Source organism: Nuphar pumila, chromosome 7 (genome assembly GCF_984573655.1).
Source record: "Nuphar pumila chromosome 7, dmNupPumi1.hap1.1, whole genome shotgun sequence".
NCBI lineage: Eukaryota > Viridiplantae > Streptophyta > Magnoliopsida > Nymphaeales > Nymphaeaceae > Nuphar > Nuphar pumila.
Window position 1 is genome coordinate 120,266,709 of NC_143255.1, and position 72,089 is coordinate 120,338,797.

At 38.5% G+C, this 72,089-nt stretch overlaps 3 protein-coding genes across 7 annotated transcripts; 1 reads left to right on the forward strand and 2 right to left on the reverse strand.

Moving 5' to 3' along the window:
- Positions 1-882: 882 nt before the first annotated feature.
- On the reverse strand, positions 883-4,033 carry LOC149833212 (elongation factor 1-alpha-like). Of its 2 annotated transcripts, none has more exons than XM_090014988.1 (3): positions 3,968-4,033; positions 2,190-2,663; positions 883-2,112 (listed from the first exon to the last, which is right to left on the reverse strand). In XM_090014988.1, exons 2-3 carry the CDS (start codon positions 2,649-2,651, stop codon positions 1,231-1,233), a joined length of 1,344 nt encoding a protein of 447 aa, XP_089871114.1. In that variant the 5' UTR covers positions 2,652-2,663; positions 3,968-4,033; the 3' UTR covers positions 883-1,230. The 2 variants fall into 2 exon arrangements, with proteins under 2 accessions (XP_089871114.1, XP_089871113.1); XM_090014987.1 differs by having other exon boundaries at positions 2,190-2,679.
- An 8,837-nt stretch (positions 4,034-12,870) lies between these two features.
- On the forward strand, positions 12,871-28,499 carry LOC149833213 (uncharacterized). The gene is made up of 5 exons (XM_090014994.1): positions 12,871-13,167; positions 16,892-16,989; positions 17,290-17,562; positions 28,018-28,066; positions 28,157-28,499. The coding sequence occupies exons 1-5, from the start codon at positions 12,938-12,940 to the stop codon at positions 28,245-28,247; spliced, it is 741 nt and encodes a 246-aa protein (XP_089871120.1). The 5' UTR covers positions 12,871-12,937; the 3' UTR covers positions 28,248-28,499.
- An 861-nt stretch (positions 28,500-29,360) lies between these two features.
- Positions 29,361-47,794, reverse strand: LOC149833214 (quinolinate synthase, chloroplastic-like). 4 transcript variants are annotated; one of them, XM_090014991.1, is made up of 8 exons: positions 47,699-47,794; positions 42,710-43,507; positions 34,338-34,622; positions 33,561-33,779; positions 33,158-33,337; positions 30,713-31,219; positions 29,759-29,920; positions 29,361-29,673 (listed from the first exon to the last, which is right to left on the reverse strand). In XM_090014991.1, exons 2-8 carry the CDS (start codon positions 43,469-43,471, stop codon positions 29,620-29,622), a joined length of 2,169 nt encoding a protein of 722 aa, XP_089871117.1. In that variant the 5' UTR covers positions 43,472-43,507; positions 47,699-47,794; the 3' UTR covers positions 29,361-29,619. The 4 variants fall into 4 exon arrangements, with proteins under 4 accessions (XP_089871117.1, XP_089871116.1, XP_089871119.1 ...); XM_090014990.1 differs by lacking the exon at positions 47,699-47,794 and adding an exon at positions 43,626-43,752; XM_090014993.1 differs by lacking the exon at positions 33,561-33,779 and having other exon boundaries at positions 47,699-47,790.
- Between the last annotated feature and the right edge of the window lie 24,295 nt (positions 47,795-72,089).

Here is a 72,089-nt window from a genome sequence, read left to right on the forward strand (position 1 = left end):
AAGTTTTCAACCGTCGAAATGATAAAATCTAACTGCTATAACAAAACAATGCCTTAATGACACTCACGATAACATACGTTCTTCAACAATAGCATGATAATATGAAAAGGTACTCACCACACTTTAATGACACTTGTTGAAATGTTTGTGCATCGTTGCTTTTTTTCATACTACCTAAGAAAAATGAAAAAGAAGAAAAGACAGTAAAAAAATTGTCAATAAATCCTCCTAACGCCCACCATTGATCAAACCAATCGTTTGATTTACCACGAAATAAGAATGAACCCAAAAAAGTTTTCTAACATAAGACAAGAACGAGAAGGCAGCCATGTATTGTAACACACGCTAAAAACAAAGACGAAACATGCAAATCTATATACAGGGAGCGGGAGGACATTTTCATCTAAAGTATATCTTACAGAAGGATATTTTGGCCAAAAGCATATATTTTTTTATATGTTATTTTATTATAAAGTCATGATAGGCAACATTGGCATATGAATTATTATGGGTCCCAAGATATTCCTCCCACACACCAAAACACACGAATTTGTGTTTTAGGAAGAACACACAACACCCTTCCCTTTCCAAGGGAAAGTTACCTGGGTGGGGTGTGTGTGTGTTGGATTTTGTTTCCGCAAGAGGAAAAAAGATAAAAAGGTGTCGCGGCTTTCCTCATCCGTGACATGCAAACGAGCCCTAAACCAACAGCGGAATCCCACAAAGTGTTATTTCAAACCATAGGGTTCATCGTGTCATAAATCAACCACAAAACAAGCAGAGATTGGCCGCTAATCCCCCGGACACAATACCCGCTGTGCACAAAATCATCAAATGCCCCAAACGACGACTAATGCATAAAAATCAACATAAGCATCTTAACAATAAATATAGCATATTTCTGAATCGAGTTAAAAAAGTATCGGCTTTATTCTTCTGACTCTTAAACCTAAAACCCTAGAACTTCCGGCAACTCATCCCAAAAAACTCTCCAACACTAATTAAAACAATATGCAATGGAATGCACAACAAGAAAAACTAAAACTCCAACCAATCGACACAACAAGAGGGGTGAAGACCTCGACGGCGATGCCACCGTCGATCGAGCACCCAGTTCTGTTGCATCCGACTCGCTACCACGATGACACTGACCAACACCACCCTACTGAAACCCAGACGACAGAGACTCGACACCAGAAAGCCGTAACTTGCCGGAAGCAGCCGCACGATTCACTTCTTCTTGGCTGCAGACTTGGTGACCTTGGCCCCAGATGGATCCTTCTTCTCAACGCTCTTGATCACACCAACAGCAACAGTCTGTCGCATGTCACGGACAGCAAAACGACCGAGTGGTGGGTACTCGGAGAAGGTCTCGACCACCATGGGCTTGGTGGGAACCATCTTAACCATTCCCGAATCACCATTCTTGAGGAACTTGGGCTCCTTCTCAAGCTCCTTGCCAGAGCGACGGTCAATCTTGGTGAGGATCTCAGCAAACTTGACAGCAATGTGGGAGGTGTGGCAGTCCAGCACCGGCGCATAGCCATTTCCAATCTGGCCGGGATGGTTCATGATAATAACCTGAGAGGTGAAGTTGGCAGCCTCCCTGGCAGGATCATCCTTAGAGTTGGATGCAACGAAACCACGCTTGAGATCCTTGACTGCAACGTTCTTGACGTTGAAGCCAACGTTGTCACCGGGGTGGGCCTCCTGGAGTGCTTCATGGTGCATCTCAACTGACTTAACTTCAGTGGTCAATCCAGTGGGACCAAAGGTGACAACCATGCCCGGCTTCAGGACACCAGTCTCCACACGACCAACAGGGACGGTTCCAATACCACCAATCTTGTAAACGTCCTGGAGGGGCAGACGAAGGGGCTTGTCCGATGGACGCTTGGGCTCACTGATCATATCAAGAGCATCAAGAAGGGTTGGACCCTTGTACCAGTCCAGGTTGGTGGACCTCTCAATCATGTTGTCACCCTCAAAACCAGAGATGGGGACGAAGGGGATCTTGTCAGGGTTGTACCCAACCTTCTTCAGGTAGGATGACACTTCCTTGACGATTTCATCGTACCTTGCCTTGGAGTACTTGGGGGTTGTAGCGTCCATCTGCACATTATTCATCAGAATGTAAGCATATTTATCTTAAGATCTTGATTTCATGTCAACAATAACGATGAGGATACCTTGTTACAGCAGCAGATCATCTGCCTCACTCCCAGGGTGAAGGCAAGCAATGCGTGCTCGCGAGTCTGACCATCCTTGGAGATACCAGCTTCGAAACCACCAGTGGTCGAGTCGATGATGAGCACTGCACAGTCAGCCTGAGACGTACCCGTGATCATGTTCTTGATGAAATCACGGTGTCCAGGAGCATCAATGACCGTGCAGTAGTACTTGGTGGTCTCGAACTTCCAGAGAGCAATGTCAATGGTGATACCACGCTCACGCTCAGCCTTGAGCTTGTCCAGCACCCAAGCGTACTTGAATGACCTCTTGTTCATCTCAGCTGCTTCCTTCTCAAACCTTTCAATCACACGCTTGTCGATCCCTCCAAGCTTGTAGATAAGGTGTCCGGTGGTCGTCGACTTGCCAGAGTCGACATGACCAATGACGACAATGTTGATGTGAACCTTCTCCTTACCCATTGTGGACAGTCACTGGAAAAGCTAAAAGCTGCATCAAATAGAATATTTTTTATAATAAATAGCAATAAACTCAAATATAAAACTGAGACCCCTTATCACAGTCTGAGGAAGAACACGTACTACAAAAGACGAATCAACATGACAAAAATAACAATCACCTAGTGAACCAACAATAACGCATACTACAATATGGCAAGCAAACAAATTAAAGAATGAACCCATGACAAGAGCCAACATAAAATTAGTTCCAAAGATATGTAGAAAATCCAATCATCAAAATTAAAAAAAAAATACTGCAATAAAAACAATCATAGGGAAAGAGGAACCAGCGTGGTAACATCACTAATGAAAACAAGGGTTAATTAGGTAAACCGAAGTGGCAGCCAAGACGTCTAAAAATGACAACATTTGAAAAACGAGCGAAAAAAAATTTGGATCCAAAGGCTTAATCATAATATGGTCTAACAACTACAAATGGTTAACCACTGTGAAGACAGCGGAATCTGGGAGACTGACCAAATGCATCATTTTCAAACCAAATTCTCTTTTTTCATATAGAAGATGAAAATCCAATCCAGGGCATCATCGCATTCAAAAGCATGTTAGGAGAATATTTCAAAAATCACGGAGACAAGGAGATGAGACCGATCCCAATGGATTGCCTTAGCCATTTTATCACCAGGAAGTACCACGAAATCTCCCAGAAGAGAAGATCCGATCAAAAATAAATGTAAATCCAAAAAAATGATCTTTACTGGCTCACTACCCATGTACAGAACCGACTCAAAACAAGTGCATGGTTTTCCATAGCCAGATTAACTCCAGAAAGTAAAAATGAAACTCTCGGAAGAGCACATCCGGTCAAAAAAACATGAACGAAAGGAAAATAAATCATTACTCTGCTAAATCACCCATCTGGAAGACAAGTAAAGGATACAAAACCATACGAAAACTAAGCCAAGGACAAAAGAAATCAAATGACAAGAAAAAAACCCGTGATTCATAATCCACAAAAAAAAAAATCAAACACAAACAGACTTCTATTAATCAGTTCTACCTTCAACGAGTAAAAAATGAGAAAAGGAAAAACGACTGATGCTTTTTAAATCGCAGAAACTACAAGAAATCAAACGATCAACGACCCATCACCACAATCCACATGCTTGAATATCAGAACGACAGATAGAGAAAAAACACAATCAATAGATCAGAACAAACAGAAAACCACGAAATTTTACAGCCTACACAGATACACTAACTAATCAACAAAAGAGAGAAACGAAGATAGGGGAAGAAGGGAGAGACTAGAAATCGACCTTACGAGAAGCAAAGCTCAAGCGATCGACCCGCCTGCGGAAAGAATGACAAAGCGACGGAAAAAAGTATCAAGGCCTCCCGAAAGGGCCCTTTTATAGGGGAGTGAGTGATCAGGGTTTTTCCCTTCGCCGTTGGATGCCGATGCCCTTGGACGAGATCGACGGTTTCTGATCCGAGAACCGATCCAGATCGGACGGTTGAGAATTACCTCCACGATTAAAGAAGGGAAAAGCAAAGAGAAGGTTAGGGTTTAGGATTTTTCTTTTTCCTTTTTTCGTTTTTATGGTCTTTTTTATATATTTTTTATTTTTTAAAAGGTCATCTTATTTAAGCAAATAAAATATTTGCATCAACCTTGACTTTCATATTTAATTATCTTATCGTTAGTCATTTTTCACGTTATTTATGTGACCACATTAGGTCACGTCACGACGTCCTTTTATCGGATCGTGAAGGCCCATTTTCAACTACTGGATCTTTTAATCGGACCTTCGGCCAGTTCTTATCTAATTCAAATCTGGCTAGATCCGAATCTCTTTTTTTTTTTACGGCAAGGAACCCTAGCCAAAGCAAGGAAAACCCCGAGTGGGCCCCATGACCACAATGCCTTACGTGGCCTCTATATCCAAATCTTGTTTTTCTAAATTTGACCATCCAATGGATCAAGCTCGTTCTAAAATGGATATAGGCTCTATTGAGGGGCATCTAAATAAAGATCAGGAGATTAGGGATGCAAATGGGTCAAATCCAAGATGTAGGTTTTGCAAGTTTTTGGCTGTTTAAGATCCTATTCTGATCTGAATCTTCACATGTTTAACGGTTCCAGATCCAAACCATTTGCATCTCTACCGGTGACCAGTTGGATCTGGGTCCAGCTTAGGTCATGTCCCAGCCTTTTGGCAGCTTTACAGTGTGCACTAAATATTTAATATTTTTACACTCAGCTGCATGTTGATGTTTGTGAGTCAATGGACTCATAGTTGATCACTTCAAAAAAAAAAAAAATGGCAACAATTGATTCGATGCACACAAAAAGGTTAATTTGCTTTTTTAATTATTTTTTTATTTATTTAACAAAGAAAAGAAAATGAAGCAGAGATGCCATCTTGTGTTGTGGTGTATCTTTCTTTATTCGTTCTTACTTGATAATAAAATAATAACCACAACCGGCTATGCATTAAACCTACCTAATTGAAAGATGACAAACCACTAGCTGTCAACGGTTCGGGTATCTGGCCCATCATGGTTCACCTAAACCTAACCAAAAGACAGCAGCCTAATCCAAATTAGGGGTGTCAACAGGTCAGACTTGGTTCGAACTGGGATGGGTCCGAATCCATATCTGACTTTGATGTACTGATACTGGATCTGAACCCAGGTCCAATCAAACCCATCATAAAAAAAACCAACCTGAGTCGTATAAAGATTATGTGAACCAGACCCAGTCCGTAATCAATAAAATAATATGTGTATTGTTTTTACATTGAAAAATTAGGGTTCTTACTTGGAACCAGAACCCGTCTCGGGTTTGGTATAAATTTTACTAAAATATACCCAACTTCATAAACTAATCGGATCCTTTTGGTCCGACCCCGAATTTAGTTGAACCTCCTTCTTAAGCATCAAATGTTGACCCTATAGGGTTAGTACGGGTCAGGTCCAGGACAAACCCAATCCGTTGGCACCCCTAGGCCAAATGACAAGCAGCCTGTTTCGAGTTTGGGTTCGAATTATATTGAATTAAAAAAAAACAAGGGGAAACCCAACCCATATAATCTAAAGTATTTAAAATATATGTTGTTACTTAAAAATAGATACAAACTACTTGAGTGAGACTGGGCCGGATTAGATATTCTACAAAATTCGTAACTCAAATCTGATCCACAATTTACTAGAGATGGTTCAAGTTGATCCACATGCTATTTGGGATAACATTCTGCCTATACCTGGATATGCGGGTTCAGGTCGGGCAGGTACTCGCTCATATCCAACCCATTAACAGTCTATATTGCATGATCTCATGCTCTTTATAAAGTTTGTCTTAAGGTTGCATGTCTGGTCCAAATCAGACACTAAATCACATATATTTTAGGTCGGAACTGGTTTGAATTTAAGTAAAAACCCGACCCAAATTCATTTTCACATGCAAATAGCTTGTTTTTTAAGTTTTTTTTGCTGATCCAGCATTAGCATGTATATTTCATATTTAGATTTAACCCTACCATATCTGATATTATATGGATTTGGATCTATATTATATATTTTGGATTCAGATTCAGATCTAATGCATATCCAATCCATTTGTAGCCCTAGTGTATCTTTAGATTCTTCTACTAAGAGTTTTGAAGGTTTGTTGCCAGTTGTTTACAGCTCGCCAAATGCCAAGGTTATTCTTCCACAAGTTTATCTTTCATGGGATTCTCTTCCATAAGGTTTTTTTTTTTTAAATTTATTTGCACGAAGAAACAACTTTCAGGATTAGAGACCTAGACGCGTTGGCTCTACCTGCCGTGCTTACGATCACTATCTTGCATAAAACTCCATGGGCTTATCCCCAAGCAGGTTGTATGTTACCCCCTGAACACGGGACCGCGTGTTCAGGGGTCCGAATGAGTGCCACGTGAAACTCATTCGGCTGGTTGTGTACGGAGGAAGGAATATTGCAAAACCCAAGATCTTCCTCCGTACATAACCAGCCGAATAAGTGACACGTGGCACTCATTCAGACCCCTGAACACGCGGCCCCGTGTTCAGGGGGAACATACACCACCCTCTCGGTTTATCCTTGCCCCCAAGAAGTCGCACTTTGCTTATTCGATTCAAGCAACTCATGAATGTAGCCTTGTTTACACGATGACACGAGTTCAAAACCCATGGATGTGCATATATTTTTGTTATTATTATTTTTAATTGACGAGGTAGGATCCCTGATACCCAAGCCCTTATGGAGCTCACTAGTGAAAGGCACACGCATACCCGGTGGGAGTCGAACCTGCAAAACCAAAACTGGCTTTACTCCATGATGGACAAAGGCAATCTAAGGATGGTATTTGTTTGTCTAAAGCATAGTAACAAATATCGCGAGATTTATGAAACTCTTGCGATATTATTGCGAGAAATTCTCTTAAAGTTTAAAGCGGCAATTTCTTGCGAGATTTTCAAAATATCGCAAGATTTATGAAAAAATATAAATACCACAATTTAAATGTGATATTTATGTTTTAAACGGCTATTTATTATGAAAAAAGCATGTATTTTTATTTTTAAATAATTTTTATTAATATTTTTTACAAAAAAAATAATTTTAATATATTTTTTATTGTGGAGATTTTGCCAAAAAAATGCAAGATTTATGAAAAAAATTCAATTTCTCGTGACTTTTTGGAAAATGAGATTTTGCCATTTTTAACATTTGTCACTATATATGGTCTAAAAAGATGGACCTAGGTGCATCTTGTAGCCGAGACCAAATCTATGTGAACAGGCTTCGGATATAGGGACATGAATGGGTCGGATTTGGTTCAGATGTAAGTGATAACAAATCTGGAAAACCGAATTGGATAACAGGATTTTGGTCTATGTCATGGACTGGATAGGTTGCCCTACTTCAAGACTTATAAGCTAAAATTCCTTTATTTCCTAATACGGCAAGGGAACAGCATTTGTACTGGATCTACATATTGGATTCAGCATATAAAGAAGTTGATGTGGGCCCAACTTGGACCCAAGGCCTACAAATCCAACCCAATAATCCTATTGGACTGGCTTGTATGGATCTAGGCTGTCAACGGGTTGGATACCCAACCCATGAGGGTATACCTGAACCTGCCCAAATAACAAATTACAGGGTTGGGGTTCTTTTTTTTTTCAGGTAACGAAAATGGAATCCCATGACTGGGTCTGCGTAATTTTAGAAACTTATTTTTATTAAAAGTACACATAAAATACTTGGGTCGAGTACCTGGCACCAAAAAAATGGGTCGGGTACCCGGCAAAAATCATGACGCAAACCCGACCAGAATATTGCTTGGGTTGGGGTCAGGTCAACCCAAATGATATTTGGTTCAGCGATTTCCATACCCATACCCGGACATTTGGTTTTGGGTTGGATCGGGTACCCGGTACACCTGAGTCATTGACAGCCCTATATGGGTCCAAGGCTGGGTCTTATTGGAATTGGGTCGTGATTGGGTTATCCCGACCCATTTTCTCGGATCCAAATATGATATGACTTAGTGGGACCCACTAAAACCTGATCAGACGACATTAAATCCGTCTTGGATATAGGTCCACTACAAATTGGCCGGAATTAAATTCTCGATCTATCACAATACATAGTCCCTACTTGACGAATTCATGAAATACCCAACATGGATTTTCTTTTCATTTTTTGGTCTTTTTGCTTTAAACGGTGTGGAGTATTTTTTTATTGAATAATATTTAGAAATTATAATTTAAAAGGAAATTTTTTTTATAAATATTCATGGGAGCTCTGTAACAAATATCGTGAGATTTATAAAAATCTCGCGATAATATCGCAAGAAATTGCCTGAAAGTTTAAAACGGCAGTTTCTTCCAAGATTTTCAATCCATGACAAATATTGCGATATTTACCATTTTAGCAGATATTTATCGCAAGTTGTTCATTTTTAAATGTGTTTTATTCATAGTTTTCTATAAAATTTATTTTTTTTATTTTTAATTTATTTTTTATTGACAAAAAAATTGCTGAAAAAAGCACAAGATTTATGAAGATTTTCAAAATCTCCCAAGTTTTTGACTCCCAAGATTTTGCCGTTTTTAACTTTTGTCAGTATGCATGGGAGCCAAGTTTTTTTTCCTCCTTATGAGCACTTATATATATATATATATATATATATATATATATATATATATATATATAATATCCAGCTTTTTGTTCATTTATTCAAATTCATGCCCAACTACTACTCTTAAACATAGATAATAGCTTCAAAACTATACCAGTTTTACCCTCATTGCATATGTTTTTCTCAGCTCATTTTATCCTCATCTCCTTTCTCTCTCTCAAGGCAAAATTGATTTTTTATTTCCAATAAAACAATGAATTTAAGTGAAAATAAGAAAGACCAACTTACAAATTGATCACATCCTCAGGTATGCGTTTGATTAACTGTAAATAAATGAGGTATGGATTTGAATTATCAAAAGTTTTGGGTATAAATCTGAATTAACAAAATTTTGTATATTTTTATAAATAACTCTTTCTTTTAATTATAAGTTAGTAAGTCTTTTTTTTTTTTTTATAATCCAAGGGAACAACCCCCCATCACCAACCACACCTTGGCTAGCCTCCCGTTGTTAAACCCTTGAAGTCCCCCCCTTGCCTACCGGGAATTACACCCAGCTTCGACTTTGCAGCAAGGGATGTCACCCGTGGGTTTCGAACTTGTGACGTCCCGTCAACTTGGTGACATTCACAAGTCACCCCTAGCAGATGAGCGGAGCAATTAAGGGCAGTTAGTAAGTCATCTTGAATCCCTGAGGATGTCTTTCATGGGCTAGGGCACTCTCCTTCGGTTTAAGGTCTCCTAGGCTTATTACCTTTATACTTCCTTTCCTTAAACATGATAGATTTTTTCCAAAATATATTGATCAACATTAGAAGCGTATAAATGTTTGAATAATTTATATATACCTACAAAAACTGACCAGGTATTATAGATTCTCTTTTTAAAAATAGAAAATTTATAAAAATAGAAATTCTATTATAATTGATATTTTTACACGTCAACGTCATAAATGGACAAAAGGAAATGTAAAATCCCTGAGAGAGTTGGTTTAGTAGTTCTCATTTAGGTGAAGTATCACCCCCCTTACCAATAGTTGCATGTTTGGTTCGATCACATTGAATGAGAGAGTAATTCTCATAGAGCCTCAAATGAAATATGATTTGGTTTTTCTCCACCCGTGAGATTTCAAATCTCACATGTAAATGTGTGATTTCAAATCATATGATCCAAAATCAAAATTAATGTGAACATCTCAACCCTGACATCGTCTACTCTCTCGCCGAACACCGATTTTGCGAGCCCATAAACCACCATCGACAACCAATCACCATCCCCTTCTCCCCCCGCTGCCAAGGGTCCTCTTCGGCGGACATTACCTTACTATGCCAAGAATGAGATGGGCCATCTCCTTTTCTTATTCTTCTCTTTTTTTCTTTTCTTGGTTGCATGGTGGAGCTCGCCAAAATTGAGATTTCGGCGAGCTCCACTGCCTTCTATACAATCAAACATGGGCTGTTGTTGGCAAGCCCCTGTTTCAGTCATCCCTTTCTTGTTTGTATTTTTTTGTGTGCTTTCAATAGAGAGAAAGGGCAGCCAAGGGAGGTGCTCGCTGGAGTACCACCACCGGCATGAGAAAAATCAATCGAAATAGGAGCTCATGCCAATTAGCCCCTCTTTCGTCATGGACCACCACTTTTTTTTTTCTCATGCCAACCAAATATGATAATTGGAATCACATGATTTGAATCTTATGAGATTCCAAATCTCATGTGATTCATTTTCACTTTTAAAAAACACAACCAAACATATAAATTTGGAGGTGTTTTGACTTATATTCTATTAAAATTATAAATGACCAAATATTTGTATTCAGAGTTGATGTTGGTATGTCTATTTGTGGAGTAGGATCTGCAACTCATATTCAGGTATCAGATGTAGGGGTGGTGTCAACCGGCTTGGTTTACCCAGATCCTACCCGACCCGACCCAAACCAAACCCTATAGGGTTCAGGTATGGTGATAAATAATAAGACTCGAGTCCGGACCCTAAGGTCCAATTAATACATGGGCCCAGGTATAACTTGTTAAATTTTATACCAGAATCAGACCTGACCAAAGTTTGGATTAAGACCCACAAATTTTCAATGTAAAAATGATAAAAAATATGATTTTATCAGGTTTGGTTCACATAGTTTTAATGGGTCTGAGTATGATTTTTCTTATAGTGGACCCGATTAGACCCGGGTTTGAACCGAATATTTTAAGACCACACGAGTGTTTTAACATGTTTATTATAGATTTTAACTTTTATTATAGATTTAAAAATAAAAAAATGTTTAAAAATTGGATAATTTGAGAAAAAATAAGAATTGATGTTTTTTTATATACAAATGCTTTAATCAATGTCATATTGGATCTAATTATGAAAGTTCATCAAAAGTTATGGATTTTAGCCTCAAATACGGATCTCAAACTAGATCCAAGTACGAAGCAATTATGTTTAGATTTCGGATAATTTGAGAAAAAAAATAAGAATTCATAATTTTTATATACAAATGCAAAAGCCATAAATAAATTATAAAAAAACCATGAAACCCTAAAATGCAAGAAAATAAATCATAAATAAACAAAAAAAAAACCCTAAGCTACATGAAAAATAAACTATAAATAAATCATAAAATTAAATAAATCATAAAATTAAATAAATCATAATAAAAAATATAAAAACCCTAATTCAAACCCTAATAAAAGAAAAATCAAAGAAAACAACCTTAATCAAATGCAAGAAAAGCCTTAACCAAATTAACTATAAAAAGCCATAAATAAACCAAAAAACCACAAATTACAAGAAAACATAGCATTAATTCAAACCCTAATTAAATAAATTCAAATAAAAAAACCCTAATCAAATAAATTCAAATAAAAAAATCCTAATCAAATACAAGAAAACCCATAATCAAATCAACCATAAGAATCCTTGATTAAAGAAATTTGATTCAAGCTCTAATAAAAAAAAAAGGTTTGATCAAAGAAAATATTTCATTCAGACCCGTAATCACTGAGAAGAAAAAGAAGAAAAAAGTGAGTAAAGAAAAAGACAGTGAAGAAAAAGAAAAGGAAAGAAAAAGAAGAGTGTGAGAGATGAATAAAGAAGAAGAGGAAGAAAGAGAGAGAACAACCTTTGGCTGCCGAACTCTCATTGTTCAGCTGCTACACAGGAGAGGGAGGGTCAAGGATGGGAGAAGGAGATGCACACAAAGGAAGAGGGAGTATGGGAGGGGGAGAAACGAAAGGGCATCATTCAATTTTTTGGGGGTGATTCACTGTTCTTTGCGTCATGTTCCCAACGTAACAGGTGGGGGGAGGGTGGAATGGTGACAGATGTAATAGATGTGGGTTCCATGTGTCCGTCGCATCCATTGTTTGTTCATGAGTTTTGTGATTTCGCCATCCCAAATTATGTCCCATACATGCTATCAAACAACCCCTAATGGTGTAAGCCTACTTGATTGTGAGAGATCTTCTGGTCAAATAGAGAAAGTTGGTAACAGTGATACGAGAGTCTCATGTTGAAGGGCTCCCAAAAATAAAATTAGGTAGGGATGGCAGTGGACCAGGGTGGGTGTGGGGGACAAGGTCTTCATCCCCGCCCCATTTCAAAATAGTGACCTTCATCTTCTGTCCATTCATGTCCGTTCTGGTATCTAACGAAATTTACTGTCGTCGTCTCTGAAGAAGTTGACAGGGTCGATTTAGGCTTTAGTGTTAGAATTTTAGTATTAAGAATATATATAAGAATTATATATAATTTTATTAAATAACTAAAGGTATTTAAATTATTTTATTAACAAAAATCTGAGACCGGGCGAGGCGGTACAGGAGAAAGTGTAAGTTCATCCTCGCACCTATTCATTCTCGGTTTCATGTCCTCAATCCCAGCCCCCCAATGGGCAGTTTGGGACGGATCCGCGCTTCCCCCACCGTCCGTCCACTGCCATCCTTAAAATCGAGCCACCCCCCTACGAGAATGGTTTCCGCGTGTGAAATTTTATACGCTATTTTCAAAATATCTCCGTTAAGTTTCAGTTAAAACATCTATCTTTACGGGTTCAGTTCAGCCTTTTTTCACGCGCTCTCCAAGGGTTGGAAGGAAACCGAGACGCAGTGGTTGTGCTGTGGGGAAGGGGAAGGCTGAGTGATGGCGAGAGAAGAAGGAGAAGGGAAGGAGGGAAGGCTGTTGTTGGGGGATCCCACCTTCGAGGATATGGAGAACGGGAGGATCAGGTGCGTGGAGACGGGGCACGAGATGCCCGCCAAGGACGCCGACGCCTACAAGCTCAGCAAGCGATGCCGGTTGGCCCTCATCGACCTCTCCCTCTCCCAGAGTAAGCCTCCCCTCAACCTCTTCAAGCAAGACCCTCTCTCCAGGTACCCTCCTTTTTCGGCGTTTTCATAAAAAATCCTCGAGCTCTTTTGATCTTGTATGGTGATTTTTGGGACTTGGGTGTTGCTGCCATTGTGATTACAAGTTGGGTTTTGGTGTTAATTTGATGCTAGTGTCGTTTTTTTATTTGTTTTGATCTTGTTTGGTGATTTTTGGGACTTGGGTGTTGCTGCCATTGTGATTACAAGTTGGGTTTTGGTGTTAATTTGATGCTAGTGTCGTTTTTTTATTTGTTTTGATCTTGTTTGGTGATTTTTGGGACTTGGGTGTTGTTGTCTTTGTGATTACAAGTTGGCCGAATTGATGCTAGTGTCAGTATTTGTTTTTTTTATCTTGTTTGGTGATTTTTGGGACTTGGGTGTTGCTGTGTTTGTGTTTACAAGTTGGGTTTTGGTACGAATTTCATGCCGAATTGATGCTAGTGTTGTTTTTTTAGGGCGTTTAACGTGTTCTTCCAGTACAGAAATTCCTTTTTTTGGTGATCTTGGGGGCTTCATTTTCTATGTGTGTAAATAGGAGGAATAATCTTTAGTGATTAATTGCCATAATTATGAGACTTGCTGTTTACTGATGCTGATTTGCCCGTTGTCATATTGAAGTTAGTGTGTCCTCATAGTGTGGGATGTTTTTCAAATTGGTTGCTTCAACAAGAAGCTGACTGGCAGTGCAGTGTGGGAGGACAAAGTTTCTTGGATTGGTATTAAAATGTGCGCGCGCATGCGTGGACGAATATTGGACAAAGAAACATTTTATGTTGTCTTAATTTACATGCGTTTGGATACTGATCCTTCTTAGGTTTGTGATATATTGTTTTCTGCTTAATTCAGTTAATTAGATGTTTACTCTATGTAATTCTGGTACTGGTATTAGTTATGGAAGTGGTGAAACTGTAACAATTGGTACAAGCAGTAATGTCTTGAATACTAGTATTCACTATATGATTCTAATGCTGCAAGGGTGATCAGCTTGTGTTAGATGTTTAGTGCAAAAAAGGTACAATTAGGAAACAAACTATTTGCGCATCCACATGCCAAAACTGCACTAATTGCTGTATTCACTTACCTAGGAAAATTATCAATCATTTCACTCGTTAAAATAATACCAAAGCTTCCAGCTAGGGATGGCAGTGGACCGGGGTGGGGGCGGGGGACAAGGTCTCCACACCCACCCCGTCTCAAAATCCTGCCCCTCCATCCCCTCACGGGTTTTGATTTTAACCTCCATCCCCGCTTCATGTCCTCTATCCCCGGTCCAAACGGGGCAAGGCAGGGTGGGGCCCCATTTCCCCTAGGTCCATTGCCATTCCTAAAGAAGGATTGGGGGCGGGGCGGGGCGGGGCGGGGCAAGGTGGGGATCGGGATGGGGATGGGGCGGGGGAAAGCATAAGTCCATCCCTGCCTCCATCCCCGTTTCATGTCCTCCATCCCTAGCCCAAACGGGGCGAGGCAGGGCGGGTCACCATTTTCCCCCGGTCCATTGCCATCCCTATTCCAGCATACCCTTTTCCCCTTCTCGATGCTAACAGATAGTAATCTGTAGTTAAGGGCAGCTCTCTGCTATTAATGTTAATGAGTGCACCTTTGCAGTTACTCTTTCCCTGTGTTAAGTACATTGAGGGTAGACCCTTGTTTGGACTTCAAGAACCTTTTTTTCTTTCTCTCTGAGAAGTTCTAAGCGTTAGCATTGGAAACTGTGATTTAAGACCCAAATTCTGAACCTTGCAAGCCGTCATGAAACAGATTCTAGTTGTGGTTACCATAAATTTCTGTAGGATCTTATCTTGTTTACATTAAAGAAGTATGATCTTATCTTTTTTACATTAAAGAAGTCATTTATACAGTCAATAGAAGAGCTAGGTACATCTGTAAGAGATCCCAATCCTTGGACCACTGATTCTAGAAAGATCAGTCCCTGGTCAATTTTCCTATGCACAAAAAGAATTTTCTCCTGGACCTTCCCATGAAGAATAGTAAGCAAGAGAAACCAAAAAGTTGGAAGTAGTCTCAATCTCCATGTGTTCCTTTAAGCCAATGCAATTTCCCAAGAGGGCGATCACTAAATAATATAGAATAATGATGCGGACCTTCAAATCAGGGCAAACAATTCTGAATGAAAATTGAAAAGATGAGAATAACAAAGTAGATGAATAATCGGTTCCACATTGCATTGGCTCATAGCATGCTTTGTGGCTGGCCCACATAGACCTTGTTCCTCTTCAGATTTAATTGGGTTATGAAATACCCAAAGCCATACTCCTCAAAAATCAGTAGCGTGGATGCTGGTATGATTCTCCATATCCTTGATACAATTCAGATGGATAACGACCTATATCCTTAGCTAAAAAATGCTTCATTATTGTGTCAATATTTTATGGGTTCCCAGGAATGAAGAAAATAGGCATGAGTTACAAGTGGATGCTAGCTAAAAAATACTTCATTACTGTAATCATTTGACACCTCCTTTAGTTAATCAATCTGATCCTTTTTTAACAAGAGAATAACAAGTACTTCAATGGAAGATCCCCTATTTTGCACTGAAATATGCACACAACCATCATTCTTTTCAAGATTGGTATAAATGATCTTTCCGTCGTACTCGTCTATAGCTTCCCCTGAATTGAGAGCCGCTTGGCACTGATATTCTTGTCAAAGTTAAATACAAGGGGATGCGGCTTCTCCATTTACTTTTAAGCTAGTGGCAACAACAAAAATCTTCCAAAGTGATATGGTCACCAGATTAATTTCTTATTACATCTAACAAGTCCTCAACATCATCAGGCCTCACATCTGCATCTACATGGGAGTGGGTGAGTGAGTGTGTGCGTGCGTGTACTTGGAAAAAAAATCATGGATGGGCAATTCCCTAGGTGTTGAAAGACTTTGCTTTACTGTTTAAGGTCTGACATAATTGTTACTATGATATGCAAAAATATTTATTTAAAAAAACATGAAATGTCGCTTTTTTCCTGAAAACGTTTTGGAAACCTAATTATTAAAATGTGATTCACTTTTTCCAAGAAAATGTTGAAGGCCAAAGTTCTTCTCTTGCTAGTATTTTCAAGCATATTAATGAAATTATAAATAGTTCCATATCCCATTCTTGGTCAATTGTTGCAAGGAAATTTCTTAGAAAGAGACTCAAAATGTTTGGTTTGGAACATCTTGGCAAAGTCTAGATAAAATCATAAAAGACCTCCTATATAATGGTATATATTTGCTACAGTTGATCACATGTAAAATTGACCTAGCTTTTTTCTTTTTCTTTTTTTAAAGTTTTGGGTAATTCTTACCCTATATATGTGATCTACATGATCCATTTAGTGGGGACCGGCTTTTGGATTACCAATGTAAGCTGATTTTTCCGGTGATTAAAAAATCGGTTGCTGTAAATGCACCAAAAAATCTTGATTAAAATAAACATATTTTCATCAAAAAGTGCCATCCAGGGTCGATCTTGTAATAAATTGGTGATGCTAAACATATCTATGGTGTCAAATTGAGTCAGAACAAGTTGCACCGACGAGATCCCAGATCGGTCTTGTACCTACAATCAGCTTTTGCAATATATGTAATGTTATTTCAATTCTTTCCAGGAACTGAAGGTCGTGGGGAAACTTCTAGTGAATGTATTACTTACACATGTTCTGTAAATTGAGGATGCAACACTGTTCTTGATGCTTATTTGTATGCTTCTTTCATTTTGTTGCAGGTCAAAGTTAATTTGCAAACTAACAGGGGATACAATCAATAAGTCTGAAGAACATATTTGGAAACACATAAATGGAAAACGGTTCCAGAATAAACTAGGTTTGTCATTTGCTTCATGTCTTTTAAGTCTTTCTCATTAAATATCGGGAGTGTCTTTACAAGGCTTTATGTAGTCTTCTCTTCCATATAACTGTGGGACCTAGTTATTATCCTTCGGTGCCAGTTCACTGATAGTAGTTGAAGACTTGAAGTTTTCTCTTTTAGTCTGTGATTTTGAGGCTCAACTGGGAATTTCATTCTTGATATTCAGATGTTTAAACTATTGAAGCATGACTCCTTCACTCCAAAAGAAACATTGAAGAATGACAATAATATTCATTTTACTGTGTGTTATTGCAGCACAAGAAGAAGAAAAGATGTCCACTGCAAAGAATAATAATAAGGCAAACAATCATCTGCAGCCAAAAGAAAATGGTGCCAAGAAGGAAAAAAATAAGATGGTTTGCAGTGTTGACGTGCGAGTAACAGATTCTGCAGATGTGAGTATTGATACTGATGAGCCTGATTTCTGGGAGCCTCCTGCTGGAAGTCGCTGGGACTTTGATGATGGAAGAGATAGGTGGGCCTCTTGTGAGAGCTCAGATCATGGGACTGATGATGAGGATGAACCAGGTATGCTGCCTATGTTCTGTCATGAAATGGCATGGAACCCAAGACATTTCACAGTTCAAATGCCAATTGAAATGTATTTGAATATTAACAATATGCAAAATTTGATACAAGTTGTATGAATAAATGATTTCATTCATAATGAACAAAAATACATAAAAGAAATAAATACATAAGGGCCTCCCTACAATACACTCAAAAACACTTAAAAAGAACTTAAAACTACCCATCACTCTCTCACCCACAATAGTCCCATACACCTTATATATAGAGAGAGAGAAAAGAGAGGAAGAGATAGAGTAGAGAGAGCAGAGAGAGTCCGTGGCCTTGGTTCCCAACACAAATCTAGTTGTTGGGCTGAGTTCCCAACTACTAGGTTGACTTTACAATGAATATATATGTATATAAATATATATAAATATAATATATAATATAAATACTATATATAAATAAATATGTATATACATATATATATATATAATATATTATATACATACAAAAAAGATAGAATAATCTTAACCCCCCCTCAAACTTACAGTGACTCACTATGAGTTTGCAATTACAAAGAAAAAACCCATTACATAAAATGTCTTTATTGACCTCATCAAGTTTTTCCATTTGTTACTTCCTTAAAGGATGCTCTTGATCTTCAATCATATGCTCTATTATACAAAGGGTCTTTAGGATCTTCAATATCATCAATATTTGAGAACCCGTAAATAAAGCTAACAAAACATCCCAACTATATGAAAAAGTGGTATTATGGGTCATTAGGACCCGACCCAAGTCCATTGTATGTACAGTCTGAATAATAGGACCTGAGTCATGTAAAGTTTGTAATGTTTTATTTTATTTGGGTCTGGACACACCAGACCCGGATTCATATTATTGTAATGTAAACTTATTAATACAAGTTTAGGTCACGATTTCAGTTGTTGAAATCGTGACAGCCGCAACCCCTCTTACCTTTCTTCTTTTGTTCTCTCTCTCTCTTCTCAATACAGGTACCAGTGGAGATTCTAACATGGTATCAGAGCGGAGATCCATCTGAGGGCCGAAGAGGTTTTCGACAGGTGCGACGATCAGAGATTTGAGTTTTTTCGTCCCTTCTCTTCTACTCTTCTTCATTTCTTTTCTCCTCCTTTCTATTTCTCATTTCTTACCCTTTTTCTGAATTTTTCTCTCTACCCACGTCTCACGTGGGCGTGACATTCACGTGGATCTAAGATTCACGTGAATCCTGTTCACGTGAATCCAAACTGTGCAAAAAGGGGTGATTCTATTTCACGTGAATCGCTGAAATCGATTCACGTGAAACACAAAAACGACCACGATCCCTATTTCAGATCTTTTTTTTTTCGTTTGGTATTATCTGATTTGTCTCCTTTGCCCAATCTCCTCCACGCATCTATTCTGCATATTCAGATATCCCAGCCTTTCTCGGTGACAGTTTTTTTTTTGCTGTGTGATTTTCCTTCCTGATTCTTATTTTCTACATTTGCCCGAAAACATATCTAACGTGTGAAAGTGCTTTTCATCACGTTAATCTCCAATCTTTCAAGAGTGTAAAGAAAGGTTCAGGTCTGACTATCCTCTGAATCTGACAGCCTGCGATCTCCTGTTCTTTAAAAAAAAAGGTTGAGCACTTCGTGAACACTCTTGTTGAATTTTATTTCTCAATGGATCCTTATTCTTCTCAATCAAATCTTTCTTCAAGCTTTCTCAATAAACTCAGTTATGAAAAGTTGAATACCTCAAACTTCTTGAGTTGGAAGAGACAAATTATTCCTTTTATAAGGAGCCAAGGTCTCTTAGGTCACTTGGATGGAACCACTCCAGTCCCACTAGAATTTGTCCCGAGAGAAGAGAAAGATGATAAAGGGGCGAGTTCAATTGTGTATGTCAAAAATGCAGAATACCTCAACTGGGAAAGGAAAGATCAATCAGTAGTTGCATACATCGCTTCTACCTTGTCTCAAGAGGTCCTTGTTGTCATCCCTGACAATTGTACAACCCTGTAATTCTGGGAGCGATTGGTTCAGACGTATTCATAGGTTTCACAAGCGAGGATGAATTTTCTTAAGAGGGAATTTCAGTTGCTGAGAAAAGATTCCATGACCATCATGGAATGTTTGAACAAAATAAAGATTATCACCGATCAACTTGCAGTTATAGGATCTGTGGTAAGTGACAGTGACATGGTGCAACAAACTCTGAGTGGATTGGGATCTGACTACAATATAATCGTCACTTCACTATTGTGTCTGCTTGTCCTTCCTACCTTTGATGAGCTACGAGCTAAATTGATTCAGTATGAAATGACTTTGAAGTGTTTTTCTGAAGAAACTCATGTTCACATAAATTCCCAAGAAGTTTTTGCCACAGGAGTGACTTATGGACAAGGACGAAGGGGCAAGGGCGAAGTGGACACGGAGGACGTGGTTTGCTTCCCACTCCAAATATGTTGACTCATGCGCAGGGACAAAGACCCATCCCCACTTGCTTCCTTTGTAACAAAAAGGGGCATATCAAGGCGAATTGTTGGCATAATCCAGAAAATAAAGGAAAGACTCCACAGACAGAAACCAAAAGAAAGTTCACAAATATCAGAGACAGTGGAGAGATTAAAGATCTGCTGATATTCGCCTTGTCAGAGTTGAAATTGAAGCAAAGTGATGAAGGCACTTGGTTTGTCGACTCAAGGGCAGCAACTCATGTGCCAGGCGATGCAGGTAAACTTTCTAACCCTATTCCTTATTTTGGCAAGAGTATGATTGTCACTGGTGATGGATCCCACCAACTTGTTTCTCATGTTAGAAAAACTGTCATTCCCATGTCACATTCTACTCTTAAACTTTTTGATGTTCTTCACGCTCCCGACATCAAGAAAAATATTGTCTCTGCTTTCAAACTTATTGATGATAATCACGCTTCAGTTGAATTCACTCTCTTCTCTGTGCAGGTCAAGGACCTACGCACGAGGGAAACATTCGATGAAGGAAAGAGACGAGGCAATATGTATGTCTTTGAAGAAGCTCCATGTCATTCTGTCTGCCCTGCTCATCTGGATTCGAAGTCTTCATTAGAGTCGTGTTCCTCTTCTTCTATAAATGTTTTTAGTATTTCTGAATGTAATAAGCCTTTTTTATGGCATAGTCGATTAGGACATTGTGGAAGTCATTTTATTGAGAAACTTGTCTCTAATAATCTCATTCCAAAAGAAAGTCTCAATGGGGATGAGAAAAGTCAGAAGTGTCCTAGTTGTCTTTCATGCAAAAGTCATGTATTGCCTTTTCATTCCATTAATAAGAGAGCTTCAAAACCTTTTGAGATAATTTTTTCTGATGTATGGGGACCCGCCCCAATTGTCTCTGGATCTGGGAGCAGATACTACCTAATCTTTGTTGGTAACTATTCTCGATACACTTGGATATATTTCATAAAAAATAAGTCGGAAGTTTTCTCTTTGTTTCAAAATTTTCTTTCCTTAGTTAAAAATCAATTTTCTGAGTCCATCCAATTTTTCCAATGTGATGGAGGTGGGGAGTTCTCGATCTCATGATTTTATTTCTTTTCTTCAAAATAACGGAATAGGAAGAAGGGTGTCCTGTCCACACACCCCTCAACAAAATGAGATTGCTGAGCGAAAACATAGGCATATCGTTGAAAGTGCCATGAGTATTCTTCATGACAGTAATCTTCCCATCAACCTATGAACAAAAGCTTTTCATTCTGTCGTACATGTGATAAATAGACTGTCTATGGTTGTTCGGGAAAATAAGTCTCCTTATTACTGTCTTTTTGGAGCTCACCCTAGTTATTATGATCTGCGTGTTTTCAGATGTGTTTGTTATGTGCATATTGATCAGTTATTGAGAAACAAGTTTTATGACAAGGCTCAGAAGTGTAGATTTGTGGGATACGCAAATGACTACAAAGGATATAGGTGTTATGATCCAACCAACAGGCGCATCAGAATCTCAAGGAATGTTGTCTTTGATGAGCAAAATTTTGATCACAGAGCCGACACACCGGATATGTCCCCTAACACAACTGCAGTTTACTATCCTTGGCTGAGTTCAAAACTTTTTGCTAGTTCCAATGAAGTTTGTTCCCCAGATTGTATGCAATAAGAAGAGATGTTTGAGAACACTGGGACATCGGGATCACAGAATGAGGAGAAAGTACCATCATTCGTACCAGGCAGATACAAAGGCATTTTCTATTCTAGACAGAGACCGAAAGCATCAAGCCATCCAGATCATGCCTCAGTCGTCGATTCTACTTCCTCTCATACTCTTGAGGTTAGAAAATCAAATCGCATACGACATCTTATTGATAGGTGGGTCAACTATAACAACTTTTCCTTGGATCTTCAGCTCTTTTTAACTGTACTCAATAAGGAAGATGAGCCCATTATATACTATCAGGCAACCACTTTTACCAAATGGGTAGAAGCCATGAATGATGAAATGCAGACCTTATATGAATGTGGAACCTGGGAAGTTGTTCCCAGACCACCCGACAAAAATGTTGTCGGATGCAAATGGGTCTACAAAATAAAGTATAAGCCAGATGGAACCATTGAACGATACAAAGCAAGACTTGTGGCAAAAGGGTTCACCCAAGAAGCAGGGCAAGACTATGATGAGACCTTCAGTCCGGTGGTGAGAATGGGAACAATTCGAATTATTCTTTCCCTGGCTGTTGAACATGGAATGAAGTTGAGTCAGCTTGATATGAAAAATGCATTCTTGTATGGGGATTTGAAGGAGAAAGTTTACATGGAACACCCCCCTGGATATCAAGAACAAAATTGTAAAACCCACGTGTGCAGGCTAAAGAGAGCTATCTATGGTCTAAAACAAGCATCTTGTTCTTGGTTTGATAGCTTCTCGTTTGAGATTCAAAAACATGGATTTTCACGTTCCGTACTGGATTACTCATTATTTATTTTTAGAAGCCAGAATGTGACTACTCTACTATTAATTTATATTGATGATATTGTCATCACAGAAAACTCTGAAGCTCACATCAAAGAAGTAAAAAACTTACTAGGTCAGAGGTTCAAAATAAAAGATCTTGGTGTCCTGCGCTATTTTCTTAGTGTATAAGTTGATAACCAGGCTCATGGCTTGACGCTCACTCAGCACAAGTACACCCCGTAGATGTTCTCAGCAAGGCAGGCATGAAAGACTGCAAACCTCTAGGAACCCCAAGTGTGCTTCACCAAAAACTTAGCGCTTATGATGGAGATCTGTGTGAGGACCCCACCAGGTATCACAGTCTAATAGGAATGTTAGAGTATCTCACATTCACTCGTCTTAATATTGTTTATTCAGTCAATCAAGTGTCTCAGTTTATGCATGCACCACGTACTGAACATATGGAAGCGGTTAAGAGGATTCTTAGATATCTGAAAGGGACTATTGGGGATGGATTGATATATTCACCACAGTCATATGGCAAGGATGAGCATGAACTTACTGTATATTGTGATGCAGACTGGGCAGGAGATCCTGATGAACGAAGATTTACATCAGGATATTGTGTCTTCATTGGAAGAAATTTAGTCTCTTGGAGCAGTAGAAAACAAAAGGCTATCGCTAGATCAAGCACTGAGGCTGAATATAGATCCATGGCTGCTGCTACTGCCGAAGCCACATGGATCAGGCATCTACTAACTGAAGTAGGCAAAAAGATCTCACACTCTATCTTGCTATGTGACAACCAAAGTGCTCTCAACATGTCATTCAATCCACTACATCACAATCGTGCTAGGCACATTGAGATCGACCAACACTTTGTGAGACAAAAAGTTGAAGAAAAAAAGATTGAGCTTGAGTTCGTCAATACTGAAAGACAAGTTGCAGACATATTTACAAAGGGCTTAACAAAGGATCGTTTTTGGATGCTTAAAGGCAAGTTGTTCATGGTCCAAAACCATGATCAACTTGAGGGAGGGGTGAAAAAGTGGTATTCTGGGTCATTAGGACCGGACCCAAGTCCATTGTATGTACAGTCTGGATAGGACCCGAGTCATGTAAAGTTTGTAATGTTTTATTTTATTCGGGTCTGGACACACCAGATCCGGATCCATATTATTATAATGTAACCTTACCTTTCTTCTTCTGTTCTCTCTCTCTCTCTCTCTTCTCAATACAGGTACCAGTGGAGATTCTAACACTATACACATATATATCATAAAACAAAAAAGATTTCAAAAATAAACTATTTCAGTTATATATTATGGAGAGAGGATGGCTGAACACACCAAAAATATAATATATAGAAAATATTTAATAAGACAATTTAACATTTTTTAAAATCATTTTAAAAAATTAATTTTGAAAAGTCATTAAATTTTCAAACACAATAGTCATTGAGCGACTCATTTCAATATATAATTTTAAGAAATCATAGTTCTTAATTCATAAGAGAACATAATTGCATATTATTAAAAAGAGAAATACATGCATAACATATCTCAAGGATGAACTCATAAATCGTTAATTAATTTAAAAATTCATGAAAACATACATTATTCAAAGTCAATCTCACATATATCTATCACGAAAAGCACATTAATGCATAAAAGGCATGGATTTTCAACAAACATCAATACCATGAAAAATAACTCACAAAGGAGTTTAAATCCCAAAATTTCACAAGGGAGAGTAAATTACTCATAGTTAGATTTTCTTTCAAGAACAAATCATTTTTACACAAAGGAAGATACAAGAAGTGATTCAAGTCATTCAATAAGGATTTAAGAAGATACAAATAATCACGAATCAATTAACTATTACATTTTAGAAGCAATATTAACCACACAACTAATGCATACATGAATGAATCATGCAATAGTTTATAATCAATGAAAAAGTCACTTATGGACCAATTTTAAGAGATAACAATGAAAAACTTTCAAGAGACAACACCTTAAAGGAAATATAAAGAGATTTAAAATCCCACAAATATCATCAAATGATAGTTTGCAAATATCAATATATATGCAAAACACGCAAGACAACCAATCATGAAACAAATTTAAAGTATCCTTAGTCATGCAATTAAAGCATATTTAATGCAAAATGCATGCAAATATTTCAATAACCATTTTCCATAAAAGGACAAATGAGTAGTAAAATTTAAAAATTTTATGGAGAGATTTAAAAATACCGTATAACACAATAAATGATATTTGCCATCACTTCACTAGACCTTCAAACCTCAAAAATCAAGTGTATCTGTTGCTAGAGCAAGAGTATAATTACAATGCCACTTATGGGCTAAACAAACACACAAAAAGTGTGAATAATAAATGATTGTAACTCACCACATTGAAAGCATCTTTTGTCTACATATAATGACACTCAAAATAAGTGTATCAACTACTAAAACGAGAGTATAATCACAATGTTATTTATGAGCTAAACAAAACACACAAACATGTGAATAAACACCTCTTATCTATATATAATGACACTTAAATAAGAGGCGTAATAGGAGAGAACATACGAGGTAAGGAGCGCTTGTAACGAAAACAAACTAATGTCATCAAGAAAAATAAAGATATCAATTTTTAATAATCTTTCGAAATACCATAGTTTAAAAAATAAATAGTCATCACAAATAATCATAATCATAAGCATCCATAATAACAATGACCAAATAAACAAATGACAAATACAATACACTCACAGAACCAGAGATCAAACAATCGTCAGTTCAAGCTAGATTATAAGTTGGCAATCTAAACTGACACAAACTGAGGTGCACATAACTCACCCCTACAAAAAGGCCAAAAGACAATGATGCATCATATAAAATTCTATGATGGACAACCAAATTCCATAAGAAAGCAATAAATATTCACGAAAATCAATTTCCAAATAAGTGAGTTCATATACAAGAACCGATTTAAAAAACAAAGTTTCAAATCAAATCAAATAACAGTGAATGAAAAATTTAGAATGAATATAGTGCAATCATGTGCATAACAAGATGACAATTGATAATTTTTCACAAAACAAGATTATATCAATAACAATAAAAGATTAGCATGTCCAATATAAGCAAGCTATATAGAGAGGTAGCTCAATCTAGTTTATAAGTCTATCTATGAGACAATAGTGATTTTTAACATTAAATGAGCCTAAACATATATAGAGATTTTTCAAAGAACCATAGAGAAAATCAAGAGCATATACAAGTACAACTAATCATGAATATTCTCAAAGAGATAAAAGATCGTCTATATGCAATAATCTAATGACTTTAAAAGCAAATATCATATACAAAAGCTTATAAAGGATCCCATAAGATATGCATAGGAACATGCACAAATAGCCATAAAGATACTAACATACCCAAAAAATATTTTTTTGAATTATCATACTTATGCAAGAACCAATAACACAATACCTCATTTTAAGAGAAAATATTAATTTCAATTAATTTGAGAACACATTTAATTTTTCAACAAAATACCAAACAATAATTTTGAAATGACACATAAAAATATGCAAACATGTGTACGACACATGAATATGTAGATGATATACCGATAGAGCAAACTCATGGGAGCATACAAACCATCCATGGCATGACTAATGAGAGCATTCATACAAGAATTTAAAATTTCTTAAGTAGCACATCTCAATAAAAGCACCACATAAAATTTAAAGAGCATGCTTTGACATATGCATAAAGTCACTAATTATGATAAACGCAATGCATATAACAAAAATTGGTTTATTTGTAAACAACATGAAAAACATGTAAGCATAGTATTTAAGATTTTAAGAAATCACATATTCTTGCAAAATATAATTTTCATTATGATATTTTTCAAAAAATATATATTCATAATCGAAACATATTCTTCAAGTAAACATGTTTATGCAAAAACATGTCAAAAGACAATAATTTTCACAAATTCTAATTTTAATTAATTTGAAACTACAATCATTTTTAATAAATAGCCACAGTATTTCAAATACATTTTTAAATATATACCATAAAAGTTTAAAGTAGAGAATGCAAAGAAAAATACATACCGAAATACGAGAGTCTTGAGTCCAAGTGCCTTGCTTTGATACCATGTCACGAAATAGCACCGAACCCAAGACATTCCAAATCGTAGTCCAAATGCCAATCGAAATGTATTTGAATACTAATATGCAAAACTTGATAAGAGTAGTATGAATAAATGATTTCATTCATAATGAACAAAAATACATAAAAGAAATAAATACATAAGAGCCTCCCTATAATACACTCAAAAACACATAAGAAAACCTAAAACTACCATCGCTTTCTCACCTACAATAGGCACACACCCCGTATATATAGAGAGAAAGAGAGTAAGAGATAGAGTAAAAAGAGCAGCTGAGTTCCTAACAACTAGTGTAAAGACAACTTTAGTACAGTGAATATATAATATAAATATTATATATATATGTACGTATATACATATAATATATTATATGAATACAAAAAGGATAGATTAATCTTAACATGTTCTTCCTTCCTGGTAGATAACAGTTGATAGAAACAATTCTTTTATAGGTATGTTTAAACAGATTTTGGATTAATCAAGTTACTTGCAATATAAAAATGAATATTTGATATAATGACAAGTAGCTGTTGCTTTTATAGCTTGGGAAACTTACCCTTGCCTTATATAGCTGTTGCTTTTTAATCTTCTTTGATTTGTGATATCTAAAACTGTCTGGTTTCTGGAAGTTCCATGTTTTGTAAATTACACTTTGACATGGGGCATGTTGAAAAGCCCTCTTGAGCTTTTCATTACAAGTCTTATTGATGTCCAGAATAGACTAAAGCCACAAGGATGATAAGATGCTATTCATACTGTTGCAACTGATGTCTCTATCAATGGACATTTAGCTATAGTGTTCGTATCTCTTGCTACATCCGTGTGATAGCCATTTTTTTTCTTCAAGACTGAAGAATTTCATTCGTTCTCCCAAAAAAGAAAACACTGAAGAATTTCATAGCATTTTAGGATTGTTGAATCTGTGTTCTTCCTACTGAAAATGTATTTCTTGTTTTTCTTTGTGGTTATTATTTATTGGTTGTTAATGGAGACACCAGATTTAAGTTATTTCAGTGAGTCTTGGAAACTGGAATTTCACAAAAGCCGCTGCTGAGATTATCTATATCATCCTATCTCCTACCGTTATGTGCTATTCACAGTTGACTTGCACACTGCAAGCTGTCTGGGATGATGAACTGAATAATAATGAAACTTGGATCCACAGAAAATTTGTGAAAAATTCTGGATGACTACTTGTCGATGGTGCTTTATTGATCGGTCAATGGTCTGAGTGGATTTAATACTCTGCATCTATCTTGGTTCCTTTCTTATGCTTTTCTTTTTTATTTTTGAAAATATGTTTTGGATCTCATTCTGAACCACTGTATCTTGTTCAGAACAAGAAAATTCAGAATCACATGCTGATTCACTGGACATTGCTAAACGGTAATTTCGTCACTGATTAGTTGTTAATATATGTGTAGTCATGGTGTTCAGGTCTGTCCCTTACCCTGTTAATGCTTCATTCTGTATCAGAACAAAACGGATGTCGGTAGCAGTTGGGCCTAGCAGCTTTGCCTCAAGGAAGAAGAAAAGTAAGGTAGAAGGGAACAAGTCCCCTAACTGATTGTAACAAGACTTGTAGGGTTTGAAGAGACGAAGTGCAGGCTTCTCAACTAAGCAGAGGTCGATTGCTGGCTCGTAATGCCAATATTCTGTAATTTGTGTCGTGCTCTTCGTGGACCACCTGAATGAAGAAGCATTCACTGCTTCAAAGATTCTGCTAATTCCTTGATTATTCTTGGAGGATAGCTAAGAATTTAGTTTTGTTGCAAATTGACAGATATTTTCTTGGGCAAAAAAGTGGTCTATGAACAAATAGCCAGAGTTGCAATTCTAGAGACCTGATTTTGGATCATTCAAGCTTGACTTGTTGATTATGCATGCGTAAGAAAATGTTTTTTTTTTTTCAAAAAGAAAAAAGAAAAATAGAAAGAAGCATCTCTAAGAGACAAAAAATTCAAAAAAAATATAAACAAATACGACCCACTTGAGTCAACCTAGGATGACTAATAAGGTCTGAACAAATCATGCTTATAGTGTTTTCATCAAGACTTGGCTCAGTCATGGGTTCCCTTTGGACTAGTCAAACAAGTCAGTTCAAGCTTCCTCAAGTCTTAGCAAAACCAACTTTACTCTTTGATTCACTGGAGAGACCAAAGCCGATCCATCATGAGATCACCCATAGTTACCAAAGGTGCCTTGAAAGCGGGTTGTGATAGCGACATTTCTATCGTTATCACAAGCGGCTAGGCACCCCGGAGGCGTGCTTCCGGGGTTAGATCCAACATGCTTATGATGAAAGTGTCAAGCATGCAAGTAGCTACAAGAGAGAACCAAACCAGTGATGTAGGGAAACCTTTTTCTCCGGCCCGTAAAAACCATTGCAGGAGTGATGCATTTCCCAGTGCCGAGTTTACCAAACCATTGATGCACCGAGTGCAAAATCCAGAATGATCGAGTAGGGTCACAGAATATCTCAAATGAATTTCCGAACTATGGAAGTAGCTACAACAGAGAATAACCGTGGGAGGAAAACCTTGACTATAACTGGTAAGAACCAATGTGGGAGTAGCTCAGCTCCAAACACTCCTGACATTCCATGATAAAATATCTCTCAACATAGTGTTGCAAGAATGGGATGTGTCCAAGATTAGGAGTAACATTCTAAAGGCAATCATGTGAGAATTATATGATTTGCTATGTATTAGCAACAAAAGAGCACATTGATGAGATCATGATTGTTTATACACACATTTCAAAATTGTGATAACAAACATGCTTTTCCAAGGTACTGTTGTATCAGATAACTGAACCATTTAGGCTTTTGATCAAACTTGACATGCTCACTTCTGCACATCATCTTCAACATGGGATAAAGTTGCCGTGCTTCTGCCCTGAAATATCTCAAATTCTTGAGGTTCAATCTTCACAATGCACTATCTCTGATGAAGTATATGATTGACAAGCTTTTTTGGCAATTCACCATTAGCCTGTAAAAAGTGATGTGGCTAATTTTTAGTATAAAATAAAAATAAGCACAAATACCACAGTTTTGGCTTTGCAGACCAAACTTACCTGGAAGTGTCTCATGTGCAAAATTGGCTCACAACCAAGAGATGCAACAGATTTTCCATTTGGCATGTATCCATCGAATCTACTAGCTTCATACGGTGACAGTATATTTTCTTTGTCAGGAAGAAGGTGGCACACTCTAAGAAGAGAGCTAAGAGAATTCATCTGCAAGCCACGTGAAAATAACAGATATCAAAAGATTGCTACCAGGAAATTGCCACCAAAGAAAAGCAAGCTAATTAAAAAAAAACTTTTAGAAAGATCTGAGGTATTACAAGAAATAACCTGACAACAGGTAATTCTAAAAAGGGATTGTGCACAGAATGCCCTAGAGAGTATAAACTGAGGGGAAATGAGAAATCTTGGATTAGGCCAGAAACCTCAGGGTCAAGCTGTTCTTGCTAGAGAGTGATGACAAAAATGATTGTGAAAAAGGGGGTCAACAATAAACCGAAAAACAGACTACATTAATTAAAAATTTGCCAGAATGGTAAAAGACTAAGCAACTATACAAGAGCAAGCCATTGGATTAGACATGAACGGGTTTCCAGTAATTAAACATGCAAAATAAGAAATAAACCTAGCAACTCCATAACAGATGCAATCAATCTGGTAGCTTATATAAATTACAGCAGTTTTTTTTTGATAGGCAAGCTCGGGTTAGGCAGACCCCCACCAACTACAAGGTATCATTGGGTTTTGAACTTGCAACGTCCAAACACAAGGTGACGTGCACTAACTGCTCCTGCCAAACAACTGGAGCCCCTGTTGATAATTGCAGCAGGTTTATGCATTGTACTAGGCAGATAGCCTATCTAGGATGCGGTTCTCATATTCATTAACAACAAAAATCAACATTTTCATCAAGCTCAAGTCAAAGAAGACTTGGGACTTATAAATAAAATACCATATTCAGTAATGTGACTTTTACTATAATGCTGGGAGAAAAGAACCCACCTTCATATACGGACAGGAAGCACAACCACCATGAATAGAGCAGCCTTCTCCAGCCGTCACTCCAGGAACAACACTCAGATTAATAAAATCATTAGAGCTGAAGCCACTGGAGGAGGGCAATGGTGTTGCCCGTGACACTGAATCTGAAGAAACAGGAAACACAATCTCCACCTCGATCTTAGCCCTTCTAGAGGACTCTTGAGAAGTCAACAACTTACGGACTGCTGCAACAATTGATGTTATCATTCCTGATTCTGTTCCTAAGACAAACTGAAGGTGATCGTCCACATTTCTAGATAAAGCTTCTGTCACCCGTTGTTTGATGAAGTCCAGTATGTTTTGTGTGGAGCCCACAACACCCATTCCTCTTCTTTTTGCTTCTGTGGCTAGCGAGAACATTTCTCCCGGGACTTCAAAATGAGCTGTTAGAAATGCATCACAATAGCCTTCTTTAATCCTCTCCACAACTTCGTTCCCAAAAAGGTCATGCACGATGCATGTTCCATCCTGATACAATGAAAAAAAAAACAATTAGAACAAGAAATTAAATTGACAGTTGGATGCATTTAGGCAGCCCAATAAATCATGTATCAATAAAAAATGTATAAGATCTAGAAACAATATAGCACTACAAAGATAATAATTATAAGTAATAAATTCAAATAATATTCCTTGGCCATTGCAAGCCTTTTCCCAAGTACAAGGGATCAGCTTTCCTTCTTGTATAAAGTTACAAATTAAATTACCTAACAATCTTTTATATCACCTCTCACTTCCTCTCTGCAAGTCTTCAATGGTCTTCTTTTTGTAATTCATTTTATATAATCATGACAACCTTTCTTATCAATGCTAAGGTTAGTTTTCACACATCCAAACCATCTTAAATAACATCCTTTAATTTTTTCTCCTACTAGCAAAATGCCTAAATATTTTTGATATATTCTTTTTTGGTTTTGTTCTTTTTTTTTTCTAATTCTATACATCTAATATAACACCAACATTGCTCAACATGCACTCTTTCTTCTTGTCGCATTTTAGTTGCCCAACACTCAGCTTCAGACAAAAGTGTTGGTTTTTGCTATCGGGCATAACCGTGGGGATTAGGACATAACTCCCGTTGTTTAAGGGTATCCCCCCTCAAATAATATATAAAGTCCCCCTAGGAAAAAAAGAATTCTTATAGAAGTCTTATGTATCATCCTAATCCTAAAGACACTTGTTTATCACATGGAATTTTACTAAATTGTTACTGCTTTATCCAGACAACACAAATCCTATTAGTAATATATTCAAATTTACCATTGAGTTGTATCATAGATCCTAAGTATTGAAACTTTTGACATTGTTAAATTGTAATATTCTGTACCTTAATTATAACATATCCCTCACCTGCTTCCTTACAAAACTTGCACCCATATAGTTATTTTTTGTTTTATTAATTCCTAAATTAATTTTCTCCACTGTGCACCTAGGTTTGAGTATGTGGTTGGGTATCCAACTGCTAGTCACACGCCTGACCTGAGATGTGCCAAGTTTGGGCTGCCTTGTGCAGCCCGAGCTCGATAAGTTTTGGGCCAGACTAGCAAACGGGTTGTGTTCTAGATAGGGGCAAAATGAGAACTCAATGGAGCTTGGCTCCCTTTGGCATGCTTACTAGTCAGGTCTAAAAGGCTCGACCCAACCCATTTGTGGCCTAGCCCAATAAGACCTGGGCATGACACGAACCTGAAAAAGTGGGTCGGTCTTTCAGTGGGCCTGGTTCTGGATTAGACTTGTCGGGCCCTAATGGACCCCAGGTCAAGCCTGCTTGGGGCCAACACAGCATCCACCCCTACATGCACCTCCAAAGTTCCAGTTTTCTCTGTACAGCTTTTTTGTCTAAGCTACCAACACCCATTCAAAGGACACTGATTTTTTTTGCTTTTTTTCTTTTTCCACCAGCAAACATGGCACAATGGAGAAAAATAGTCTCCCATCATCAAGCAGACAAGCACCAAAGACATGTCCCTAGTTGAGGTTTTAAGTTCTTAACATGGAAAATTAGATGTTCAACTCATAAACTGTTTTGCATCCTTCTATCCATCTTAGTTTCCTTATTGTGGGTCAATGGCAATCTTCTAACTGATACAGATAGAGTTCTTTTTGTTCTACTCAAGGAAATAATTGTCATAATTAAGTGTTAAAGAGTATGTATATGTAACCTCAGTTGTTGGAAAAAAAAGTTGAGGAATGAGAGGGAAAAAACATACTTCTAGGCAATTTGCTTAGATAGACATCAATACAACCTGATAGAAAGACAGCTCACTTTTTGTGTAATCACAATGGTGGAAACATGATTTGCCAAGAGAAAAGGCAAACTAGGACAAACTCTTATGCAAACAGTAGTCACTAATACTCTGTAGGATAACAAAAATTATTCATTTCTCAAGTGCAGAGACGGCTCACTTTATAGTAGCGTAGCCGACGTAACAATGAATGTATGGAGTTCTTATCATGCTTGGGATGTATCCGAGCAATTTCTTCATTTGTCATGGAAGCCATTTGGAGAAACAGCTCTGCTATATTGGCACCCATGTAAGAGTCAGGACCATACCAAATGTTGAGATCTGGAATCTGGGCAGATGCCTGAAATTGAAAAGAAGAGTATATGAATCAAGTAGGTCTCCAAGAATAAAATTCATTTTCAATTTCTCATAAATAATATCCAAAATAAAATTCATTCTCATAAAATTCAGCAACCAAAAATAAAACAAAAACAATGGATATTCAAGGGCAGTCCATGTAGTCATACAACTTAACTTTGGAGCATTACAAGGAAATATGTAAAAATATTAATAATATTACTAACCTGCAACACCGTTTGCACCACATTGGAAGAAGTACATGTAATTGTTGGCACAATTTCATGAGAATGCGCTTTTGTCTGTAATGATGTATTTATATAGACCACATGCAGTGAAGGAGGTGATCTAGAAGCTTCTTCTAAGAAATTCATATATGCAGGGTTAGCAGCAGCATCAGCTAAGGAGCAACCAATCCTTTCAGTTGACATCCTGTATACACCAACCTGCAGGCACACTGGCTATTTTGGTATAGTAGTTCTTTTTCCATTAAGTGGGAATAAGTGTATGTGCATGGTGGTAAGAGAGAGAGAGAGAGAGAGAGAGAGAGAGAGAGAGAGAGAGAGAGAGAGAGAGATTAGAACATTTTCATTGTTTTCCTGTTATTCCCTTGTCCCTAATCCCACAAACTTGGAGAACCAAAATTGCCTGATAAAGAAGGACAAGACTAAATTTTCTATTGTTGATATTGTATTGCCATACACCCAAGACCTCATGGTATAGTCCATAAACAATGTAAACGTGCTATGATGGATAATGTAGTGCTTCTGCTCATGAGAACAGAATCACCCCACCATGGTATGGCCATTCTATATGGTGGGATGACACCCACAATGCATGTTTTGAATGCTTGAAGCTTGTAAGAAAAACATACAGACAATCAATAAAAACTTGAACAAGGGCAACACACAAATCAAATGAAATCAGAATAATGAGAAAGATAAAAGCAAGTACTAAAAAAGTGAGCTAGAAAATAGTAAGAATTAGTGTTAACAATGGCATACCTTTTCAAAACCAGCTTGGTCAAGAATTGCACGAACATTTTCAGACATGAAATCAACACCAAGAACTGTGATAAATTGACAACCACTTTTTGCCATCTTGACAGCAGTATCTGCCATAACCAATGAATCAGATATGTGGATGTGTGGCCATTGCTTTTGTGCAGCAGTTAAGACACCTTGCACTTCTGGATCCATATAGAAGTGTGCAACAATTCCAATTTTCTTCTCTCTAAGTACATTGACAAGCTCATTCACCTTTGATTCATCGGGCGACAAGAATCTCACCTGTCATTCCACTATGAACAATCTTAGACCAGTGATCATTCCTAATCTCTAGATCAAACTATGAATAAATACATACATTCAACACAAATAAAGAGAACAAAGCCATCATGCTGAAGTAAAATTACAAGAACTGCAGAATAGAATACTGCAGTGTAAACATTTAGAGAGAGAGAGAGAGAGAGTGAATACCAGGCTTGAGTTACTGACCTACCATTTCTTCTATGATATAGCAACTATCAGCTTAACAAAAATACAGGAGTCATGGTTTACTTTCATTGCATACATTCATCACTGCATATTTGGATTAGCTCAAATCTATGAATACTTTGTCAAATCCTGCAATTCTTTACATGTGCATACAAAAAATCTCTCTTTAACTCATCAAGTTTCAAATGAGCTTATCATAATATATAGTTCTCATGCAAATCCTCCAGAATAATTCAAAGACCAAGAAAATATTATAAATTTAATTTTCCAAATTGCCAATTCTTATGGTTTACAAGGATGACAAAAACTAAGAAAAGTGCTGGATAAGTCTGCTCAAGGAAGTAAGCATGTCTAAATCAATAAGAGGTATGCACATGCCTGTATAGAAAAGTTAAGGATTATAAAATTGCATCTTTCAACTATGAAAAGAACTGCTAATAGCTAAACACTATCAGCATCAAGGACCTCAAAGAAGGACCTCGATGCAGCTCTGGAACCTGCAACAAGTGGAAGCATAGATGATTTTAAGTATACATATTCAGAAAACATTCACTATGTTAAAATGTAAAATATTTTTTTTGTATTTTTATTTTTTCTTATTTTTGTATTTTAACTATCTAGTTCAAATGGAACTAGATAGTTAGGGTTTTGGTCAAGTTCCGGTTGGAACTTGACCAAACTCTAGCCGTTGGAGCTAGTCCAACGGCTAGAAATCTAGCCGTTGGATTAGCTCCAACGGCTAGAGGGAGAGCTCCTTATGAGCTCTCCTCTCCTCTCTATTATAAATAGGAGTGCATTCCCCATTGTACAACACTTGTAGAAAATGCTTTTTAAGCACTTCACATTTTAATAAATTTTTTTATTTTATTTTTGTGTTTTTCATTTTTACCCTTTTACGGGTCTTGTGTGAAGTGTCTTTCTAGATAGTTGTTTGGTTGGTTCAAGTGCTTTGGTGGAACACCACCACTTTCTTACATGGTATCAGAGCAGCGGGATTATTAGATCTTGGAGAAAGTCCACCTCAGTTTTCGTGTCTCTTGTGCAAAAGGTGTATTATCACCTTATTCTTGCAAAAGTGTTTCGTCACTTGGAGAGAAGTGTTTCATCACTTCATTATCGGCTACAAATCGTATCATTTGAAGGGCTTCAACATCATTGTATTGTATCTCTTTCCCTCACACTTTTTTTTCTATCTTTCCTTTTTTCACCTCTTGTAAACGATGGATGACAATGATAAAGTCACCATCATTCCCATGAAATTAAGTGACACAAACTATGTAACGTGGGCTTCAATCATGAAACACCACATATGGGGTAAAGGCTTATGGGAAATCGTGGATGGTTATGATTCAGAACCTAAACTATCCCTTACCAAGAAAGAGGGAGATAAGGAGGTCCCATTATCAGAGGAAGAGAAAATCAAGGCTTTAGCCTCCTATGAAAAAAAGTGGAAAGAGTGGAGAATGGGACATACGAAAATAATATCATGGCTTATCAATAGTGTTGACATTAAAAAATGTTCTAGTCTTGCCAAGTTTGAACATGCCGATAAGGCATGAGAATACCTTAAAAATATGTATTCCTTTAAAGATATTGCACATGTGTGCAATCTTCAAGAGAAGGTTCGGATGATGACCCAAGGCGACAAATCAATTCAAGAATATTACAATGGGATATCCGAACTCTAGGAAAACTCTCTCTTTTGGAACCAAAATGGCACTGTGTCGAGGATATCGAGCTTCGCCAAAAGTAGCTCGAAGCTAAACATTTCTACCAGTTTATAACTGGGTTAAGGCAAGAATTTGAGTCCACCAAATCAACCCTCCTTTACCGTGGAAAAGTTCCCACTATTGTGGAAACTATTGAAAAATTAACAATTGAAGAAAATCATCTTTGAAAAAGCACCCCTAAAGCTGATGATTCCGTCCTAGCAGTATCTAGGCCTGGAAATCATACTCGCACTTACAGGCTGCCTCACTTTGGAAGACAGAATGGTGAGTTCGACAAAAGGAAAGTCATTTGCCACCACTGTCATGAGCCAGGGCACTACAAGCCCCAATGCCCTAAACTAAAAAGGAGATGAAAAAAAGGTTGTCACCGTTGAAGTCGAGCCAAAAGATCAAGATGAGCCTGTTTCAATGGTTCAACTGATAGAGATCCTCCAACCTCTTCTCAAAGGAGTATCATCTTCAACTGAAGCCTCAACTAGAGAGGCAGTTGCATCTGTTTCCGGTCCAGGTAATTTTCCTTTGCTTTTAGATACAGGTGCTTCATTTCATATGACCCCAAATGACAAATGCTTATCCGAATGTCTTAAAAACAACTCAAGTATATCAAAAGTTTTCACAGCAGATGGAACATCTCTTGAAATAAAAGGAATAGAATGTTTTGAAAATTATCAACATTTTTGTATTTTCAATGTTAGATATATCCCCAAATTAAATTTGAATATTCTGTCTGTTTCACAAATTTCTGATTATGGAAGTAATATATCCTTCTCTTTTGATGGTTGCTGGGTACAAGATCGCCAGTCAGGGAAGCTGACTAGGGAAGGCAATAGAAAAGGAGGACTATATTACATGGACTTTTTGGAATTATCAAAGAATGTTTTTTGTCTAAATGTTCAGAACTGGGAGATAGAATTATGACACAAAAGACTTGTCCATCCTCATATGTCTAAAATTCAATTCTTCTCAAGTTTGAAAATTTTTTGTAAATCTAAAAATTTCGCTTGTATAGACTGCATTCTTGGTAAAATGAAAAGATTATATTTTTTTAGTAGAACGTTTGTCTCTACAAAACCTTTTGAGTTAGTGCATTCAGATGTTTGAGGACCCGCACCAGTTATTTCTAAAGGCAGTTATGCGTATTATGTCATCTTTGTTGATGATTTTTCTAGACACACTTAGATTTATTTTCTTAAGCATAAATCCGAGGTTTTTACTCATTTTTAAATATTTCATAAAATGATTATTAATAAATTTCAAAGTATTATTGTCATTTTTTGCACCGATTCAGGGGGAGAATTTATATTCGGAGAATTTAAAAATTATCTTAATCTACATGGCATTACTCATCAACGATCATGCCAACACACACCTCAACAAAATGGTCTTGCTGAACGTAAGGACCCCACATTATGGAAACTACTCGAACTTTGCTAATTGCAAGTCAAGTTCCAAAAGGGTTTTCAGCTGAAGCAGTCCTAACTGCCACTTTTCTCATCAATAAAATGTCATCCTCTTCTTTGAAAAATATTTCTTCAATTGAGAAACTTTATGATTTAGCACCAGACTACTCTAGGTTGAGAGTTTTTGGTTGTAAATATTTTGTATTTACAGACAAAAATGATAAATTCTCCCCTAGGGCAATCCCATGTGCCTTTTTTGGATATGCTGAGAATAAAAAAGGTTACAGGTGCTATGATATTCAAAATGGCAAATTATATGTATCAAGAAATGTGTTTTTTCTAGAAAAAAAGAATGCTTTTAAGAGTGAAAAACCTAAGGATATTACTGAATATTCCTTTCTAATTGATTGAACCTCAAAATTTGGTGAAGAGGATTTCGAATGCAACTTTGACAATGATCAAAGCCCCGTTGTTCCTGACACTGATAGTAGAGACCAAACCAGTAGGGATGTTAGATTGCAGTATACAAGACGAAGAGTTGGAGAATTGTATCCTCCATGTGCGTTAGAAAGGTTCTTCAAAGTTCCTCCTCGACGAACTTCTAGAATTTCTAGACCTCCTGACAAATTTGTTTCTTATGACTCCTTTTCACCATCATACAATGTTGCCTTAGCATTAATCCAATCATATGTTGAACCTTCCTCCTACTCTGAAGCCAAAAATCATAAAGAAATGGTTTAAGCTATGAAAGTAGAATTGGATGCTTTAGAAAAGGCCAGGACTTGGTCCATTCAAGACTTTTCTCTTGGAAAGAAACCTATAGGTTGTAGATGAGTTTATAAAGTCAAAACCAAAAGTGATGGGACCCTAGAAAGATATAAAGTACGACTCGTAACCAAAGGTTATGCTCAAGAGTATGACATTGACTACGAAGAAACTTTCACTCCTGTAGCCTGTATGACTACTGTCAGAACCTTGATCGCCTTGGCCTCTATTAAAAGGTGACATATTTTTCAAATGGATGTCAAAAACGCTTTCTTAAATGGGAGGCTTGTTGAAGAAGTATACATGGATCCTCCACCTGGTATTTGTATTCCCACGGGTAAAACTCTTCGTCTTGAGAAGTCTCTCTATGGTCTCAAACAAACATCGAAAGCCTGGTATGACAGGTTTAGTCATGTTATGACAGATATTGGATTTCATTCTTGTTTAACTGACACTGCTTTCTTTGTTAAGAAATCTGATGCAGGTATCATCATTCTTCTCCTCTACGTGGACGATATGATCATCATTGGTGACGACAAACAAAGAGTGGCAGATATCAAAACTCTTATTAAAACTCATTTTAAAATGTCTGATTTAGGATTTTAGAGATATTTTTTATGAATAGAAGTTGTTTATTCTCCTCGGGGATATCTGATATCTCAATCTAAATTTGCTTCTGATATTGTTTTCAGGTCTGACATTATAGATGAAATGACGGTGGACACTCTTGAAGTAGTCAATGCTAAAATAAAAATTGATGATGGAGAGGGTCTCGATGATCCTACCCCCTTCAGACAACTTGTTGGAGCACTCTCCTATCTTTCCATCATTAAGCCAGACATTGCGCATGTCGTACACACAACCAGCCAGTTTCAGCATGCTCCCACCTCTGTTCACATGGGAGCAGTTTTACGTATTATTAGATATTTAAAGAGTTCTTTTTCACGAGGACTCTTCTTGTCTATTTCATCATCACTGGATTTAATTGCTTATACTGATGCTTACTTGGGAGGTAATCCTAATAATAGGCGAGTCCACTAGTTTCTGTGTGCTTTTGGGTGAATCTCTCATATCATGGAGGTGCAAGAAGCAACAGAAGGTTTCTCTATCCTCCACTAAGGCCGAATATCGAGCCATGACTACCACCACAATGGAGATCGTATGACTCCGTCGTCTGCTTGCGGACATGGGAGCTGCAACAACACATGCTTCACGAATGTATTGTGACAACAAGAGTGCAATCTACATTGCAAGCAATCGGACGTTCCACGAACGCACCAAATACATTTGAATGGATTGTCACTATGTCAGAGAGGAGTACTTGAATGAAACCATTGATCTGCCATATGTTACATCAGAATGCCAGTTAGCAGACTTCTTCACCAAGCCTCTTGCAACACCTCGATTTCACTTTCTCTTAAAACAAACTTTCGCTCATTGTACCGTAAGTTTGAGGAGAAGTGTTAAAATGTAAAATATTTTTTTTGTGTTTTGTATTTTTTTTTCTTATTTTTGTATTTTAACTATCTAGTTCAAATGGAACTAGATAGTTAGAGTTTTGGTCAAGTTTTGATTGAAACTTGACCAAACTCTAGCCGTTGGAGCTAGCCCAACGGCTAGATTTCTAGCCATTGGACTAGCTCCAACGGCTAGAGGGAGAGCTCCTTATGAGCTCTCCTCTATATTATAAATAGGGATGCATTCCTCATTGTACAACACTTATAGAAAATGCTTTTTAAGCATTTCACATTTTAATAAATTTTTTTTTTATTTTTGTGTTTTCCATTTTTACCCTTTTAAGGGTCTTGTGTGAAGTGTCTTTCTAGACACTTGTTTGGTTGGTTCAAGTGTTTGGTTGGTTAAAGTGCTTTGGTGGAACACCACCACTTTCTTACACACTATTAGCAAGGACAGACAGAAACACATCTAGAAGATCAGACAAATGAATCACTGAAACATCACGAAAACCAAGATCGGTTGATTTTTTTGTTCAAGGATAAGACTATGAAAGAGGAAAAAAGTTAAAGAAAATGCCTCTTATAGAAAGGCAAGCTAAGGATTTCCTGTGAAAATGCAGACCAATATTGGTTCATCATGAGAATATTGCAAATCTCATTGTCATGAATTCCCTAAATGCCACACAAGGGACAAGTAATACATATGAGAGATGGGAACTTAGAATCTTCACGTACACGACTGGGTCAGAAGTATCCTTATAATGGAGCGAAAACCCATAATGGATATCAGCTGAGTCTGGAGGAAACTAAGTGAAGTTCTATGGTAGGACCCTTAAGGTTGATGTTATACACTTCAACATATAAGCATTGTGCTCACAAACAACAGAGAACACAAATGGATTAGGAATATGACTTCTGTGCATTAGAAAGAAATTCAATGTTAGCAAAAGCTTCCCCTAATACGGCCACAATATGACATTATGCGCAGGGCCGGCCGGCCTTTTTGATATTTGAGGACACCGCCTAGGGCCTCAAATGAAAAAAATATATAATGCTCATATTTCACATGATGAGGGCCTCCAATGAAAAAAAAATATGGAGAAATACGGGCCTCCAATGAAATATGCCTAGGGCTTGAACTTCTCTTGAGCCGCCACTGATTATGTGTCTTATCTCCATAACAGAAATACGATGAAGTGAAAAAATATGTAAAACTCAGAGTTACCAGAAGTTTCTTAGCTGGGTGGGAAGCGCACTTCTCGGAAACTCGCTTCGGAAGCACGATACTCCTCACTTCTGAAACTTCATGGGAATCTCGATTCCCCCACGCTTCTTCTATGCTTCCCACACGCATGGTATATTCTTCCTATATGTTTTTTTCACATTTCTTTTCAAGTTTTTCATGTATTTTCTCTCACGCTTCCACTCACTTTCCATGTACTTTCTAGAATCGGTAACCATCATTGTTAGATTTTAACAAAAATTTAACTCTTACTAAAAAATCATGAACTATAAAAATAATCAATTTTATTTTAGTTTTTAATTGTTTCTTGTTCAATTCCTATTCAGTTACCATATTGCTTCATTTTTTATTCATATTTCGCTTTAAAAATTAATACTTCACTTCTCGCATCCTATAAATTTTAAAATACCTCGCTTTTCGCTTCCGCTTTCCGTATTGTTTCCTGCTTCCGCTTCCAAGTTTGGCAACCTTGGTAAAACTGTTAGTATTAGTCATGCATCACATACATGCGTTGGCATGCCTCGTCGAGAATACATGCCACACCATCTTGGCTGACTAGCATTGGAAAAAAATGATGACTACAACAATGATGATACACTTCTTACCATAAAATGAAAATGAATCTTTGATGGATCCGTGAGTCTAACCCAGTGGATGTTGGTTGGCATTATGCCCTAGTTTGCCATGAAAAATTTACACTCTGCAGCTCTTCCAGATTTATAAATTTGATAAATATTAAAAGCAAAATCAACGTACACTCGAATAAGTTCTAACCCACCAAAAGAAAATTAAAAACAAGGCAAATACTAAGAAATGCATATAACAACGCCGCATAATGTATGAAACAAATAGCCACCAAGACTAGGCAGGTATAAAACACATAAAGGATTTGTTTATCGCATCTTATGAGCACACAGACCGTACTGTGAACCAAACATGAGCAGAAACAAGAAGCATAAATTAAGTACCACATAATAAAGGATTTCTAGAACAGCCAACAATCAAAACATGGGCCTACTACTAATAAAATTCCATAAATTTTCCCTTGGTTGCCTTCCATTCCGAGGAATTTCACCCAACAAAACAAAATTATCCACAGATTAAGCACAAAGGTATTCCGACAACACATACAACCCATCCACCAAATACAGCAAAGAGATAACTGCAACCCCAAAATCTTTCATGCATGTAGACATAAACGAAGAAGATCAAGTCCAGCCAACACTCCAATTCAATCATTCAGGCACTAATGGGTCTCAAACAGGCCCATGGATTACGAGCTCACCTGAGCTTCCGCGTAGCTCCCTTTCGCGCTAATTCCGTCCGCGCTCACGACCATCGAAGGGAAAGGTTCGACGGGAGGCCTCCCTTCTTCAGCCATCAGAATTGCCTTGGTCTTCTTCTGCATGCTGATCAGAACATTGTGCCATGTATTGACCCTGGAGTGCGTATTACCAGGTAACCCCACATTCAGTGACCCCAGATCCTCCGTCCTCAATCGGAGCACTTCCTCCGGGAAGGCGCCATCAAGGATATGAATCAAGCAAGCACAGAACCCCTTGGTGATATCCGAATCGCTGTCGGCCACGAACCGCATCTTCCCACCACCATCCAACCTCGCACTGACCCAAACCTGAGCCGTGCAACCCATGACCCTGTTCGAAGGAACACGGTCCGAGTCGGGCAGAGAGGGAAGGAACGACGCATAGTGCAAGAGCCTCTTGACACGATCAAGGGGCTCGACCAACGACTCGAATTCGGAGACGAGGGCTTGCAGCTTGCAGAGCGGCAAGTCGTCGGCATCCAAGCAATCAGGAACCCCAAGAGGCCTCTCTGCTAAGGCCGAGCAAGAAAGGTGAGAGGGTTTCCTTTGATGGGTACCGGTGTTCTCTTCCACCAACCTGCAGAAACCACGTTGTGAGCACTTTGAAGGAAACCCAAGTTGGGAAATCTTCGGATTCAGACGGTGGCTCCCGATCGTATACGAAATGGGTTTCGGCAATCCGGCAACACACGATCCCCTCGTAGCTAAAGTAGCACGTTCCATCGATTCTTCTCAAAACTCAACTTGGTTCCTTCTTTTCTGTGGAGAAAACGAAAAAGAAAAACCAACATCCAAGAAAGGAAGAGCAATCAATTTCCTCTTGTTTTTTTTTTCTGCAAAAGTTTGCAAATCACCATGCATGGCTCATAGTACCAACCCGTAAAACAGAGATGACAGGAAATTAAGTTGAGAGCATCAAAATTTGAGGCTCTCCAAGGGCGTGACTACCTCGGCAAAAACGTTGTGTGTGATTGTTTGTGGTGTATCTCTTCCGTTTTCGTGATATTGTTTGATTATGATATTCACATGATAATGACTAAAGCAATTGAGTGACAAGCATACATCATTTCCAGGTCTCAGGTCGGTTGACGCAAAGAAAGTGATTTGGCGTAGTGGGATGAGGCTTAGGCTGCTAGGCGGGCGTTGAACGTTTGAATCCCATAAACGTCACCCCTGCGCAAAGTCGAAGAATGTCGACTCGGGTAAGCTCACAGAGTTTTAAGCTGTTAGAACAGTGACAATAAGTACGGTAAGCACAGCCAAAACCTGACCCAAATTGTTTTTTCCAATACGGACACACAAATTTGGAAAGAAAAGAAAAGAACTTGATTCCTTCCCCTTAAAGTTCTATTTGGGTGTCGTTTCGGGTTCAGGGAGTGAACAACGTCCTATCCCTTTGTCAGATAACCTAATTCTAGGCGTCTAAAGCATGATAAATTTTTATTTAGCTGCCATAAGTTTTAAATATTTAATATAGTCGTCTAATGTTAATTACCTTTTCTTTTTATAATTAGAGAAATTTCAAAAAGGCACTTAAAGTTTGGGCAAAGGCACCTAAGTTTTATTTTTTTTTAAAACACACACCAAAAAATAATATGGTTAACTAAAGAACCAGGAGTTTCAACCGTCAAGTTTCCTCTCGAATCTGATGTGAAATTACCATTTATCCTCAACATGATATTTTCAATAAATGCACCTACTAAAAAAGAGGAGAGTCTGAGAAAGGGGAACTAGTAAATTAACTGTCTCATCTTGAGTTAGTGATAACCTAGGTTAAATGCCTTTTTATTAATGGTGCAAAAATTTAAGTGCCTTTTAAAAAAAATTCAAAACTTAAAGGGTGTTTTTTTATTAATGCCCAAAATTTCAGTGTGCTTTTTATAATTTCTCTTAAAAATATTTATTTACTTGTAAATATAGCTATAAAAATGTCATTTAGGACATGTTTGGATTCTGGAAGAGAAAAAATGCTTAAAGAAATGCAAGTAAAAAGGAAAAGCAGCAACTCGGCAACTTTTTCATTAGTTCCAACAAGGGATTTTTTTTGTCTTGATTTTGACAAAAAAAATTCTCCACCTCCAAGATGAAGAGATTTCTTTTATTAAAATTTCAGTTTCAATGGAAGCCCTCACCGTATCAAAACTCTCAATATTTTTCAATTTAATTTTATCACGTCACACAAACTTCTCACATGCAATTTTTTTTTCTATGTGATTTTGTCCCACTTCCAGACGTGTGCCTAGTAATTGAAAGAAGAAAAATTGAAATTGTCAATTTGAAAGTCAGCAAGAGTAAAGTTAGTAAGAAAGCAACTGAGGCTATCATTTGAGCACAATTTTAAAAGGTTAGACGTTTATCTGGAATATATCTACCATGCACTAGGCGCCTATATGTAAAAGTAATGCTACTGCACCTACTCTTGTATGCTAGAAATGAATAGAGCCTGTCGAGCTTTATCTGGATCGACAGGTCGATCAAGCTTGGCTTGATAGCTTGTCTGAGCTTCATACACAGGTTCGAGCTCCGGTCATTTACAAAGCGGCGAGACCGAGTTTTAACCGAGCCGGCTCAGTGTGCATCCCTAGTTGTAGGTTAACCTTTTGTCTTTATAATATGTACTTAACATAGTTTATTCGATAGAAATCATGTTTTAGATCTTAACATAGTTTATTTGATAGAAAATGATGTTTTAGATCATGTTTCTGGACATCAAAATATATTTTTTAAGTCATAAAACATTAGTACATTGTAAGCAGTTGATTTTTAAAAAATAAAATAAATTACATGTATGTCATAATCACGTGATCCAAAACTTGTTTTTTACTAAAAAATAATTATAGATCTTATCTATAGGGTCTTATCAATAAAAAAACACTCAAATTATGAAAATTTGAAGCTCATGTTAAGTGAGCATATATATATATATATATAAAAGAATACGTAAATGACTTATATATATATATATATATATATATATATATATATATATATATATATATATATATATAAAAGAATACGTAAATGACTTAAATATGTAAACTGGTATGCACTGACATTTTTATATATATTTTTTAATTTCACCATAAGGATGCGATCTAGATGCTTGGTTTTATAGAAAGAGACTCTTATATCATCCTATTAAAATGTATCAGAACAAAATTTTAAAGCTTAAGAATTAATGGTTAAGATTTTTTTCGTAAATATTCAAGCATACAAAATCACATTTATTGATCCTATTACAATGATCCAATAGTGGATTCCAAGCAAATGGATGCAGTGTTAGATTTGCAAAAAAACTTTATAAAAAACTTGGTTCATAACAGTTTCTCTCTCTCACTCTCTCTCTCTCTCTCTCTATATATATATATATATAAGTGGTGGGTGGAAGCAAGAAGCCAAAGGGGTGATCATGGACCACTCAATAATAAGGTTGAACCTGTTTGACGTAACGTGCGTTTCTGTTTCTTGGCTCAATCGCTTTTTGGTTCAAGGGAAAAGTAAAAAGCAATGTTATCAGTACCGGTGATACGTGCATTAACAGAAATTCGATACGCTGCTGCCTGAATCGGCTATTTTTAATAATTATAAAACTATTAAAAATACTTTTTAAATATCATTTTAAATTTATTTTAATGATTTTAACACGTATCACGTTATGATTGTCATGTTATAAATTTTTATTATTTTTGAGCCGATGAATAACGATTCACTTGAGTATCGGTATCAGCCCATACAGCTGAATCGGTGGCCCAACGATTCAGGGCCGATACCGATGCTGACAACATTGGGAAAAAGGGCGAAAGCTACAGCAGACGAGGGGGGCATTGCTCTTTTCCAATAATTATTTAAAAGCCTAACCAATAGTGGTCTACCCTCTGCGCCATACATTATAAGATTGATCACAAAATTTTTAAATATGACTAAAAGATGTATATGAAATTGAAAAATAAAAGGTTCACAAGGGCTCCGTTCATCTGGTAGAGGTGACTTGTGACGGGATGCCACGAGTTCATTCTGAAGGCCTCTTGCTTCAATAAGGTTGAAGATGAGGTTTCTTTCTCTGTGAGCAAGATCGATCTTGAAAAGGCATTTGATTGTGTGGACAACAGTGTCTACCTGCATCCAATGCAAACATGGGATGCACGGGATGCATACATTATAATACAGCGTCCCGTGTCTCCAGCGGTGAGGTGTTCCACTTCTTTTGTTGAAGCAGTGGTGTACCAAACACCTAAGACAAAAACTAAAAAAAAAAAAAAGTGCAAAATGACCAACACGGATCCCAAATAGGATGGGTTCTATCGTACATTCAATCATAGTCATCCGATCAATGGCTAGATGGCTCTGCTGGATGGCTAAGATTGAATGTATGATGAAACCCATCCTATTTCAAATGATGAGATCCGCGTTCCAAAGCACCCGGGACAAAAACTTGACTTGTGTAGGACATGTTTGCCTCCGGCCAGCGGTGTTCAGGCAATAAAAGATTGGGAACAACTATTTGTCACAAGCGTTTCATGTTAAACAAGGAGCGAGGATGCCGGGAACATAAATTTTGGATTTAGAGTTCACACCAACTGGAGAGAATCTTGTGTTTGGATACTTCGATCCATTACGTTTTCCACTGGCTAAATCCCTAGAAAGGCTCAAATTTCCATGGCTTAAACTTGTAACTAAATAATCAAGAATTCAAAATCCTAGACTACTTGATCATAGAACACGAATTTGCTGCGGAATTGCAAGCTAGAGAATCCAAATCAGGGGAGGAATTACAACAGCAATAAGCTCCAGAAAGCCTTTTCTCCATTGGAATTTCGACGAAAAAAACAAACAGAATTCGCGGAAAACGTTTTCAGTTCCACTGTATATGCACAGCAAGCCCAAAAAGCACACCGGAAATGAGAAAAAAAAGATACTACTGAACGATTCTACGCATCCAAAAAGACGTACCTCAATCCTCCGTTTGTTTCCTCCTCAATCTTGAGAAAATTCGGACGTTCTCCCAAACAAACGAAAAGTTTTTCCCGCTTCTGGTTTTCACCACCACCACCAGCAGCAGGCGCGATATAAATAGCGAAGAGGGAGACGGAAAGGTGATCAACGCCGTCCTACCTGGCTGTCGCTCATCTGCACCAATCAACGGCTTAGATGCTGACACGTATCGACGTCGAGAAGGTGATAGCCCGTAAGAGGAGAAGAGTCAAGTGGCCCTTGTTTCTGGAGCTGCCCTTCCGCCACGTAAGCATTTGGACATAGATGAGCAAAGAGACCGGCCGGGTCCAAATTCCAACCTTACCCGACCCAAGTCCACCATATTCATGAGATTATTATTATTATTATTAAGCTAAGATTTGGAGCATAATTAGCAATTCGTGAAAAGACAAAAAACCGTTAAATACTGAACACGTTGTTTGAAAGGTTTTGCATTAAAAAAAGGCAGCTGAAAAAAAAAACTATGCAAAAAAATGAGTTATGAAAAAATCGATAAACAATAGATACAGGTTTGCTTAGGTTTTAAATTCATAAAATGGGGTAAAAAATGGATATATATATATATATATAACTAAAATATGAGAATTGAAAATATGAAAACTAATGTGTGAACCACTATTTTCATGGATTTTTTGTTATTTTCTCTTGAATTTAACCATACGGAAGTGGTTTACATGATTGGACTTATAAGAGAATCATCTGATTTTGATGCATATGATTTTTTTAAGATCTTAAAATCAATGGATCATAATCTTCATAAAAATTTAAGCATTCAAAAATCACATATTTTCATCAAAAATACATGATCCAATGTTTGATTCTTAGCAAATTCATCATGCCAAGCACATTCACATGGTTGGATTTGCAAAATAAAGTGTTGGAAATGCTCATATTTCTAGTTCTCATATTCTAGTTACTCATATATATATATATATATATATATATATATATATATATATATATATATATATATATATATATATATAGAGAGAGAGAGAGAGAGAGAGAGAGAGAGAGAGAGAGAGAGATGGGTACGTGGGAAATGATAGTGCTAAATGAGTTTTTCAGGGCTTTTTTATTTTATTTTTAAATTCTGACCGTACAGATGTTATCTATGTACTTAGTTTTACAGGGATTAGCTCTTGAAGTGTTCGATTCCAATACATGGGTGAGTTTTTATAAGGTTTTAAAAATCAATGGTCTAAAATCTTTGTAAAATTTTAGGCTACAAATATCATTTTTTTCATCAAAAACACATGATCCAAGTATGGATTTGTTATAAATCAACCATGCCCAACACATTTATGGGGTCAAACTGTGAAAAAAAAACACAGGAAGGGCAAAAAAACTCATTTAGCATGTTTCGTGCCTACCCACCTCTCTCTCTCTCTTATATATATATATATATATATATATATATATATATATATATATATATATATATATATATATGCCATTTTTCCTTTAAGAGCAAGTTAGGGTACAGGAACCATGAGACCCAAATTGAAGAATCATTATCATCTGAACCTAAGATCCAATTCAACTAAATCCATAATTGAGCTTTCATGAAAAATAGATTTTTAAATATAAATATTTGTGTTCTAAACGTTTCTCTCAAAAGAATCCGTTCAAAAAAGACAGAATTTCGATTGTTTTATTTATTTTTAAAATTTTATTGAACAAGATGTGTTTTAAACAGAGTTTTGCCAAGTATGATTTGGCGAATTTGAAGCCATAAGTATGTTCGGAGCAACCAAAAGGTTTAACCGAATTTGCTGGATTTTTTATATATTTATACAAAAAAACTGCCCCCAGGATTAGAGACCTAGCCGTGCTGGCTCTGCCTGCCACAGTTAGGATCAGAAGTAGTTGCTCTTGTAGCTAGAATTTTGATAAGGGATTTACCAAACCCAGTACAACGGATTTTCCCGAATCCATCCTAACCCAAATCCAATCAGCTGACGTCCCTAGGTCAACCTGACTTGTAGGCCATCGTTTTCTAGGCCCATCTTGACTTAATTATTGGCTTTTGACGCCTACGAAGTGTCTTTTTTTTTTTTTGAAAGGCAAGCTGTATCTCTTAAGCCCCATGTCGCAGACGGATTCGAACCTGGGCCTTCAGCTTGGCACAGGACCCTGCCTACCAGGAGTCTTGTAGATAGGGATGCCAATGAATTGGATTTTATCCAATATGTGATCAAATTGGATTCCGCTTAGTTGCATTTGGTGAGCCAAATCCATATTCGATTATAATTCGATGCGGATATAGTTTTGTTTTTTCGCTATAGAATCCAAAAAAATATTCAAATTTGATATTTGAATCAGCTTACATGTAAAAAAAAAAAAGTGAATCTAGTATGAGATTTTCACCATCCCAATCAGAATCCAGATTCAAATCCATCGAGCCCCATCCTATTAGTCAAGTCATGGTATTGGTCACCTCTGATCTGAATCCGAACCATTTAGGTCACAACTTGTAGATTACTTAAATTATTTCAAAGTCATATATAATAATACAAGAGATTGGGGGCAAGGGGTCCATCATCTTGAATTCACCCACTGTGGATTCCACTTTTTGAGGTCATTGATTCCTATCCCCATAGGGCTCACGTAGTGTCTCATATCAGAAAAACCAAGTGATGCCTCAAGCTGCAAAGTTTCCCAGCCACAAATACAATTAAAGTTTGTTTGTTTTGAAAGGCAAGCTGGGTTAGGCAGACCCCTACCAGTTATACAATTATACCAATGGGTTTTGAACCTGCAAAGTCCCAACACAAGGTGACGTGCACTAGCTGCTCCTAACTAGGGGTGACAATCGGGTTGGTGGGTCAGCATACCTCAACACGAACCCGACCCGTTTATTAAACGGGTCGGCTGTGGCAAACACTAACCCAACCCATTTATTAAACGGGTAACCCGACACGACCGGGTTAACCCGTTTAATAAACGGGTTGGGTCGGGTAAACAGATTGGTGGGTCGGGTTCGGGTAAACAGGTTGACCTGCCCGCCTAACCCGTTTATTAAACGGGCCAGCCAGGTTGGTGGGTTGGCATACCCCTAACACGAACCCGACCCGTTTAATAAACGGGTTAGGCGAGTCGACCCGTTTATGACACAAACCCGTTTATAGCGAAACCCAAACCCGCCTAAGAGGCGGGTCGTGTCAGGTTTTGCCACCCCTACTCCTAACAAGCGTAGCCCCTATTAGTTATAATTGAAGTTTGTTGGCACACGGAAGTTGAGTTTTTTTTTTTTTATGATAAGGAACCCTCACTAGAACCAAACTGCTTAATGGGCCGGGACCACTGTGAGGTAAACCCCGGGTCATAGATACCCAAGCTCTTACGGATCCCACCAGTTAAAGGCACCCGTGCATCCGGTAAGAATCGAACCTGGGATGAAGGGATCAGCACCTTCACCTCAAGCTCGCAGTTACTCAACAGGGAAGAGATGCGTTATTTTAATAGATGTGTTTTTACATGCTTGCAAGTGCTATGCTCATTTGGTAGGGGCACCTTATGAATGTCACCAAGTTGGCGGGACGTCATGAGGTAGAAACCCATGAGTGGCATCCTTGGACACAAAGTCGAAGCGGAGTGTTCTGTCTAGTGGCCAGAGGAGAACCTCAAAGGTTTTACCAACAGGAGGCGAGCCAATGTGTGCTGATGGTGCCACTCTTATTTATTTTTCTTTCTTTTTCTTTTCTTTTTTTATAGGCAAACTATTGAATTTCGAACCTGTTTTTTTTCATTATGATAATGCGGCCAAATCCAGCTGGGGTTGTCAAAGGTTCAGTTTGTATCGGATACCCAACCCAACCAAAACCAAACCCCAACCCGAATTCTCAAGTATGGGCACAGAAAATGTCAACCTGAATAATATTCTGGTCAACCCAAACTCAACTTGGGTAATGTGGGCTGGGTTTGGGTCATGATTTTTTCTGGGTACACAACCCAACCTGTTTTTTTTTTACAGGTACCCAACTTGCCTGTTGACTGCCCTCCATCCAGCTATAGCATTCAACAAGTGTTGTCAGTATTGGTGCATATCAGCCTGAATCGGTTGATACATATCGTATCACCAGAAAATCAATACTATACTGACCTGAATCAGTTATTTTTTAATAAATATACAAAATACCTTAAAATTATTTTTTAATACTATTTTAATTGATTTAACAGATAATCGGTATCAGCCAATTCATCTGAATCATTGGCCAAACGATACAGATTCCGATACAGACAAAATTGCATTCAACTACTCCACGGCCCTCACTTCTTTTCTAAGAAATTTCTTGAGATTTTGTTTCTAAAATTGGCGTCAACCCAGATTGACTACACATGCAAATCTCTTTTCTCCACAAGCCAAAAGGCAACCAACCAAGAAGGAAAACGTTGCGTGGAAAAACTCCTTGAAGAGCAAACGTCAAATATGATGGCGGATTGAAAAAATAGAGCAAGTGCATCACCATAAAGTTAGATTTGATAAAGACATGCCCTACTAACCAAGGATGCGGAGAACATCCAATAATGTTCAATTAAACAAAATAACTCAATAAGAAAAGGTAAAGTCAGGTTCAACGGGTAGGGTTTAGTTCAGATCCCGGTAGAACCAAACCCAAACCTTATTTGAGATGATGGTACCGGGTTTTACACTACAAGAAAAATGGTCATTAGCGACGGAAGTTTACGATGGATTTTTTCCGTCACAACTTTGCGGCGGATTAACGAGAGAAACAAATCTATCGCTCAAATCTGTAATATTTACGAAAATAGCGACGGATTTAGGTCTGTCACTACTTAGTGACGTCTGGTGTTTGTCGCAATACCCGTAGCATTCAGTGACGGATTTGGCGATGAAAGTTTTTATGTCGCTACTTAGCGGCGGAAATATTTCATCGCTAACTGGTCATGTACATTTGCGACGGCGTTGCGACGGAAGTTGGCCGTCGCCAAATCCGTCGCTAAATTTCATGTAAATCCCTAATCAGAACCCTTCTTTCTCTTTTCTGTTTCGTCTGACCCGCCCGACCCATTCCCCCGCCCGACGCACTCCCCGGCCCGTTGCCCGCCGCCCGTCCCTCCCCCAACCCATCGCGCCCCCTTCCGCCTTCCGGCGTCTCACAGGTAAGTGGGTCATTTTTTTTCTGGTATGGGGTCGCCCCCCTGCCTCGTTCTTTTTTTCCAGCAAGGGGGGCGCCTGCCTCGCTTTTTTTTTCCGGTAGGGGGGGCGCCTGCCTCGTTCTTTTTTTCCGGCAGGGGGGGGGGTGCCTGCCTCATTTTTTTTTCGACAGGGGGTCGCCCCCTGCCTTATTTTTTATTTGCGGAAGAGGGGTTGCCCCCCTGTTTTTCCGGCAGGGGGTCGCCCCCCTGCCTCTTTTTTTTTTTTTGGGTAGAGGGGCGCCCCCCCTGCCTCGTTCTTTTTTTTCGGCAAGGGGGGCGCCTGCCTCATTTTTTTTTTCGGCAGGGGGTCGCCCCCTTGCCTCATTTTTTATTTGCGGAAGAGGGGTTGCCCCCCTGTTTTTTCGGCAGAGAGTCGCCCCCCTACCTCTTTTTTTTTCGGCAGGGGGGCGACCCCCGGCCTTATTTTTTTTTTCCGCAGGGGGTCGCCCCTTGCCTCTTTTTTTTTTCGGCAGGGGGGGCAACCCCCTGCCTCTTTTTTTTTTCCGTGAGAGGGGTCACCCCCCTGCCTTTTTTTTTTGGGCAGGGGGCGACCCCCTGCCTCAATTTTTTTTTCTGGCAGGGGGTCGCCCCCCTGCCTCATTTTTTTTGGTAGGGGGGCGACGGGCCGGGGGGCACCCGACGATCGCCAGGTTTTTGAGCCACGACATCACCTTATGCATGCCACTCTGGGGGACGATCACTACCTCCAGAGACCTCGTGTTGCTGTTGTATATCGCTGGCCTACTGACTGGCTGACCGAACTCGAAAACCTGTTGGGCCAAACAGAGAGGTGGTCGATGCCTGGGAGGCGTTTTGCCTTGTTGGAATCTCGTCCGACTTTGATATTTATTCTAAATTTTTTTCTTTCGACAGAGGATGACTTCATTTTAACACAGTGTCTCTTGCAGATTTCTCAACGGATCCCGCTTGTGCCCCGCTACCCGTGGTAAGTGACAAAAATAATGCAAATCAGGTAAATACCCGTTGTGAGTAAGTGATGCAAGCGCATCATATATTATTTAATTTATTAGATGCAACACTTTACTGTTCACACACTCACTTAGTTGTTGATATCTAGGACTGCTTTGTTGGAGTTTGGAGATCATGCTGAGCATGATTTTAATGTATGAGAATAGAAGTGTTCTTAATTTTGGAGTACGGATTCCATGCTAGGCATGATAGTAGTTAGCGGGATATTGGAGTGTGTTTGCTGTAAGTACATGTTTGATATTTTTTTGATATGAATATTTTTGATGTATTGCAATGTTTGATGTGATTATATCTATGCTTGCATGTAGTTACTTTCAATTTGATTATGACTTACATGCGAAATTGTATAATGAAAGCATGTTTCAAATGAATGTATCGTGTTATGAATAGTTTGCATATGAAAGTATTAACTTATCAATGCATGCATCATAATTTTTTTGATTATATGACATCATATATTGCATGATAAATTTGATATTTTCTTCATCATAACATTCTAATGATTCTCTTTTAACTGATTAGGATACTACTTGTAACATCATACGACAAAATGACTGCAAACCGTGAATGAATGTACCGTAGGATAGTTGACAATGAGTTATCGCATGAATATATGGATGGTGTTGAAAGTTTTATTGAATTTGCAATGACAAGTGTCAGTACAGTAGATCCTACATGTCGGATTAGGTGTCCCTACAAGATTTGTAAGAACAATAGATTTGTAGAACCTCATGGCATTAAACATCACCTATACAGGAAGAGTTTTGTGAGTGATTATCAGAATTGAACGTTTCATGGTGAAGAATTTAGAAACAATTTTGATGCACGGGTAAATATGGTGCACAATAATCCATATATGGATTTGATATTTGATGTCGCATGAACAAGACTGGGTTTTGCTATGAGTCCTAGTGATATAACAACTACAGTAGATGAAGAATCACTAAACGATGCAGCTACTAGATTTTATGATTTACTTAGAGATGCTGATGAACCACTTTGAAACGGTTGCGAGAGTCACACTATCTTGTCTGCAGCTCTTCAACTAATGAATTTGAAGTCTGAGTATAATTTGAGTCAATCATGTTTTGACCGTTTGTGCATGATTGTGAAGAGTATGCTGCCCAAAAATGAGAAATTGCCACAAAATTTCTATCGTACGAAGGTTATGGTCAACGCTCTAGGTATGATGTATAAAAAGATAGATGCTTGTCCAAATCACTGCATGTTGTATTTCAAGGATCAGGAAAACAACATTTCATGCCCGTCATGTGGGCATCGTCTGTTCAAGCCAAAGACAAGAGGCAATGGTAGCACGAGATCAAAAGAAATTTCATACAAGTCGCTCCGCTACTTTCCTATCACTCCTAGATTGCAACGATTATATATGTCTTCAAGGACAACTAAACACATGAGATGACATACAAATAAAGTTTGACATGATGAAGACAAAATCACGCATCCTGTTGACGCAGAAGCTTAGAAACACTTTGCTCGTACTCATCAGAACTTCGCAATGGAAGTGAAAAATGTTAGACTTGGTCTATGTACAGATGAATTTAATCCATTTGGGGGTAGATCAACTCCATACTCATGCTGACCAGTATTTGTAACTCCATACAACCTTCCACCAAACTTGTGTATGAAGCGTCCAAATCTTTTCTTGTCTCTATTGATCCATGGTTCGACCTCACCTGGCAAAAATCTTGATGTATATTTAAGGTCATTGATTAATGAACTAAAAGTATTGTAGGATGACGGCATTACCATGTATGATGCCCACAAAAAACAAAATTTTAATATGAAAGTCGTTGTTCTATGGACAATCAGTGACTTCCCTGCATATGGTATATTATCTGGTTGAAGCACACATGGGAGGTTGGCATGTCTGTACTGCATGGAGGATAAAAAAACTTTTAGATTGACGCATGGAAGAAAGCCATGCTGGTTTGAGTGTCATCGTCGATTTCTACTGAGCGACCATCTGTTTCGACGCCAAAGGAATGCGTTTTGAGCATGCACAACTGAAATGGAAGGTTCACCCACAAGATTGTCTGGCATAGATATTTTAAGAAGATTGCGATACTTTCCAGATGTATTAACAGATGCCCGTAGTCTGACACCCTTCCTTGGATTTGAGAATGATCACAATTGGACAAAAAAATCTATTTTTTGGGAACTACAATATTGGTCGACCTTATTGATACGACATAATTTGGATATGATGCATGTGGAGAAAAATGTGCTTAATAATGTGTTCAATATAGTAATGAATGTTAAAGGGAAACCGAAGAATAATCCGAAAGCCTGTATGGATTTAAAAGTAATATGTAAAAGACCAGAATTGGAACTCAAAGAGTATAATGGCAAAATACTGAAATCAAAGGCAAGGTACGTACTTAGACCTGATCAAATAAAGTAGGTATGTCAATGGTTGAGACAATTGAGATTTCTAGATGGATATGTCTCTAACATTACTCGAGCTGTGAAGATTGACGATGAACAATTATATGGGTTGAAGAGCCATGATTGTCATATCTTTATGCAACGATTGGTACCCCTAGCATTCCATGATATGTTAGACAAACCTATATGGGGGGTATTGTCTGAGTTGAGTGGATTTTTTAGAACAATGTGCATATCGGAAGTCGTAGTATCTGATGTAAAGAATCTTGAGGAATCTGTCATCACTACTGTTTGTCTGCTAGAAAAGATTTTTTCGCCAACATTTTTCGATGTTATGAAACATTTTCCATATGAACTAAGGGTTGGTGGTCCTCTGCAATATCGGTGGATGTACCCATTTGAAAGGTATATGTTTTCTTATATTTGTCTCTTCAATGACAGATATTTCAAATTTGAAATGTATATTTTTGACAGATGCATGTTTGACCTAAAAAAAAAGGTTGGTAATAAAGCAAGAGTAGAAGGCTCTATTTGTGAGACATACACTTTAGAAGAGATTTCAAATTTCTCATCTATGTACTTTGAACCTCACATTCCAACACATTACACGATAACTCATCAATATATAAACAAATCAATTTTATAAGTATTGTTATAAACATGTTAACTAAATCTTTTATCATTTCACTTCGCAGGAAACAGAAAAAGGAGGCATTGTGCCATACAAGGATGTGTTTGTTCAAACATATAAACGTAGGACCACGGAAGAGTTCATATCGAAGAAGGCGAGAACGATAACATTATGTATTTATTCTATTAATAATCATTATAATATACAAGTTATCATAAACATTATAATTCTTAATTATTAATTCATACTGCAAGCATTATTTTATAGAACTCATATGAGCAACAGATGGTAGAGCGATATGGCGATGACTCCACTCAGCATCTGCCTTTTGATCCTGCAGTATGGGTGACTGCAGCAGGTGAACCCAAAAAGGGTCGTGTGTTTGGGTTTGAGAGTAATATGAACACCTCACTAGTCGTTGCTTCCTCCAGTCACGGCTCAGAGACTTCTCCCGTCAACATTAGCTCCAAGCATCCGACTGATTCTTGGGATGATGTACGCCAGATCGTTAAAGACACAATGCATGACTACTTCCATGAAACAATTGTCGACGTTCTCCGGGATGAGTTCAACAGTTTTTTGCAGAATAGGGAATCTTTGTTTGCAGGTGCCTCTCAGTTTTAAAAGTTTCATGTGATGTATTGCATGTTGTTAGATTTCATATAACTTTGATTGCCTTAACTTAAGTGCATTGCATATAATTTATTTTAGTATATTTTGTTTATCAATACTGACCTTTTATATAATATTTCAGTATAATATTTTTACTGCCTTAGAATACATATGAGCATGATAAAATCACATATACAGTTTTTTTACTGCCTTAGAACATATATGAGCATGATAGAATCACATATACAGTTTTTTGCCTGCCTTAGAGCGCATATGAGCATGATAGAATCACATACAGTTTTTTGACTGCCTTAGAGCACATATGAGTATGGTAGAATCACATATACAGTTTTTTTGACTGCTTTAGAGTACATATGAGCATGATATAATCAATATATAATTTTTTGCCTGCCTTAGAATACATATGAGCATGATAGAATCACATATACAGTTTTTTTATTGCCTTAGAGCACATATGAGCATGGTAGAATCACATATACAGTTTTTTTGACTGCCTTAGAACACATATGAGCATGGTAGAATCACATATACAGTTTTTTTGACTGCCTTAGAGCACATATGAGCATGATATAATCACATATACAGTTTTTTGCCTACCTTAGAACACATATGAGCATGATAGAATCACATATACAATTTTTTGATTGCCTTAAAGCACATATGAGCATGGTAGAATCACATATACAGTTTTTTTTACTGCCTTAGAGCGCATATATATGAGTATGATAGAATCACAAAAACAGTTTTTTTACTGTCTTTAGAACACATATGAGCATGATTGAATCACATATAAAGCTTTTTTACTGCCTTAGAACACATATGAGCATGGTAGAATCACATATACATTTTTTTGACTGCCTTAGAGCACATATGAGCATGATTGAATCACATATAAGTTTTTTTTACTGCCTTAAGAACACATATGAGCATGATAGAATCACATATACAAATTTTTTACTGCCTTAGAACATATATGAGCATAATAGAATCACATATAGAGTATAATTTATTTCAGTATATTTTATTTATCAATACTGACCTTTCTTTTCTCGTGTAGGTTGCTGGTGATAATCAACGTAGTGTAGCTGAAGGGACAAATCAAGACAATGAACAAGAGGACGCACAAAATCTTGGCGATGATTAGATTCATGTGTTGAATTTGTTATACCTTCTTTTTGCTTCAAAAATGTAAATGTTGAATTGTAAATAATTAGAACTTGCAAATTTTAAAGTGGATCGATTAATTATTTTAGTTTCCTTTTATATGTATTTTGATGTGTACTTTGTTTTTTATTCACAGAAAATATAAATTGTACAGGAAATATAAATTGTATCACAAAGTTTTTTTCTTGATATTTAATTTTTAAATATTTTTAAATTTTTTTTTCCTTGTTTGCAACGGATTAGCGACAAATATATCCGTCACTAATTACTATTAACGTTGAATGTAGCTACAGATTAGCGATGACTACAAATTCGTCGCAAAACCAAAGTCACCATATAGTAACGACGACCTTGCGACGGATGTTGGCATTCGTTATTCCGTCGCAACTTAGCGACGAAACTTACGACAGATACATTCCATCGCTACTTAGCGACGGAATGGGCGACAGATATGTTCCGTCGCGAATTAGCGTAAAAAAATTTGTGATGGAGGCTATCCGTCACTAAGATGTTTAGCGATGGATTAGCGGCTGATTAGTGACGGATTTAGGTCGTCGCTAATCCACATGTTTCTTGTAGTGTTAACCCAAATATACTCAGAACCACCATAAGAGAAACCATACCCAAAAACTAACATTTTTATCGTTTTTATATTGATAAATTGCTTCGCTTACTTGGAACTCGGGTCGGGCCCGGGTATGGTATGGAATTTCACAAACCATATTCGGTTCCATATATTAATCAGACCCTTCAAGTCCGACCCAGATTCTAATTGGGCCTTCTTATTTATCGCCAAACCCTAACCTTAATAGGGCTTGGTATAGGTCGGGTCCGGGTCATACCTGACACATTGACACCCCTAGTCAAAGGTGTTTTTTTCAAGTTTTCTTTGTTTACCTTTCTTTTTGTTAGGGCACACAGTCCTTTTGCCGATGTTTATGCACTTCACAATGGTTAGACAAACCGATACACCATTTTTCTTAGGACAATAGAAACATGACTCTCTTCGGCTGTATTGGGGTTCGGTGCCTGTGAACCCGACTGGCTCTAGTGTAGGCCTCTACCCATAAAACTCTTGAGGTTCCACTGCTACTTGGCAGCATTCACAGCTGTTAAAAGTTTTTGTTGTTTTTTGGATAAACCGAGAGAAAACCCTCAATCACCAACCACACATTAGCTGGCCTCCAGTTGATAAAACCCTTGAGGTTCTCCCTGCCATATCATGGAGTGCACCCAGCTTCGACCTTGAGCAAGGGACGCCACCTGTGGGGTTCGAACTTATGACATCCCATCATCTTGGTGACATGCACAAGCTGCCCCTACCAAATGAGTGGAGCCCTTGTGGGCGCTGTTAAGCTAAATTTGCTGGCACACATACTGACTATTTCACCTTAAGTCCTAGTCGACTTTTTGAGTGGCCACTGATTTTCACAACTTTGAGGGCAACCCTAATCCGTCATTCATTTGCTACTTTATCATGCTATGGTGTTCCGGGAGCACCTATGCCCACATACTAAAAAATCATAGTTGTAGGTTATATCTTCTCAATCAAATCTTATAGATGTATTCAACATAGCTTATTTGATAGGAATCATGCTTAGAAAAAGATTTTTTGAATATCAAAATATGATAATGCCATTGATTTTTAAAGGCCTTAAAAAACCTACATGTATGCTATAATCACATGATTCAAAACTTGTTTTCTACTAAATAATGCTTATATAACATATCTCTAAGTCTCATCAACACAAAAAGTTCAAGAAATTTGAAGATCTAAAGCTTCTATTAATTGGGTATAGGTGCTTCAAGAGTTAGCTCACTATCTCCAACATGCACACCAACCACTTTATTATATGGTACAAGCATTCCAACCATTAATACATTTTACTTTTTCAATACATTCCAACTGTTCCCTTGCGACTTACAGTGTAAAGTTGCGCTAGAGTCTGTTTTGCTTTTGTTGAGTCTGATGTAAGATGCCCGGTTCAGGTGAATCAATACCCGAAGGGGCAGCCCGTATACTTGAACTGTAATCGCCTGCTGGCAAAATTGTGAATGAATTAAATGCGTTGAGCTTTCTTTTGTTCACCCTCGTTGTGATTGCTTCTTGTGATTGCAATTTCTCTCCCTCTATTCTCTCTTGCTCTCTTGCACTCTGATTACAAGCTTTCGCGACCGGCAAGCGAGCTGACGAGTAGGCTTGCGGCGGTAAGGAAGGACCGTCGCGCCGCGCTGGCCCATTGAAGGAAATAGGCCCGTGACAAGTGGTACCAGAGCCCGTTCTCGTGCTGGGGAAGGGACTCCGGAGTCGGTGTCGACAGACACGCCGACAGGCTGTGATTTGTGAGCAAGACATCGTGGCGCCTTATCAACACTTGCGCAACACCAAGGGCAAGGCAGTTGCCGGAACTGAGGAGATGGGTTCACCTCGGGGCCAAGAAGAGTTGGCTGCAACTGTTAACAAGCTGGTGGAAGATGTGACTTCGCATGATGAAGCGATTTCACGCGCATGTGAATCATTCAATGGATTGAATGATGTGGTAGCGAGCCTGCAAGAGCAGGTGAACTTACTAATGGGGCAGGTCACTTCGTTGACGACTACAGTGACCGATCTTGAGTTGAGGAACCGTACGTTGCAGCGGACGGTGACCCTTAATGGCGGAAATGGTGAGAGACCATCAAGGATTGATGTACCTAGACCCGCAAAATTCAATGGTTCTCGCGACAGCAAGGCCATTGAGAACTTCTTGTTCCAAGTAGAAAACTACTTGGATATCCAGAATGTGACCCTCGAAGATTTGAGGATCAAGGCTGCAGCGGCCTTACTTGATGGTGATGCTATCCCTTGGTGGAGGCGGAAACGCAATGACATGGAGAGGGGTCAATGTGTGATAGACACCTTTGACTACTTCAAAGTAGAGTTGCGCAACTACTTCATGCCAAGAAATGCGCAGAGACAGGCTTACCTGATGGTTCGTGAGCTCAAACATACTGGTTCGTTGCAAGACTATGTCAGAACGTTCCAGAAGCTTATGCTGGAGATACCTAACATGCCAGAAGACGACATGCTCAACTGGTTCATTGTGGGGCTTCAACCGTGGGCACAGTCTGAAGTGGAAAGGAGTAACCCCCGTATTTTGGAAGATGCATATGTGGCGGTTGAGCGCTTAGTTGACACTCAGCGCAAGCCTTTCACCCCATCAACCAAAGTTGGGAAGAAGCCTGACCACAGAGGCAAGAAGGATGAGCAGCGCAACGATAAAGGTGAGGCGTCGACACGCCATCAATCCGAAAAGAAACAGAACTACACAAAGCATAACAACATCAACAAGGGTGCGGTTGTGACATGTTGGTTCTGTGGTGATAGACATATCGCCCGGCAATGCCCAAAGCGCCTTGTAAAGGACGACAGGCAAGCCAATGCTGCACAAAAAGAATGCAGCGATACTGAATGCAGCGACACTGAGACCATGCAACCGAGGATGGGCGCCATGCGATCAATTAATGCAGCCAGAAGTTGTGCAGCTAAAAACATGCAGGTCAATAAGGAACTCATGTACGCTGAAGTTATTATGAATGGAAGTCTACTTCAACAATGATAGACTCTGGGGCCACACACAACTTTGTCTCGCGGGAAGAGGCAGAGCGGTTGGGCTTGAAGCATGGGCCAAAGCAGAGGACCATTAAAATGGTAAACTCTGAGGCCAAGCCCATCCTTGGTGAAGCAAGGGATGTGGCTATTCAAGTGGAAAGTTGGGTCGGTAAAGCCAACTTCTCTGTGGTGCCCCTGGACGATTTCAAGATGATTTTGGGTATGGAGTTTCTGCGAAGCCAGAATGTTATGATGTTACCAAAATTCAACACGCTGACGATCATGGAGTCAGACCTGTCCCACACAGTGCAGTGCCTTACGCAGAAAGGCAAGTTTTCAGTGTTGTCGGCAATGCAACTAAAGAAGGGTGTCAAGCATGAGGAGCAAACATTCTTAGTGGCAGTGCGCGCAGAGGAAGGGAAGGTGGAAGCAGCAGTGCCACCGACCCTAGCCCCACTGTTGGAGGAGTTTCGAGAAGTGATGCCCCCAGAATTGCCAAAGCGTCTTCCGCCAAGACGCGAGGTCGACCATAAGATTGAGTTGACCCCGGGAGCAAAGCTTCCCGCAATGGTTCCATACCGTATGGGGCCAGCAGAGTTGAAGGAGCTGCGGAGGCAGCTAGATGAGATATTGGACGCAGGCATTGTTCGTCCATCAAAAGCCCCATTTGGTGCCCTAGTCCTTTTTCAGATGAAACATGATGGCTCTAAACGGTTATGTGTGGATTACCGTGCTTTGAACAAGGTCACGGTGAAGAACAAGTACCCATTGCCATTGATAGCGAACTTGTTCGATCAGCTAGGCAGTGCCCGTATCTTTTCCAAGTTAGATCTGCGATCGGGTTACTGGCAGGTGAGGATTGCTGAAGGTGATGAGCCGAAAATAACTTGTGTCACCCGCTATGGTGCTTACAAATTTTTAGTAATGCCATTCGGGTTGACAAATGCTCTAGCCACGTTCACGACTTTAATGAACCAGATCTTCTACCCTTACTTAGACAAGTTTGTGGTAGTCTATCTGGATGATATCGTGATCTACAACAGTAACATGGAGGAACATGTCGGGCACTTGCGAACAGTGTTTCAGGTGCTGAAGGAGAATGACCTCTGTGTTAAACGAGAGAAGTGTCTCTTCGGGCAGGAGGAGATCAGCTTCCTTGGCCACGTTGTGGGGCGTGGTGTGCTGCGTATGGATGGGCAGAAGATAAGGGCCATCCAGGAATGGGTTCCGCCAAGCAAAGTGCCAGAATTGCGATCATTCCTCGGCTTGGCAAATTATTATCGGCGTTTCATCGAAGGTTATTCCCTCATTGCTGCGCCCCTCACAGATTTGTTGAAGAAGAATCGGGTATGGCTCTGGACAGGAGCGTGCCAAGATGCCTTCGAGGGCTTGAAGAAAGCCTTAGTGAGAGAGCCAGTGCTGCGACTGCCTGATCATTCGAGACCCTTCGAAGTCCACACGGATGCCTCCGACTTTGCCATTGGTGGAGTTATTATGCAAGATGGTCATCCGATCACATATGAGAGTCGCAAGCTGAAGGATACAGAGAGGCGTTACACAGTGCACGAACGTGAGATGACCGCCATTGTGTATTGCCTCAGGACCTGGCGGCACTACCTTTTGGGTGCCGAGTTCGTCGTCAAGACGGACAATGTGGCCACGAGCTATTTTCAGACGCAAAAGAAGTTGATGCCCAAGCAAGCTCGATGGCAGATGTTTTTGGCTGAGTTCGACTTTGCCTTAGAGTACAAGGTTGGAAAAACCAATGTTGTGGCGGATGCCCTGAGCCGTAGGGCTGAATTAGCTGCTGCGCACGCAGAGCCTTCTGAAGTGCATTTGGAGGGTGCATTGCTGAGCCGCATCCGCGAGGGTACGCAGCAGGATCCGACCGCACAACACCTTGTTTCTCTGGCGCAGGCAGGGAAGACTCGGCGATTTTGGCTACAGGACGGCCTCCTCGTAACAAAAGGGGGATGCATCTTTGTACCACGGTGGGGAAGCCTTCGCCGAGAGCTACTCAAGGAGTGCCATGATACACTATGGGCCGACCATCCTGGCCAGGAGCGGACCTTAGCACTCCTTGAGCGTGGCTACTATTGGCCGCAGATGAGAGATGATGTTGAGGGGTATGTGCGGACATGCCTCATCTGCCAGCAAGATAAGAGGACAAACCAGAAGGTTGCCGGTCTCCTTGAGCCTCTACCAATTCCAGAACGTCCTTGGGAAAGCATCTCTATGGACTTTATTGTTAGTCTGCCAAAGGTAGAGGGCCTCAGTTCTATTTTGGTCGTGGTGGATCATTTCTCAAAGTATGCCACCTTCATCTCAGCTTCCAAGGAGTGCCCTGCAGAGAAGACTGCAGAGTTGTTCGTAAAGCATGTGGTGAAGCACTGGGGCATACCAAAGAGCATTGTGAGCGATCGCGATGCTCGCTTCACGGGCAAGTTCTGGCGTGAAGTATTTCGGCTACTTAGCTCTGATTTGCTGTTTTCAACAAGCTTCCATTCACAGACAGATGGGCAGACAGAGCGCATCAACGGGATACTGGAGCAGTACCTTAGGCACTTTGTTAGTGCCAATCAGAAAAATTGGGTGAAGCTCCTTGATGTGGCACAATTTTGTTATAATCTGCAGAAGAGCGAATCTTCAGGCCACAGCCCGTTTGAGATAGCCACGGGGCAGCAGCCACTGACCCCGCACACTCTTGCCGCACAAGAAAAGGAAAGGCCATCCTGCGCCTATCAGTTTGTTCGCGACTGGCACAAGCAGAATGAGTTGGCGAAGGCATTCTTACACAAAGCGGCGAAGAGAATGAAGAAGTGGGCGGACAAACACCGTCGGCCCGCAGGGTTCCAAGTTGGGGACCAAGTGTTGGTGAAGCTATATCCTGGTCGCACAGGCATCTTCCGCGGGCGGTACCGCGGACTACTCAGAAAGTATGAGGGACCCTTCACCATCACAAAGAAGGTGGGCAAGCTGGCATACAAGTTGGAGTTGCCCCCAGACTTCAAGGTGCACCCGGTGTTCCACGTGTGCAACCTCAAGCAGTTCCATCCAGATGATGGAGACCCAGAACGCAGTGTGCCACAACGCGCTCCCATCATGCAAAGGGCCCCGGCAGCACAACGGGCCGAGAAGCACCTCAGTCAGATCCTTCGCCACAAGGTCAACTACTTGGGGCAAGCGAAGAAATACTTGGTGCAGTGGGAGGAAACAACAGAACCAACGTGGGAGCCTGCATTTCGAATGAACAGCCGCTACCCGGCTGAAGTCAGGGCTTACCACGAAACAGATGGCGCCGAGGACGGCGCATGATTTGAAGGGGGGAGCATGTTCCCTTGCGACTTACAATGTACAGTTGCGCTAGAGTCTGTTTTGCTTTTGTTGAGTCTGATGTAAGCTGCCCGGTTCAGGTGAATCAATACCCCGAAGGGGTAGCCCGTATACTTGAACTGTAATCGCCTGCGGGCAAAATTGTGAATGAATTAAATGCGTTGAGCTTTCTTTTGTTCACCCTCGTTGTGATTGATTCTTGTGATTGCAATTTCTCTCCCTCTATTCTCTCTTGCTCTCTTGCACTCTGATTACAAGCTTCCGCGACCGGCAAGCGAGCTGACGAGTTGGCTTGCGGCGGTAAGGAAGGACCGTCGCGCCGCGCTGGCCCATTGAAGGAAATAGGCCCGTGACACCAACTAAGGGTTCTTTATTATGTCAATTTCAAAATTTTACTTTTTCTTTTTTCAAAATCATCCATACATTTCAGTGTACATGTAGAGGAATTAAAAAAAAAGTAGTTTTATTATGCACAATAACTTTTTGTTAGCTTCAAAGACAAATTAATTAGAGAATGATTGTTGAAATGGCCAATGACAAAGAATGATTTAGGCAAAATCAATAAGGGGACAATCCAAAAAAAGTAAGAAAGAAAGAAATTAAGAAAGAAAAAGGTTTATCCATAAATTAAGGCAGGCTCGCCTTTTGGGGATTTAGACTATAAAGGCAGTTTTTTTATGTTGAAAAACAAATCCTAAAATATGAAGCACAAAATATTATTCCAAAAACTCAACTCGCCCTATTCTCGTTGTAATTGGTACCCCGGGTGGCGCATGGGTGTGTCTGTAGCTTTCAGAGGTGGGTCACGTCAGGCAGGGTGGTTGTGGGCCCCACCCAGGGTTTCTCTTGCTTTGACGAGGGTTCCTCGTCGTAAAAAAAAGCAATCTCTGTACCCTTTTCTAGAGCCCATGTCCAGCCCACTATGGGATATGACCGGCGTCTCTGGTGATATGACCGGATACTATGACACTGATACGGACACGGTTAACGCGGCCATTATTTTAATATTTTTAATTATTTAAAATAATATTTCAATAGAAATGCATGTTTAAGTATTAAAATACCAAATTTGTACTTAATGACTAAAATTAAAAAAATGTGTTCTCATGTCCTATTTCTGAAAAAAAAAGTTCAAACTTGCACGTTCAGTGCCGGTATCTTTGTGACATATGGTAAAATGACATGGGACACGCTATTTTTTTTTTTCTAATTTTTCATTAAAAATGCATGTAAAACGATGTAACACGAGAGTGAACTAGTGTATCCCTGTGACAGAGCCAAACTAGGTCTTTTATACATCCTCGCCTTGAGGATTGAACAGCAGGCAGAAGTTTGTGTTTGATTCTTCTTACCAAGGCTTGCCTATGAGAGGAGATCCTGTTCAAAGACTAAATATATGTCATCTTTTTTTTTTAAGGAAAAAATATACATGTCATCTTGAAAAATCATCTTGGAAAGAGAAGTTTGAAACATGATACGAGTAAATAAAAGCCAATACAGTAAGCCTTAGAAGAGAAGCATTGCTAATGAACTGCAGCTTCATGCACACTGCAAGGAATAAAGGGCAGAACATGCATACACACTTGCATTCTATGCATTTGGGAGTGCTCTTCATTCTTAAAGATCTTAGTTTGTTACATGTGCACACTCACCACATGCAATCACACCCCATACATTGCACATGCACACATATATATTGTTTTTTTTTTCAAGAATACTTGGCATAGCATATTCATGTGAAGATTACTAGTTGCATTTGAGGATAAAGAGAGCACAACCATGCGGTGCGACCTCCATGGAGAGTGTTTCTCTTACCGTCCCAAGTTGTCGCGCTGTCCAAATTTCAGAACAGTGGCAGGAGCCTTTCCTCAAGTAGCGTTCGGGCAGCACCTTAGCCAACTTTTCTATCCTCGTTGATATTATCATCTTATGAGAGAATAGATTGAAGAAGGAAAGATATATTTCACCTAAAGAGACAAGTGATCAAAGGGTTAGTAGGATTTGTAAATGGTAGTACATTTTCATCAGCTTATGAGAGAATAGATTGAAGAAGGAAAGATATATTTCACCTAAATAGAGACAAGTGATCAAAGGGTTAGTAGGATTTGTAAATGGTAGTACATTTTCATCAGCTTACTCACTGCAAGTGTTTTACACGGGGAACACATTTTTTCAATAGCATGCATATGGACCTCAAGAGCAAGCATGTTCAAAACTATGCTACTGTTAATCTCAAGCCGAAGAGAAAGAACAGCCCTTTCTAGTGCTACCGCTATATGCCAGTCGTATAACATGAATCTAGTACCCTCTCTTGTAACATATTATCTAGTTCTTGTTCTTTGAATCCCTAGAAAAGTCTACAAGGGTTACAAGCTAAGTACAGGTAACTAGGTATGGGCCATTTATACTTGATACATGCTATTCACTATTTTAAGATAATCATTAAATGCATATTGAGTTTATAGAACTCTCTTATGGCCTAGAATGGGCCTATTCTGACCGGGACAATCAAGAATTCCGAAGGATGCAACATTTTCATTAAGATGTATAAGATAAATCATAAACGTATCAACCTTTTCTGCCAGTTGCAATCCAAGAACGGACTTCCCCTTCAAATGGAGTATCTGCAAGAAGCAATCAGGAAAGCCCATCAGGGCTGATATTTAATGTTAGGTAAAGAAATGCCAAACAGTATACAAGATGGTTTACCATCTAATATGTATTTTGTTGCGCAGAGACCATAATAGCTATCGATAAGGGTCCCATCTATAAAATCCCAAATCTGCCAACAAAAACAAATCATTCTTCACATGAAACAGATATTATTTGAAATTCACAACACAGTCATGTAAGGACATAGACATGACAATTATGATCCAAATACTAAAGACTCTTGGTTGTTATGACCAAGAAAGGTAATTAGGTTCATTAGTGAGCCGTTTATTTACATTTTGGTTAACAATGCTTGACTACAGATTCTTTCTGATTTAACTATGCCATGAATACATTATTTCAGTAATATTCAATCATATGTAAAAAGAATAAAAGAAGCAAAAGTGTGAAAGAATAACATGATCTCAAGTGAGAGAGGCAGCTCATTTATTTTCAATGATCTATCATATCCCCCTTAGGGATGATCATTCCACTAAAGTGGATTAGATCAAATGAATCATAATAGTGTAGAATGTACAATTATGCCACAATATGGACAACTAACATTTATATTTTGCTCTATTGGAGTGATGATAATGCTGATATCATTGCATGTATATGAACATTGGATGGATCAAGTATTAAATCATGCTGTTGTTCAAATGAATGCTGTCCTTATCTGAGAGGAGTATGTGCAGCTCTAGTTGAACTGGCATACACCTACACTGATTGGCCAGGAAAGTACTCAAGGTCCTGAGAGTGATGAAGTCAGGTCCATATTACTAGTTGATTGGACAAAGGATGTTAGCAAATGTTCTGACTTCACATGAAGCAGTTTACAAGTCACAAACAATGGTTAATTTACCTGGTTTGCATTCCACTTGCAAGGGGAAAATTTAATCAAACTGGATTTTCCCAAGGAAATCTTTCTATCCATAGAAGAATCCAGGCACAGGTCCTCTGATTTAGACATCACTAAATGAAATCTCCCTTCATAGTTCCTTCTGTATGTAATCTGTTCCTCACTACATTATGCCATGCTATCACATCAGTTCACATTAATTAAAAGAGGAGTCTAAAATAATAGACATCATACAGGAACAAACATGCATACGCTGTCAATACAGGTTGACGTTTATATAGACAGAATCTTGAATTATTTTCTCCCAACATGTTTTCTTCCCAGCATATGCGATTAATATCTCTGTTATGAGCTTCAAAAATGAAGCCCCTTGCCTTATGATCAGAGCAACTAGTTAGTTGTAGAGGGCTTTTGACATCATTATTTCCATCTGCAGGACTGACTGATCTCCTAATCTGAACATTACCACCATGGGAGTTCTTCATAGCGACATAAGGAAACTGAAATGTAACCACCAAAACACCATCATCAACTGATCATAACAATGTTAACAAATTGTCCATCAAATCTGGCACAGAATGATTTCTTGATATAACTGACAAAGTTATCAGTAAGTTCCTTTAAGATGATCATGCTATCTTAAGCTCACAAAATACCTCCATGTTATTTGTACTAAAAGAGTTTATTTCCATAAGGGTGGGATTAGTTATAAGGCCAAGTGTCGTCTGATCAATCTGCCTCAGGTCCCCTCCAAACATTAGTGGAGACCTCGCCATAGACCATAAAGTCATCTGTCAGAAAAAAGAAACTGTATGACCAGACCACTTAGTTGATAATGAAGGAAGCAAGGCATCTCTCAATTTAACAAAATCATGTGCACCTGTGTCCTTTGCTCATCAACATTGAGATTGCACTTTCTGTGAGGTCCTTCATTTGAACCTATAATTGCGAGTGAGTTCTTGAATTAGGAAATCATTGTAATGTGGCAAAAGATACATGCATGAAGTAACAAAAATTTCTTGTGCTCCAAATCGTTCAAACTGAGTGCTCAGTGGACATTGGACTGGGCTTAGGTTGGACCTGTGAGGGCTCACTAGGCCTGCTACAAGTGTCACACCCAGCCTGGCTTCTCTGAGGTGTTGCTTTTCCCACTGTGCCCTTTCATAACTGTTTGAACTCAATGGGACTGAAATGAAACAAAATCACAATTTCCTATCTTTGCGATCTAAACTGTACACAAATTATCTATCTACAAATAAAGAAATTCATATATGATCATGCGTTACCAACAGTACAAGTTACAATATTAGCCAATGTGACATAGAGATAATGGTATGGGACACAGCATGCTTGGCAACATGTTGGAGTTTTGTAGAAGTTAGGATATATATAAATACAAATGTTAACTATAATCGTTTTAGAAAGCTGTTCAAGAACAAGATAAACCATTTAAAGAAGTGGATGCACCTCACGAATTGTGAACTATAATGGTTTTCTATTTTGAGTAATGAACAACGTACATATCAAAAGAAAGTGGTCATTAGAAGGCATGATAAAATATAGCCGCAAATCAGAGAATATGATTGATATAAGAATTAACTGCTCTAACACCATGATGTTCTTGTCTTATATGAAAGATTCAATCAGATTGCAGTCCAAAAGAACACCTTACCAACATCACTAAGCCATCCGAATGGTAGCATGTCCAGGTCTGGCCATGACTTCCCATTTAGTCCCTCGGCACCGATTAAGTGAGAAGCAGCAAAATCTCTATACAGAGAAAATTATTAATGAAACATGAGAAAAATTTGCAGAGATGATAGAAACTTGAAATTGTATGCCAACAACATCACACCAAATCAGTGACCTTTGAACTCAAAGATTAATGATAATTGAATGGCAGGAATAGAAAGTCATGCCTTGCTATGTTGAAATGACCTGCAACATGTGCCCACTTGTCCCAATCATCACCAGTTATCCTATACATATTCACCCTGTTACTAATTCTGGCAGCCATGGCTGGTGTGACACTTGTTCCAGGTGAGAGAGAATACAAAACTGAATGATTTAGCTCTCTTAAAGCCTGCAAAATGTTCATAGCCCAAAACTTTGTAGACTTCTTGTCATATAACACAGTTACAGCTTGAAAATTACTGTAGCATTACGGGGTTCAGAAACCACCTCTGATACAATTAGTATCTCGCTTGTGTCTAAATCATCACCAAAGATGCAATCATGTTTCACTGAAATGGACCATGGAAAATCAACCATGTTAATCACATATACAAGTTATAAACTGCAACACAAAATATATGATATCAGATTTGACTTATGCCCCCTCAAAACAATAAAGCCTGCATATTAAAGTCAATTGTAAAAAAACTGAACTGATTTCAAGCTAATCATTGTAGATCCTTGTAGTGATCTTGGAAGTCAATTTTTATAATTTGGAAGAGCTAGTATACCAGATTAGGATATGAAGGATTAGCAAAATTTTGAACAACTGGCTGCAAGTAATGCATGATACTGTTTCATTGAAATAGGTAAATGTCAAGTAACCATATTAATTAAATTTTTAGATTAAGTTGACCGCAAATATCTAAACAGCTAATTCCATCATGAATTAGAACTACCGTCCGTCAATTCTGCACATTTAAGCAGAATCTATTAAAACGAGCATGAATTTCACTTTTAATCAGTCATAGATCCTTCTGCAATCAGCTTATTGATCTTTCTTTGAAACACGGGGAAGTGTGTATCCCCAGATTCAGGATATTCTCAATAAGTAGAACTGAACAGTTGGTTAGAATGCAGACTAATATCTTATAAAGAAAGTATGATGCAATAACATTACCAAAATCCACACCCCATTCAGAGTACAGCTGATAGAGTGACCTCAGGAATGCTCTACCAGCTCCCAGCT

Excerpts from the sequence above, each read along its gene's own strand:
- LOC149833212 (XM_090014988.1), bottom strand. The coding sequence starts at position 2,651 with ATGGGTAAGGAGAAGGTTCACATCAACATTGTCGTCATTGGTCATGTC. Across the intron at positions 2,113-2,189 it reads TGATCTGCTGCTGTAACAAG|ATGGACGCTACAACCCCCAA; the intron begins GTATCCTCATCG and ends AATAATGTGCAG.
- LOC149833213 (XM_090014994.1), top strand. The coding sequence starts at position 12,938 with ATGGCGAGAGAAGAAGGAGAAGGGAAGGAGGGAAGGCTGTTGTTGGGG. Across the intron at positions 13,168-16,891 it reads AAGCAAGACCCTCTCTCCAG|GTCAAAGTTAATTTGCAAAC; the intron begins GTACCCTCCTTT and ends ATTTTGTTGCAG. Across the intron at positions 17,563-28,017 it reads TGATGATGAGGATGAACCAG|AACAAGAAAATTCAGAATCA; the intron begins GTATGCTGCCTA and ends TATCTTGTTCAG.
- LOC149833214 (XM_090014991.1), bottom strand. The coding sequence starts at position 43,471 with ATGGAACGTGCTACTTTAGCTACGAGGGGATCGTGTGTTGCCGGATTG. Across the intron at positions 31,220-33,157 it reads GTCGGCTACGCTACTATAAA|GATGGAACATGCATCGTGCA; the intron begins GTGAGCCGTCTC and ends TCATTGTATCAG. Across the intron at positions 29,921-30,712 it reads CTTCCTGTCCGTATATGAAG|ATGAATTCTCTTAGCTCTCT; the intron begins GTGGGTTCTTTT and ends CGTGGCTTGCAG.